At 45.7% G+C, this 72,089-nt stretch overlaps 1 pseudogene; it reads left to right on the top strand.

Annotated features, from left to right (window-relative positions):
* The first annotated feature begins 52,009 nt into the window (after nt 1–52,009).
* LOC119462678 (uncharacterized) lies at nt 52,010–52,937 on the top strand (annotated as a pseudogene).
* Nucleotides 52,938–72,089: the final 19,152 nt, after the last annotated feature.

Here is a 72,089-nt window from a genome sequence, read left to right as displayed (position 1 = left end):
CTAAATATCACCCTGTCTTTATCAGCGGGTAGCTGATAATTTTCTCCTAACATTTTCAGGAAGCGCGTCCAATGTGATCGATCAACTAGACCAGGGCAGGCAAAGTAAAATAAGAGAAAACAGAAGAAATTTAACGCCCTATTATTGAGACTGTTCCTTTTTGCGGGCGACAAGGTATGGCTCTCCGTGGCAATAGGCACAGTGGTTCTATGGATTTAGGCAAAGCCCCCGCTAAATATACTGGTATTTTCAGAGCACTTCTTCGCATGCAAGCTGATTTATGGTGAAATTATCAAAGAAAGCCTAGTTGCAAAAGTAAACACTGCAGGCTGCTTCTGCGTACTTGCTGACGAAATGACGGATATTGCTAGAATCGAATAGCTTACCGTTTGTGCAAGGTACCTTAACAAGGATGCGAACGACATCGAAGAGGTGTTTTTAGGTTTTGTGCCAATTCAGGACTAAAGTAGTGGGGCCCTCGCCGACACCATTATGAAATTGCTGCTACACCTTGGAATTACCAGGCATCATCTTCGTGGCCAAGGTTATCAGGGTGACAGCTCGATGGCTGGTAAAACGAATGGTGCAAGCTGCCGTTCACAAGAAATATCAAGCTGCATTATACACACATTGCAACAGCTATTCTCTGCTCCATCACAGATATCCGAAACTGTTTTCGAACCCTAAAGACATTGTCGAACTTTTTCCGCAAATCTCCTAACCGCTCACACGTTTCACGAGAAATTATAAGTTTGATGTGTCCTGAGCCGGAAAGGCAGCGACTTTTGGGATTATGTGAAACGCGTTGGGTGGAAAAGAATGATGCAGTTCTTTCATTTGTGAATCTATTTGAACCGGGGATCGCGGTACTAGAGGAGATAAAATTAAACGGCAGTGAGCGAAAGTCCAGTTCAGACAAATAGTCTAGCGTTGTCAATTTGGTCACCGGCATTCCTTGTGAGCCTGCATGTGGCGGAGCATGTGTTAGCGGTGACTCTGCCTTTGTCAAAGAAGCTGCAGACCATAACATCGACGTGAGCGCCACCATTGACGACATAGATGTGGTACAGCAGGCCATCGAAAATGACCGCAAGAATGCGACTGCTTCATTCTCAAAAATCTTTGCACAATTACAGGAACTGGCAAAAAAAAAACTGGATGTGGAAATCACCAGCCGACGAACCGATTTCCGACAGCAGGATCGTGGGAGCGTTGCATCAAAAAATTCTGAGGAATATTTCAATAGAGCTGTGTTGATTCCATTCATGGACCACGTATTGGCACAGTTACACCAGCGGTTTGAAAAGCACAGGACAATCTCAAAGGACTTTTCTGTAATTGTACCATCCGCAATACCACCAATGCAAGATGTTCGAGAGAAAGGAGCAGAAAATCTCCTGGCCGTTTTTAAGCAGGACGTGGCTGTGAAGGCTGCTTTGGGACAACTGTGGCAAAGCAGTGACAAATCTAGGCCTTCAGTTTAGCACAGAGAAATTGGCAATTATGATCTTTAATGAAGAGACGAGTAATAACGCGATGCAATTCAAGAGCAACTCATACCCATAGTCAAGCAATATAAATACCTCGGCGTATACACAAACGAAGGAAAGACTCAGGCAGCCACCAAGATAATCTGAAAATAAAGGGGAAGCGGAATGCAGCAATAATGAAACATAAAACGCTTTCGGGCCACAATAAGTATGAGGTGGTGCTTGGAATCTGGAAAGGAGTAATGGTGCCAGTGATAACGTTCGCAAATGTCATTCTGTGCTTAAAATCTCAGATATTGTCGGGGTTAGAAGTTAACCAAAGATCGGTAGGCCGGTTGGCTAGAAGGGCCCACGGTAAAACCAGAAACGAGGCAATGCAGGGAGACATGGGCTGGGAATCTTTTGAAGTCAGAGAAGCGCAGAGCAAAATTAGTTTTGAAGAAATACTCAGGAGCACGGATGAAAATAAATGGGTGGCTAAAGTGCACAAGTATCTGTACCTGGAAATCGTGGACACAGGACGGAGGAAGCGGTCAAGAAAGTTGGCAACCAAGTACAGAATAATTCAAACTGTAAATGGACAACCAGTTGTCATCAGAAATAAAGTGAGAGAAATAGAGACAGTGAATTGTATGCAAAAAAATCGAAACAATAAAGACTATATGAAGAATTACAAGAAAGCGAAGAAAGAAATTAAAAGAGAACATCTGTACGATAACACAAAGGGCAGTGGCTTGCTATTTGATGCTCGAGCTGGTTGCCTAATGGACAAAAACATATAGGAGAAAATATTCGCAGGAAGATTAGGTTGTGTATGCTGCCGCAAAATATCGGAAACCACTCAGCATATCCTAATGGAATGCAAAGGGATTCACCCAGTGAGGCCCGTAGGTATTGTACACCTTTCAGATCTGCTTGGATTTAAAGTGTACGGATGCATCAACCGGTCAGCAGTCAAGATAATGAAGGGACTGTTAGAGTATTGGGGGAAAAAAGCAGGGAAGATGTTTATACGACCGGATCTGTTACAGGCATTTGTAGTGATACAGGGTCGATAGAAAAGTCTGGAGGAAGAAGAAAAGGAAAGAATATTGGGGAGATGTACACAAAAAAGCTAGAATGAAAAACATATATAGCATACGTGATTAAATCAAACAGGCTAGGTGACTATTTGTCACCACCCCGTTTCAAAGGGGATGCCAATAAATCATCATGCTCATCATCGTCTCTCCTGAGCATCGAAGGTACATGGTTGCAGTACAGACGCGCGCGCTGTACAAAGGCTTCACTGCTGCGTTGTACTTAGATTTAGGCGTATTTAGATTTATTGTAATGTTTGTATAGTCAGAATGTTTATCTGCACTTCCGCCAACATTGCAAAGCGTTTATTTGCAAAAGAAGCAACTGACCCAAAACTGGTGTGCTAATCGGTTTCAGCAATTAATTACTTATGCGCACGTTTCATTCTTCGTGTTGTTGTCCATGGAAGTGATAAATGGCCTGATTCCTAGAGCATGAGCTCGGTGAACCTTTTTATGCGCTCTTTTGTTGAGCTTTCGTGTGTAAACAAAGTATATTTTGTCAGAATAGTATTTAACTGAGCTAGTTGGTTAGTAGCTAAGACGAGTTTTGAACAGCTGAACTCAAAAAAAGAAAAAAAGAAGGAGAGAATCTTATCAGACGAGATTTTTTCGCTTCAAAATCTGCAACGACATTCAACAATTTTCGGATAGAGTATGCCCGTCTTGCAATGAGCGACAAATCGATGTCAGTGACGATGCGGTGGAAAACGGTCACCATCAGAAAGCAAACAATGTACACGTGATAATAATCTGTTGTGTGGACGACTGTTATCATCGCACCTTTATTCTTGCGATCGTCATCCCCATAATAATAATCATCATCACTATACCCCTCTTTCGATCCCCCTTTCCCCTTCTATATGTGCAGAGTAGAACTAATGAATGAAATTACGGGTTCTTCCGAGCCAAAACCACGATATGATATGAGGCACATCGTAGCAGGGACTCCAAATTAATTTTGACCCCATGGGGTTCTTTAACGAGCACTCAGGTTTAATTACATGAGCGTCGCTGCACATCACCCTCGTCGAAATGCGGCCGCCGCTGCCAGCCAGGATCTAAACCCCGACCTCGAGCTCTGCAGTGCAAGCCACATCCACTAAGCCACCAAGGCGGGCCCGTGTGCTGAGTTAAAAGTTAGAAGCGCTCAAGTCGATCGCTCTGCCGTACTATAAATAATTTCACACTACTACCCAGCGAACGAGAATTCGTATATTTTTGAATTGTGCGCAATTTATTCTAAACTGCCTTTAAAAAGAAATAAAAAAGTGACTAAATTGTTTGTCTAACGTAGCCAGCAAGAAGTAGGTGGAATGTCGAGGCTTACCTTCTCGCTATGCCAACACTGCTGAGTTCGACATTCTAACGTATGACTTCAGCATGCTGGCCTTCTTCTTTATAAGCAAGGAAATATGGGAAGTTTGGTCACGTAAAAGCCCAACTATTACAAAATAAAAACTAAAGATAGTAACAAACGGGGGTTATTAAATTATAAAGGACTATCAAAGCTAGTCTTAAAGTGAATTACCAAACACTATCGAAATAAGCCATTGGATTATGGAGAAAAAGAGGAAAAGAAGGGCTGTGACATGAACACACAGATAATCGTGCAAAAGTGCATGCATCATCACTCAAAACTGACAACTGCACTTTTTAGAACGCAGCGCTCTTCATTACCTGATAGAAAGAAGCTGTTGGGCCAAAATTACAAGAAGTTGAATCTGTTTCGTATTATTTTTACCACTCATTGAATTCAACGTTACATTACCTTTAGATAGAAGCATAGAAAACTAATTGATCGGTTGCATCCGGACACCACCTATAAAAAACATTTTTTACACAGAATTTATTGCGCTGATATTCATCAGTGTGATTGTGGCTTTGCTGACAAAGACACATATCACCTTCTTCTAAAATGTCCCTCATTATGAACAAACCAAGACAATCAGTTAAATTGTTATGAATGGTATTCTACTACCTCCCATCCAGATTCAAGAAATAATTGGGGCCGTGGTCAAGAAGACCCTTGCGAAAGTGTGCTTTAAAGACATTAGAAAAAATTTCTTCAGGAGAGTGCCATTCTGGGCCGTTATTAACCCAAATAAAAAAGAAGGGTGCGTTTATAAGAGCGTTTTTACGTTTACTGTCACTGTGTATACAGGGTGTTCATCTTTAAGTTTTACGGAATATTTAGAAATCGCCTGTGGCAGGTATTATTCTTGTAATTGAGCTGCGTTATTGGATGAGGCGGACATTAGTAGCATGAAAAATGTAAACACATATTACACTAATTAACCAAAATTCACTAATTAACTCTTTAGGTAATTATTTTCGACACATGTAGCAATTTACGAATTGTAGCCGGTGAGCCTGTCAGGCGTATCCACTTGGAATGAATTTCCAGGATGACACCAGTTTGGAGATAAGCGCCATCAAACTCGCCGTTAAAATGCACTGTTTTTCCACTTACTGTATTACATAATATGCTGTTTTATACACTGAAGCACAAAAGTAACTGGAACGCCCATGTATTTGCCCCACACTTTGGGAAACAACATCTCGAAACTGGTGTCATCCTGCAAATTCATTCCAAGTGAATACGCCTGAAAAACTCACCGACTACGATTCGTACATTAGTGAATTTTGGTTAATTAGTTGAATATGTGTTTCCATTTCTCGCGCTACTAATGCCCGCCTCATCGAATAACCCAGCTCAATGATAATAATTATGCTGCCTGCCACAGGCGACTTCTAACAATTCCGCAAAACGTAAAATTGAACATCCGGTACATGATATTATGGTGATTCACGTCGTTGCTTGAGTGTTTATTTCTAATGCTACTGTATTATGTGATATTGCTGTTCGCATTATTGCTTCGAGAGTTTGTTGTGTTATTTGGACTTGTATGTGATAACGCAATTTTGTTGTAACTGTAGGTTGTATAATAGTAGTTGTATGTTGCAAAAGCATATAGTATGTGCCGCATATTTCATAGTGAAAGAGTAGCCGGTGTCATATTTATGTGCCGACAATGCAACGTTCGAGATCAAGAACACAAGTTCCCTCATAATCCGGGTAGGCGTATCACAAAGTGCCATTTTTCTTTCATAAGTAAAATAAAGAAAGGCAAAGGCCGCATGAGAGCAAGGAATGTCGAGAGTGACTGTAGCCTTCAACGGCGGAGTAAAGGGGGAGTGTATCGAAGTGAAACTGGATTCACGTAGCGAACAATATCAAATGCCGGGGGCGTGGTTCCCTTTCAAGAATTTCCCTTCGGGAAAAGATGTAGTGAGAAGAAAAAAAAATAAAAGCAGCATCAGCGGGTTTGTGAAGAAAAATAGAAGTAACAACGGGGAAAGAAAAAGGACGTGCCATGTGCCAAAGCTTCGCGCCGTTTGGTTCTGCGTGGGCTACGCAGTGTCTGCCGCTTCTAAGCGATCCGTGAACCTACCGAAACGTTTTGCCTCCACGCCCTATCCTGCTCTATAGTTCTTTATTTCACTCAACTTGGCCCGATTCGGTTATGCTTTAGCAGGTATGCGCCGGTCTCTTTCGACGTGCCGCTCTGGAACTCTGTGTGGGCTGCTTGCTGAGCATACCTTCCTTTCTTTCCTTTCTTTTTGTTTTTCATTTGCTTCATTTGCTTATTTTTGTCTGCTGTGCCGCGGTAGGTGAAGAAGCGCTGGAGTAAAGAAATGTCTTTCTACTTGTACTCATAATGCGCTTGCTTTGCTTGCATAATGTATTCTCGTCCCGTAGGAGGGGCATTATCATATCTAGATATAGTTCGCTTGTTCTCCAGTCATTCACTTTCTTTAGGACGGTGTATATGAACTCGGGAATGACTTTCGCGCGCCCATGTATGAGGTTGCGCGGGCACTCGAGGCTGTGGCTGCACAGTGGAGGTAAACGCGCTCAGAAGTTATTTTAGGGCACAGCATGGTAAGATTATTTTTGTACTTTCTGACAAAGAGTTGGCTTTTACAGCGCGCTTTTCTCGTTAAATAAATTTCGACAAAGACGCCGTTACAACAGATTATGTTTGTGCGAAATAATTTCTTGAAAAAATATCAGGAACAAGTACTTAAAGGCGAAATAAATTAATTGGAGGAAGTGGGCGAAATCAGCCCATGCGATACAGAGCAAGTACTAAAAGCAGAAATAAACAAATTGGACGAAGCGGGTGAAATCAACCCTTGCCATGCGCAAGGCCAGTTTACCTAACTTGACCTAATCTAATCTCAGTTACGGCAGCTTCTAAAGGTGCGTTTCTTTCTCGCTTTGCAATAGAAATGAAGTGAACGTGAGGATACAATACGTTTAAAGGTGCCCTCACCCGACCACATAGCAAATTTTGGTTCTACGCTGGAAGTGGTTACGGGCTCTCTAGGGAGCGTTCTACTGCAAGATTTTTTTTTTCAAATTGGTTCATTAATAGCCGAGATAGGAATATTTCAGTGCCCCGAAACCATGCTGTCAAGAGGCGAGTGCCACTGCCAAGAGGGACACGCTCTGTGCTTGCCCCGTCTAGTCTCCGCAAGCGAAAAAAAAATTGAAATTATGGGGTTTTACGTGCCAAAACCAGTTCTGATTATGAGGCACGCCGTAGTGGGGGACTCCGGAAATTCGGACCACCTGGGGTTCTTTAACGTGCACCTAAATCTAAGTACACGGGTGTTTTCGCATTTCGCCCCCATCGAAATGCGGCCGCCGTGGCCGGGATTCGATCCCGCGACCTCGTGCTCAGCAGCCCAACACCATAGCCACTGAGCAACCACGGCGGGTTCTCCGCAAGCGAAATTCCATCCCTGCATTCGCCTCTTTCTTTTTTTCTTCCTCGCATTTTCTTGCTGCGCGGCGCACTTCTGGTGATGGCCTCGAGCGTGAGCTGTTGCGTTTGTCTTGAATCGCGCAGCGCACAATTATGCACGCTGTGCACGAGAACACCCGACTAACGGATAAGTCAGTGCTGCACGAACACTCAGCCAGACGCTGTAACTCTAGGTCATCTTGTCTGGATAAACTCCATGGTACCACTCCAGGTACCACTCCAAACATGTTGTAACCATCCTTTCTATTGCTTTTCTTATATATTTCCTATACATCACAAAGGTTAAGTAAATAGTACGTTCATCAATTATGCGCCGAATAAGTAGAAATTACCGATTTCATGTACAGATTTTTTGCTTATTGCTCGTTGTGTGACGGATGGATATCTATTCGATGTCTCTTTTTCTTCCCACTAAGTCAGAATTAAAGAGCAAGTTTTTGTTTATTAACTCATAAAGGTCACTGTTACAATATATAAATTTTCATGAACTTTTTCCTTACGTGTACATCTGTTTCTATTTCAGTATATGTGCAATCATATGTTAATCAATTCATATTCAGCAACTCATTTTCAGCAATTATTCGCCAAATAAGTATTAATTTATGCATTTCATGTACACACCCATTAGTATGTATACATGTATTTAAATGCCTGCTGTTTTCTTATACCGAGCTGTTCTTTATAGCTCTTTACGTCAATGTTATATAAACTATTGCCAATCACATTTTTGTAAATGGACCCACAACTAGCCTTCAGCTATGGGGCTACACAGTGTGGTCACACACCTTTATTATTTTGATTAATTTTGTGAAACAACTTCAAAACTTCAAAGGAAAAAGAACTAGCAAGCACGATCAGATGGTATGACGCAATGTCCAAAGTCGACTTTTCAGCTTTGAGGAGCGTAATCAGGCGACTTGTCCCCCATTCCTAGGAAACCGTGCCAATCTGCCAGGAGTGGTTCTACAGCAGCAGGAGTGCCTTTCGAGCTCGTTCACCAAGGTTACAGAGAGCGCGGTATGTAATGCCATCTAATCCTGGTGCTGAGGAACGCCTGAATAAAGCCAGCGCAGCTTCTAGTTTCTCCAGAGTAATAGAGCACTCCGTAGAGGGATCACGTGACAAGGGTGTCCCGGTTCCTGTGGAACTTGTTTCGCCGAAAATTTTATTACAGAAGGATTCTGCGACGCCGAGCTTTGTGCATTGAGATAAAGAGCCAGGGGAATTAAATGGATGGCGCTGTCCAGGGCGCTGTGCGGAGACCTCTGACAGTTTTCCATATAAGAGACGAGGACTTTCGGTTAGGGATCCAGAGACTCACAACAAGACATATCCATCGTAGTGAAGCCAGCTCATTCAGACAACACTGTACTTTCTTCTATGTGCGTATGGCCAATCTCAAATCATGAATGAAATTAGACGTCTATATCTTCGTCCCGCACGACGGAAAGAATGTGCAGTGGCCAGGAAGGACACACTAGATAGAACATATCAAGAAAATAAGAAAGAAGAATAGTGCTTAAGAATTAAAGATAAAAAAGGGCGGCACTGGATAAAGCGTCATTCTTGCGTTCCGTGGCAGTGCGTCTTCGTTGGCGTTTTAGTGAACCGAGAACGAGTCAAAATGTCTGAATGGCTGCCTGTCCCAACTGAGTTGTGTGGAAGCGGCCGAGAAAATTGCGGTAATTTATCTTTTGGTCTTCGCGTGTCTTCTTCACGAGGCGTCTTTCTTTCCCACAGTTCTGTGCGTCCAAGCGGTGAAATAGCATCCCCGAAATGAAGTAGGCGAGGCGGTCTGTGCTCTCACTTGCACTCGATCCCTTGATCTTTCACTGCAGTTGCGGATGCTGCTGGGTGTGTCTATCGAAGCAACATCACTGTGTCGCCTGTGGCTGGTCATCCGGTTCACAAGCGCTTAGTTTATTCTCTAATGAGAATGACAGACACCACCTCGCCAAACTTTTTGCGGTTACGTCGAGACTATTCAGCACATTATCTCTCACTTTCCGTGCATCATAACCAAAGTTAGTTTTGCAGGTTATTGATTACGAACGTCGTCGTCACAGACGAAGAAAAGAAACAAAGCTGGAGACAAAGCGATGTTTATAAGGACTACGGAACTGTGTCAACGAATTTGAATGCGGTTTGAAAAGCGCCGTTTCTGCTCGCACATGACATTTTGACACTTGATGAATTCATTGTGGCGCTACTAAAAAGAAAGAAAAGAGAAAAAGAACAGTGTGCCGGAAACCACGGATGCTCTACTTCCAACTGATTTATTGGAGCATGCACCCCGGGCCGAACAGAAGGAAACGTACAGAATCATGCACATGCGCACATGTTAAGGGATGGTACAGGCTATGGGACTCCAATAAATAACTTGTGAGTGCCGTGTCCAGGATGTCCGGTCCACTGTTCTTTGTGTTTAATCTATTTGTGCTACAGTGAATTCATCAAGTAGCAACCAAATTGTCCATGAACAAGTTATTTTGGGCGACCTTTCGACAGTTCCCTTTCTCCTTTCCTAAATGTCGCTCTTTGCCTTCCCGCTCTTTGATACACGATCCGGAGCTTCGAGTGGGTGTCCAAGGACTTCGTGAGGAGAAGATAACCCGGTCATCGTCAGGCGAACAGTGGATAGGCTTCGCTCCCGCATCACCCTCCCACCAACTAGGTATCCCACCCTGACACCCTACCTCCCATCCACTTTGGGCGGAAGATAAGTACTCCCCAGTGGAAGCATTTTCGAAGAAACATAATAAAGACGATGTTCGTAGAGCGTGGGGAATGTCTTCTTAGTAATGGCATACGAAAAAGTCTAAACTGCCACGACTATCATGAAGACGTTGTCAAACATTCAAACGAAGTCAGCTTCCCTGCCCTCGTTCCCTTTCTCTCCTATTACTTCCTTTCCATTTCCCATTGCTTCCACCTCGTCCCCAAATCCTGTACGAATAAATAAAAAAGAGTTCTAATTAGAGCTGGTTAGCACGTGTTATAGCTAAGTGCTGTTGGTAGGACAGGAGAAACGGAGTGAATGGACGAAACGCTGGCTGTAACCAAATTTTATTGCGTGCAAGGCAATACATAAAGGTGACAATAGATGAGAAAAGGTGAAACAATAGGTCACATAAAGGTGATAGAAATTGAGACAATTTGTTTTGCCTTGTGCGCAATAAAATTTCGTAGATATTCAATGCTTTGTCCCACCATTCGATGTGCTCTGCCCTATGTGCCGTTACTCAATTTCACTTATAATGCAGTCTCCCCGAAGCCTGCGGAAACAAGTGAATGCCAAACGCATTCTCTCCTCTAAACGTATTTTTGTTGCATTCTCTCTAAAAGCTCTCATTACCTTTTGTTTGGTCATTTCCCCTTTGAACAGCTGTACTTTGACTACAGATAGTTCATCCAATTTCTTTTATAACTTTACAAGAATATTATGTATCTCATGGCATACGCGAAAGATGTTGATGTACTCTCGATTTTATAGGGCCATGTCTTGAAGCATGAAACCCAATCTTGGACATTTACGTGAGCGGGGCTCTCTCTAGGACAGCTAATTAATATGAAGAAAGTGCTTGTATTCACCGGCCGAGCGTAGTCAGTGAGCAAGTCCAGATTTGGAAAGAGGGGCCAGACACGACGACCATTCTTTTTAATGTCACAAATGTTGTATGCATATTCATCAGCTGTCACTTAGGGTTACCTTGCCGCTATATTGTGACAACGAAAGACATGCCAGTAATAGACATCATTAATACATCGCCATTAACGTATCGGCTTTCATGGAAAAATATGTAGGCTGAATGCTGCTGCAGGTTTAAACAGACAGAAGAACGAGAATTTTGTCGTTTTTTTAATGATGCGAATATAACGAAAAAGGACCAGATGAGAACACGACGAGGTACCGTTCTTTACGAACGAAAACTCTTGAATGCGTGGGGACGTGTAATAATTTCTGGGATCCCTTCAAACCTCATCAACAGTAAAAGAATGTGGTCCTGCCCGATTTGGTTACCGTGGCAGATACAGAACGTGCTTATCTAGACCGGCCAAACAATGCATGGAGCTTTACATTGGAAAAGAAATATGTTATGCAAGAGTACATGCAGGAAATAAGTAAATATTTGGGCAGACAGACCGGCCTTTCGTTTGCTGCGTGTGCAGATTAAAGCCCGCTGGTGGAATTGTATCAATGTGTAGCGAAAAATAGCGAAAAATATTAACTAGATATGATAAATAAATGAAAACGTATTACAATGCAAGCTAGGTTATTTTGCACAATAAGACCATATTTTTTTCTTTTCTGGCGAATGTTTCAGCCAGAGGGGTGAAGAGTCTAATCCGAAGACTATTGAATCTCCAAAGAGACTCCATTGTGTGCCCAGTATTTCGTTCTACGGCCGTGAACCGACTTTTATCCAAGTTGTTCCAAAGTTGAACGACGGACGACTCTCAGCACCGTTCCTTATTTTTTATTTCCTTTATTATTGTTGTTACATTTTTGTCATTTCTGAACAGGCCGAACCTAGACGTCTCCACAAGACCGCTTTGTGAGCAACGCGCGCGCAATTGGAAGGGATTTGTCCTGAAATCCGAAAAGACAAGCCAATTTTGACTCGGTCAATTCCTTCAAAACCAGGTGGCACCGTACGTCCTATTCTTGGCGACTTCCACGTCATTCTGTTCGTGTAGTTAGCAATTTTATATATTTTATGACTCGGCCTTCCTCCCTATGTTTAAAAAACTTGAAGCAACTTAGGCTGACAGATTGCGTTCACCTAACAACCGAGCTTTTACGCTATGTTCAAAAGTGACTTCGTCCAATTGGCTTGATCTTTTTCCGCGCAAGCAGAAAATTACAAGTTCTTATTTTTCTGCCGAAATAGCTCTCTGGTCATCGCACAAATGTTCTTCATTTTGACAGAGGCCATTTCACTTGAATTGCTGTAATTGCCATGATTTCAATTTTTTGCGAAGTGAAGTAATGTTAATAATTTATAGCGTTTTAAGCCTTAACGGTGCACAGATTACGGGTAGAGGGGGCGGGGGGGGGGGGGGGGGGGTAGTGTAATAGGGAGGCTATGCGGAAACTTGGATGCGGAGGGCTACAGTTTGACTATCTGGAGTAATTTAATGGGCATCTGAATCTGTGCGTGCGTATATTTCGCCATGGCACCTACATTGAAGCGGCCGCCGTGTTCGGTTATCTGGACCCATCCATTTTGTGCTCATGAGAAGAATGCTATATCCACTGTGCCACCGAGATGTGCAAAGGAGAAAAACTACATCAACAAACATTCACTATAACCAAGCACCGCAAGTGGCAGGAACAGCGGTAAACAGCAAGCCCGATACATAGACCCCGCTCGTTAGTAAGGTTGGCTGTATACGCTTTCATTTTAACCATAGGCATCTCGACCGTTACGTATGCTCCTGCACTGCGTCACAACGATGGTGAGTGTTTAGAGTTAATCACACGATGTTTTCGAGGCACTTGTCAAAAGAGAAGAGAGCGTTTATAATACGGATGCGCTCAAGTTCAAGTTAATTCTGTGACTTATACGTAAATCTGCCACATCAGACGCGGCTGCGTCTGATGTGGCAGATTTACGTCAGACGCGGCTGCGTGGACAGTGAAGAAGAAGAAGCCGAGGTGCGGACGTCCCTCACATCGGCTCCGTCGTTTTTGAATGTTTGTGCAGCCGTCTTTACCACCATCACGGATTCAAGCACATCACTGGATTTGTGAAGTCACCAGGAATTGGTGGGCACCTTACTTTAAGGTGGGACTTCCATTTTTGGACTTTTAATGACCTTTCTTGGTGCATCGAACGTGTGCGGCTAGCAAGGCCCAAGTAGGCCTACCGGCCCCACTGAGCCGCAATGGCGGAAACGCGCATGGAAGACGAAGACGCCACCAGATTAGAAGAGAATGAGGAAGATCTAGGCTGGCAAATTGTGACAAGCCGAAAATCTCGCTCCACCAGAAGGATTTCTGGTGATGGGAAAACAACGCCGCAGAGCCAGCAAGAGCAAGGCAACAACAGCAAGAACAAGGGACCTACAACCACTACGTTCAAGAACCGTATTGTCAAGGCATCGAGGATGCCCCAGTTGCCGCAGGAGCACAGCAAGATCGTCATCCGCCCCCGAGGAGGTCTCAACTTGAGCAAAGTTAGCACCACAGCGATAGGCGTGGCGATTATTGAAGCATCGGGCCTGAGTCCAGAACAAGCCCGAGAGGATGTCGTTTGCCCTAACTTCACGCAAAACATCGTGGTGGTCAGTACACCAGATCCCAGTCATGCTGCCAGGTATGTACGAATCAAGTCAATCATTATAGTGGAAACCGAATATGAAGTTAACGCCTACGAGACAGCTCCGCACACCACGTGTAAAGGGGTGATTCGGAGAGTTGACCTCAGAGACAATCAGGCCACGATAACGAAGAACATTGTGCATGACTTTAACCCACTGGCATTGGCAGCCAAACGTATTAAATCGACTGGCTCGGTCATTGTTTTGTTTGATGGGCTCAAGGTACCCAATTATGTCAGATATGGGTCGACCCTTGTGAGGTGTTACCTGTATAGGAAGCAGTTTGATGTCTGCTATGCTTGCGGAAAGATTGGACATAGATCAGATGTATGTCCAACACCGGACATGGTTCAGTGCAGAGGATGTGGAACTCAAAACCCGGAGGACAATCACACGTGTGTGCCTAACTGCAAATTCTGTGGAGGGGACCACCCAACTGGAGACAAGACCTGCCAAGAGCGGTACCAAATTCCATACGTGGTGCGAATTCGACGACGTGAACGCAACAGATCTGCATCGAGGGCGACATCAGCTGAGCGGCAATGGGATGCCCAAACGGGTGCCAAGGAGCGCTCACGCTCAAAGAGCCCCACACGGTCAAGACGCCGCTCGCCGTCGAAGGGCAGAAGCCGCTCCAGATCACGTGAAGTGCAGGTGCGCTTTGAAGGAGGAAAGCAGAAGCCTGGCGACAAGACGACATCTGGAACAGCCTGGGCCGACAAAGTGAAAGGTACTGTGAGGGCTGCAGAGAGCGGTGCGGGGCAGCCGGTCGGAGATAATGATGCCAGGATAGAACAGCTGATCAAAGAAGTAACATATCTGAGAAAGGCAAATGAAGAACTTACTAAGCAGGTTGTAGAACTTCGCAAGAACTCGCAGACTAGCTCCACAAAAGTAGCAATAGCCAAACCGGTGAATAATGACAACAGTCAGGAAGAAGAAAATTCACCAGCTCCAAAGAAGCGGGCAATAAGCCCAGTAGAAACGACAGTGTTCTCTGCTTTGGAAGAGATTAAGGAGGCGATTAAACAACTTAGAGATGCCACAGATAGAACTACCTTCAAAGTTGATAAGTTATGGAAATGGAGAGTTACCACAGAAAAGAGGTTTTCAAAAGTATAAGCGCAAGGCGAGGACGACGAATGCCTACCCTCAGAAGCAGAGAGTGTCAGATCGCTCCCTGGTGCGTCGGGGAGTTCTACGAAGCGTACTCTAGCGGGTAGCAGTAAGGCGGGTTCTATAAGCAATGGCTAGCAGGGGGAGCTTTACCGTGTGGCAATGGAATTGCCGAGGATTTCATCATAAAAAAGCACCTCTCATGCAGTTGATAAAAACATCTCCAGATAAACCAAAAATAATTATGCTGCAGGAAACCTTGGCGGATGAGATCAGCCTATCCGGATACAAAGCGACATGCAGAGGCAAAGAGCCGGGTAGGGGGCTAGCCACGCTCGTAGATAAGAAAATACCATTCATAGAACATGATTTGCGCCTTGGACTAAACAAATTAAAATACTTACTTGTGGAAATAATTTTGAAAAGGAATAGAGGCAAACCGCAAAGCCTCTTTTGTCTCAATGTTTACAGCAGCCCTAGCGACATGAAACAAAGTTTCAGGGCACTTCTTAATAAGACTATGGCTGTTACTAAGCACGCTCCACTCATTATTGGAGGGGATTTCAACGCCCCACATCAAACCTGGGGATATCGCTGGAATACTAAGAAAGGGGATGGACTCTGGCATCTAGCTACAGATCTTAATCTCTCCCTCATCACTGACCCAGCTTATCCCACTAGGTGTGGTACATCTACGTGGACTCCACCCCAGACCTTACTTTTGTATCAAATTTAGCGAACGCTGGCTGGAATAATTCCAATATTGATCTGGGTAGCGACCATTACATATTACAAATAGTATTGGAAACACCCAGTAAGGAGATAAAGCACTTTAACTACATTGACTGGGATCTTTTTCGGAAAGCAAGGAAAAGCAGAGCTGAGACAGAGACAGGACAAAAGAAAACACTCCAAACTTGGACCACTCTGCTCAGGGAAGATGTAAAGGCGGCAACGAAGGCTATTACTACTGAGGAGGATATCGAAATCATGGACAGTAGGCTGGCGCACTTGATTGAAGCCAAACAATCTATGTTAAAAAGATGGAAAACGCAACGGCTGAACAGGAGACTCAGGAAGCGTATAGCATTGTTGAATAGGCAGATTGAGGAACACTCCAGATATTTACAGCAACAACAATGGGATGAGCTTTGTAATACCATAGATGGTCGAATTAAACGAGGTGGAAATTGGAACTTACTTAGACATTTGCTTCATGAGAACGACACGAAATCTAATAGGAGAACAGCAGTAGCACGACTCGTCCATCGTGAGAGTCAGGACACAACGGACGAGGCCATTCTTGATCGGCTCGCAGCTAAGTATTTACCACTTAAGGATAGCAATGAGAGTACAGACCAGCCTGAATATACAGGGGGAGACTGTGAGCTTATGGATCAAGCGTTCACAGAAAGCGAAGTTCGCGCAGCCCTGTACGACCTCAACAGTAGATCCGCTGCCGGTCCAGATGGCATTTCCAATAGGCTTTTGAAAAATCCGGACGATGATTCTATAACGTATTTAACTGAGTATTTCAATGAACTCTGGAAAAACGGTGATTATCCGAAGGAATGGCGAATTGCTAACACAATTCTTATTCCCAAACCAGTCAAGCAACTCAATCTAGATAACCTAAGGCCCATATCGTTAACATCATATCTGGGCAAAACCATGGAGTATGTCATACTTAATAGACTGACTTGTAGAGAACAGAAATGTTCTTCCGCATAACCTGATCGGTTTCCGTCCTGGACTTTCGACTCAAGATGCAATGCTTTTAATCAAACATCACCTTATTCTTGCTAGCCCGCTACATACGAGAGCTCTCCTAGGCCTAGATGTAGAAAAAGCCTTTGATCGCATCAAACACAAGGCCATATTGGATATCCTCTCGGAGATGGGATTGGGTAAGCGATTGCACAATATAGTCAAAGCCTTTCTCGGTTGCCGTTCTGCTTGTCTCAGGTTAGGCGAACTCCAATCGACAACCCTGGAACTTGTGAATCGTGGGACACCACAAGGGTCTGTCCTATCTCCCATGTTGTTTAATTTGGCAATGTCAAAAGTGGCTCGAGGTCTAGCGCAGATTGAAGGTATCCACTTTGCAATATATGCAGATGATGTAACAATCTGGAGTGCTGAAGGTAATATGGGACAAACAGAGACCAAACTACAGGAAAGCATTTATGTGGTGGAAACCATACTTGAGGGTATGGGACTGAACTGCTCTGCTAAAAAATCAGAACTATTGGTACTACGGAGCAGTAAGCGTGGGCGCAAGCCGAACGGATATATCCCAGAGGAAGAACCCCGCATTGACATATACGCCAAGAATGGAGAGCCAATCAGGCAGGTGGAGACTATTAGAGTGCTAGGCCTTCTCCTGGAAGCGAATGGATCTAATCGCAGGATGATACAACATATATTTAAGAAGTCTGAAGAAGTCATTAGACTTCTGCGTAGAATTACAAATAAGCATAAGGGGCTAGGAGAAGACAGTGCCATAAGATTGGTACATGCATTCGCATTTTGCCACTTCTCGTACGTGGCAGGCATGCTACAATGGACACAGGCTGATAAGAACAAGCTAAACGCTTTAATCAGACGACTTATAAAGGCTACACTAGGACTTCCAATCAGCACTGCCAATGATAGATTATTGCGCCTAGGGCTGCATAACACACTAGAAGAGATAGCTGAGGCTCAATAGGTGGCCCACCAAGAGAAACTAATGAGGACACGACATGGAAGGGCGCTACTTGAAGAAATAGGCGTAGAAAGTAACAACCAAACCAACAAAGGAGAATTATTAACAGAATTGCAAGCGGGACTACGAGAAAAAATTAAGACCACCCCGTTCCCTAGGAACATGCACCCGACACATAACCTCGAGAGACGGAAGGCAAGAGCCAAGGCACTCCTTCAAGACATAGATCAACATAAGCAGCAGGCGGTGTTCGTTGACGCTGCCTGGGTTAAAAATAAGGATGCGTATACCTCCGTTGTTGTAGACACTCAAGGTAACATACGGGATGCCATCACCGTCTATACAAAGGACCCAACAGTAGCAGAACAAGTAGCCATCGCCTTAGCCATCCGGGCAAATCGGTGGACACATATTTACAGTGACTCTAGAACAGCCATACGCAACTTTACTAACGGATATGTGACACGGATAGCAACCAAGTTACTAGACAAGGTCAACAGTGAGAGGATCGAAATTCGCTGGTTTCCTGCACATCTGGGGGTGGTGGACGGAACTCGGAGAAACCTCAATGAGGTGGCAAATGAAGCAGCACGAGGACTTTCTAGCCGTGCTCTTCAAGACCGAGCAGCTTACACTTCACATGGGGAACACAGGGATCGATTATTAACATATAACGAAATCACGAAACATTATTATTTAAGCAGACGGGAATACCCATTGCCACACGGTAAGCTTTCCAGAGCCCAAGCGGTCACATTACGTTTGCTACAGACAAGGACATACCCAAGTCCATATTTTATTAACAGGATCTATCCGGAGAGGGAAATTCAAACCAATTGTAATAAGTGCAATGGCATCATTACTCTTGACCATATGCTTTGGCAGTGCCCCGCGGTCTTCGCAGACTGTGACAAGGAACAAGAATGGTGGCAGCAAATGCTACGAAGTGAATCACTCTCTGACCAATTACGGGCAGTCCAGAAGGCCCGCGATGTGGCTGAAGGGCTCGGCCTGACAGTCCCAACGTGGGAGCGGCCCGCGTCAACCCAGGGTTGACCTTCAGGACTCAATAAAGTTCTCCATACCATATCATACGCGGCTGCGCTGCTTGCCGTCAGAGGGGCTAACCCCTTTACATTCGCAGCATTGCATTCTACAGCCGCCTTGATTACCTCTAATGCCTCGACAGACGTATTTCCCTTCCCGATCGAGCATCGTTTGCGCCAGGAAATCGAAGCCAGCCTTCCGGCCTCACAATCTCCGGAGACGTACGGCCGACATTTGCCTGACGTTTTCCTGCCAATTGTGTCAGTTAGCGAAATTGGCTTCCAGACCAACTGGTTAGAGAGAGAGAACCCGTTGATCGTTACTTATCGATCGAGGGTCTGCTTACATAAATATCCACTATGATTATAATGACGACATATAGCCCACTGGTCTCACGTGCCGGTGTGTATGCTCCGAGAACTTGCAGGAACGGTTCGTTTGGGACACATTAAACAGAGAATTCGAAATGGTAATGTGAGCTTTACGTTTATCGCTGAGCCATCCTGCCTACGGTGAACACTACTTGCGTGCATCACGCCCTCCCTGTTCTTAGTGTATCGCATCAGAAACAACGGAAATACTCAGGTAAAGACCTTTGTATAATTTGTTCGACGTGATTCAAGGCAGTAAGAATATGTGGCCTCCCGCGCATTTTCTCTAATAAATAGGTGTAACGGGAGCTTTAGCTAAAACTGACCAAGCTTTCCGAGCCAAGTCGGAACCGTGAAAGGTTAGCCTTAGCTCGCTCGTGAATGTCGGTGAATGCATATCAACTGTAACACTCGATCAGTTGGAATGACATCTGCAAGTGCAACTAACCGACGGATTGACGGGTGGGTGGGTCTCTTTGCACCGGTATTCAATAATGAATAGCTGCTTTGAATAGTGTGGTACAATGCACCTGCGGAAAACCGAAATTAAGAATAAGTGTAGCGAGTGCCAAAAAGGCATAACATAAGTTGCCAGACTGCTTTTAAAGATGGGTCGAAACGCGTAGAAAAGGTAGATGTGATCTGAAAAAGCCACAAAATCTGTGTCAAGAGCCCAGAAACGCACTCGATAGCGTCAAAGTTCTCTTAGATCAACTGACGATATTACGGGGAACGAAGATGTAATGTCGGTTCTATTCACTCATTGAAGCACTAGCTAGAGATGTCAAGAACGCTGCTTCAATGAAGCAAGAAATACCCAGCGATTCAAGCCGAGTAACTGATACTCTGGCGTATTCTCTACATATTAACCAGAATTCGGAGGATGTTTTGGAGCATATAACTATGGGATGGTGATTCCGCAAATACGCGATATCTCTGACACAGTCGAGCGATCGTGCCCGCGCATGCGCTATTCCCCTCGCTTCACTGGTAAGTAGCAAGCTTATACAGCTGTAGTCTACATCAGTCAGCTCAAGCCGGAAGCCGGCCCCTTCTCTAAATATAGCAACCCATAAATTTGGCCGTTGCGTGGCACTGGACGTTAATATTTATGGGCGCCTCGCTACTTATAGCTGCGTCGTGCGGGTAGAGTTATTAGTACGACGCATTTAATCTGATAAACAAGATAGCTCGAGGGAGCGTTGTTTCACCTGCAGTGCGGGTGACAGCAAACAGGGCAGCCAACTACAGCGCTTACCCTCGCTTTGTGCACCGCGAAAGCGAGTGAAAGGATGAAATGCCGGTATAGGAGCGCCGTCATCGTAAACTCGTGTTATTCGCGGCGCACGGCACTCGCCGTCCTTCCGCTGTTAACAACGTGCGCGCATTCATCGCTTTGTCGTCGGTCATGGAGGGAGATGTGCCGGCACATGTATACATGCGCGCGAGTGCTCTAATACAGAAAGCTTACACACAAATATACCAGATTTGCATAGAAACCTATATTTATAAACTTTATCTTTTCTTTTTGTTTGGTTTACGATGGATTACAAGCTTGAGCATGTCAGAGTTCAGTTTCGTTTCGATATATACTTAATCCTCCTAAGACCCAATGACAGCTCAGGGACATATGCTCGGTATGTTGCTGAATGGTATGTTACGAATGTAAAACTAACCATTCTATGTTTGCATGTACTGAAGCAACATCTACAAGTATGTGGACAAAGGAAGCATCTCCTTATGTTTGTTATAGTGAAAACAGCTATTCTTTGGCTAAACACAGAGATCAAGATGGTCATTTAGGCATGCTCAAAACGAACTTCAACGATGCTGTTCGTCGGCTGCGACGCCACAGCGGCTAATATCAATTTAGGGTCAATTTTCTCAAAATCTGGCGGCAATAATATGATACAAAATAATGAGCCATTCCACTCTGCGAAGGTGGATGACCAGCGAATTTTGAACAAGGGTACGAACATATTTATTGTCCTGATCGGTGGTCATCGTGACTATATATGTACGCATACACATTCTCATATCATCTCCGTTATTAAATGCGTCTGTCACGTAAGGCAATGAATGGCTCATGCCCACATAAAAAAATTGAAAAAAAAATGAATCACTTTAGCATACCGCAAAGAGGGTGAAGGCGATAGCCCACGCGCTCAAGAGACATCATTAATTTACTTGACATTCTCATTCGAATACGTTCTTACTTTTTATTACTTGTTTTTTTTTCCAACCAAAGGTCGTGGGTTCAAGTGCCATAACTGACGCTACCTTAATTAACTGTGCCTTAATTAACCTCGCACCAAAGGTCGTTTGTTCGACTCCCACCAAAGGTCTAGGGTGCGACTCCCACCAGAGGTCGTGGGGTCGAGTACTTTAGTTAACTTTATATTAATTTACTGTCCCTCATTTACTTCGCCTTAACGCCAAAGGTGTGGGTTCAACTTTTTAGCACGACACCAGTTTCCAGATATTATTTCCCAAAGTGCGGGACGAAATACAGGGGCGTTTCAGTTACGTTTGTGCTTCAGTGTATAAAACAGCATTTTGGTAAAAAAAGTAAGTGGAACAACAGTGAATTTTTACGACGCGTTTGATGGCGCATATCTCCAAACTGGTGTCATTCTGGAAATTCATTCCAAGTGGATACGCCTGAAAAGCTCACCGGCCAGAATTCGTAAATTGCAATATGTGTCGTAAAGTAATGAACTAATAAGTTAGCTAGTGAATTTTTGTTCATTAGTTGAATATGGGTTGCGATTTCGCGTGCTACTCATCTCCGCCTCATCGAATAACCCAGCTCAATGATAAGAATTATGCTACCTCCCACAGGCGTTTTCAAAAAGTTCCGTAAAACTAAAAAATGATCACCCTGTATATGCACTGCTCGCCTATGCGCGCGCGTGCGTTTCGACCATGTTTTATAGTGGTTCAGAGCGGCAACGCTCGTTAAAATACGGGATGATTCATAAATGAATAAACATCGCAAAAAACGGAGTTCGAATTTACTGAGCTGAATAATGTAATGAAGCTCCATGCGTCATTGCTGTCGGGGCTTATCAGACTAACGAGTGAAGGTCGGGTGCAATCGGTGCAGAGGCCCACGTTGCACTTGTTTACCTTATTTACTCTAGCGCACAAACACGATCGTTGTTTGTGATATTCGTGTAATCACTGTGTATTTAATAATTATCACCCAGCACCTGGAGTAGCAAGCCATTCGGTTAGCCAGGCTAACATCCGCAGCTTAATCTTTTTAATGACATAAATTAAACAAGGTTTCTACGCCTTTTGGAGACACCGGCTATTGCTCGTACCATGGAGAAAAAAAATGAAATCACAAATTGCTTTAAAATGCTCAATTCAATTAAACAGCACTGAACACAAACGAAGTCCAGCACACCAGTCCCGGAAGCCATAAAAGATAGCACTAGAACACGCACTAGTATAGAGTTTCAATAGCAGAGTTTTTTAATCAATAAATGAAATCGCCTGATAATGTTAGAGAACACGCACGGACCGTTCACAGTTCTGAAAACAAGTGGACTAATGCAACTACGTATATATTATGACATAACTAGCTTAACGACATATCCGCAGGTGTTTCACCTAACTTGAACTATAAGCTTTTTAATATTGCTACACGCGCGTGGTATTTGGTTGTTTGAACGAGGCGCGCGAGCGCCTAGACGAAGAAGACGAACTGCTCTGGGATCTCGAGCTACCGGCTGATCTGGCCAGCGCTGCAGCTATCTTTTGTAAATATACTTGTAAATAGTCTCCTGTACTTAATTCTTCGTTCGCGTAACATTTTTGGTGGAGCGTGCCGTTCCCCGTCCTCACCACGGAGCTCCGCAGTGGCCGCACCGTCCCGCTTTCCGCCTCTCCTCCCGCAGCATGTCCCCCCGTTTTCACTGCTTCCGGGGAGAAAGACAGCAGCGTGCTTGGGGGCACCGGTGGTCATTCTCGTCGCATGTATAGCTCTCGTCTTTGTAGAAAGCTCCTTCCTGTTTGCTCATAGTTGACAGCCGCTGCAATCTGTGTGCAGGGTTTTCAGGCCTCGCCGGCCAGAATATGCTCTGTGTGCAAAGCGGTTTCTATATATAGAAACCGCTTTGCACGTGTGTACACACACGTGCAGGCGACCAGCGAGTCGAAACCACCATGGCATGTTTTCGAGCAAGAGACCGAAACGCCCCCTTGTTTTGTAGGATTTCTAGGATATGTAACGACCTGTGCCTACGGTGACTTAGTTAAAATTACATTATGGGATTTTCACGTACAAATACCAGGATCTGATGACGAGGCACGCAGTAGTTGGAGGACTCCGGAATAATTCTTTAACGTGCACGTAAATCTAAGTACATGGGTGTTTTCGAACTTCGCCCCCATGGAAGTGCGGCAGACATGGCCGGGATTTGATCCTCGTGTTAAGCAGCCCCACACCATAGCCACTAAGCAATCACGGCGCGTAACGGTGACTCAGTGAAAGTAACATTCTTTTGTTGACTGTGAAGAGTGCGTTGGAGTCTCGAAAGCAAAGGTATATTATGCCTAGGGGAAAACAAATGGAAAACGTCCCCGTTTTGATATTTTTATGGCGGTGAAGTATCCCAAGTCATTTAACCACGAGGTCTCGTTGATTGTGCGAACATTAGTCATAGAACACGAAGCCTCGTGGACGGAGGTAGCAGTTTTCAGTCGCTCATGCGGTGATTTTCACTGAAAATGCGATTTCAACACCTTCACCACTCATAATGAAGTAGGCGTATCCGGCTTTAGACCTGACCGGGAACCAGCGTGCTAACACGTAGGAGCCCACGTGCTCCACGGAACGCGTATATGAGCTTGGACAGTGTTGGTTTGGACGCGTCGGGCGTTAGCAGGCATTAATAAGCCCTTATCTGTTATTGTTCAGTATTTCCAGTCGTCGTTGTGGTGGCCTTCCTATTGAACGGCGCCGGGGCATTCTTGATACGCACTAAAACTTCCGTGGTGCCAATTGGCCAGCGCTGGTTCCCCACAGACACACCAAAACTAGGATGAGCAATAGGATGAGTAAGCAGAAATTCATAGTTGCATAGGATATAAACGAAAGCAAGAAGTTCTCAAAAATTATTTAAAGCCAAGCTTTCTTGCCGAGTTCGAGGCACTTTTTCGCACGTATCTGACCTCTATCACCGAGCGCGTTTAACGGGATGGTGGCGCCATCTACGAACGGTGCAGCGCAGAAGTGTTTTACCGTTTGAATCATAGGGTTTAATGCAATAATTACTCAAGGGAACTGAGGCGTTAGTGCCTAGGGGAGCTAAAAGCAGGGCGATTCAGCCGACACAGGAATGATTGTTATTAGATGGATTTGCCTAAACTTCTTCGTCCTTTTGGTTTCAAACAGCTTTGTGAATTTGCAAACTCATCAGTACGGCGTTATAAATGATAAAATAAACAAGATGCCCGCGAATTAATACACGCAAAATTGACGCGCGACTGGCAGCCCGAGGCACTTTGCGTGTATTCGCGGGCATCTCTCACGCTCGGAAAAACACTTTTATGTAGCACGTATTCAGCAACAGAAAGCTGTATAGCGGGAGTTTCTCAGGTGGCTCTACAATAACGATCATCGTGGCGCCATGAGAAGGACGAGGTATCGCTATTTTACCTGCATATCAAACAAAAAGACAACGGCGCAGAACACGGACAAGGGAGTCGCAGATTAATTTTGTAGTGAAAACGTAGTTTAGACCCAGAAGTGGCGGGCCGTTATCCTTGCTCGCGGAGGTGCACGTCTCTATTGGTAGCGTCAGCATTTCTTTCCATTACGTCGCACGGTATGCTGACAGCACCTTGTCCGTTTCTCCTTCACTTTCGATAAGCGGTACCACCGCCATCGTTCTCAATATAGGGTCGCCGCCGTCGCTGATGCTATTGTGAGCCTTTTTACTAGGCGTTCTACACATCAGGCGCAAGCATCGATTAATAGCGCACATGCATGGCGCTAGAAGGAGCGCGCCAGGTGCAGTTTGTGCGCCCTAATAAACGCACTGCGCCTTGTTTTCCCCATCCCTGTTGCCGCTGTAAGCTGCTTGTCGCGTTTCTGCTGACGTCAGAGCTAACCAAGCAATCTGGCTAACATGCTCGTACGTGTGTTCAATTCCCTTTACGCGTGAGGATGCCAAGGCTATCGAAAAAATAAAAGAGGAAGAAATCTGCAAATTTAAGTGTTTCTTATGGCGCTGAACACTGCGACAGATGGAGCTGCTGTCGTCTGCCATTAGAATTTGCCATCACCCTGCACACAGTCCCTCTACTGAAATTTTCCTAGCGCTGACTATTGCGGTCGTTTGCTTTAATGACTTTAACCTCTTCTAGCATGTTCTCGCAATCTCGCGACATACCGAATCTGAGCTAAGTACGAACAGGAAGCTTAAGCTAGGAATAATTTTGATGACATCCAACAAAAATATGTGAGCGTGTAACCTTCTCTTACTCTGAAAACGTTGCTCTGCACATGGTATTTCTAACGATGGTGAACACCCCAAGGATCTGACGCAAATGCATCTATTCAGATGCACATATTGCAGTTGTCGTCTTCGCCAACCTTACTGTTTTGCGGGCACATGCGAGATGGTTGACCCACCAAGTAAGAGTTTGTAGAGTGCGACTACTTCACGAATATCAAGGCATTCATTCCTTCGTGATAAGCAGTCATTTCCAGCTTTTCTTCACGAGCCCTCTAGTTTCACTCAAGGGCACTAGATGGTGTCAAAATAATTTGGGGATTTTCCAACCTTGCATAGAAGTATTCTTACCTGCAAATTAAATGTGTGTTTTTTTTTCAGGCTAGGAATTTAGGCTATAAGAGATTAAAGTCAAGGTGCAGGTTATTCAAGACGGTACGTACCGATTCACCGCTCTGTATTTCGTGTTATGAGAGAGGAGACATTCAACACTTTCTGTGGTCGTGCTTAAACTACCGTGGTGAAAGGTACGTTCTTCTTGAGAACCTGCAAAAGAAAGATCCGTCACAGGGCGCAAGAAAGCTTCACGCCTTACATTTCTAAAAGACACTGATCTGCTCGACATGTGGTAAATAACCTAATGACACTGCAAGAGACGCTCAGGTGAAGGAATTGCCTGCCTCGATCGCCAGAATAAATCCGCCTGGAGCTACAACACATCACCACCACCACCACCACCACCACCACATCAATAACGGCACTGACTTTGAAGAATTGATTTTTTTTATTTACTTGTTCGGTTCGCGGTTTCAAATCCAATCTCGAGCGGCATAAAGACGAACACACTGCGCGCAACTTTATATAACGGCCCTCGACCAACAACCGCACTCCGCAAACAGCGTACGACTCACAGGTTGTGAGGAAGGAACCACTGTTGACATTTGGGCTGGGCAAACAGGCTCAGCGCAGTTGAAGAGAGATTCAACGCTGCTTCCGACATAGTGAGAGTGCGCTGCAGGTTTCAAGCAGCGACTATCTCCCGTTGGCTGACCTCATGGATCGGGGATAGGAGCACTTCTAACGTCATTGGATTTCAAAGACCCTCGTGTTACGTCTGAGCGACTGCAATGCCATACCGTTATCAGAATCGACCCATGGACACCATTGATAACTCTGCCTCCCTAAACAGACCGCGTTACAAGCCGCATTCAAAACCGTGGCGGGGATATTTATTGTGCACTGGTACCAGGATCGGCACAAGCAATCATTTGATTAAACAGCCTCCGTGATCGGGCCGGTTTTCCTTTTCCATTGACATCGAGAACGAGGGCTCGTTAGCGTTCTGTATAATGCTGTCGCAGCAACAGATTTATTCGCACATATACTTGCCTAAATACTTGCCGTAACACCCAGAACAAAGTGAACAATGTGGAAAGTGGAGCTTCGCGGCATTGTCAATAACCAAAATATTATGCATATCAGTGGTGCAGCCAAAAGGATAAAGGACGTTTAAATTTCTCCCGTGATGGGCGGATTCGAACCGGCGTCATACATATTCAGACACTGCTGTTCAATCACGCTGTTCACACACGCTCCACGCGGGAACTTCGCTGCGGCAGAGCTAAATGTTGCACACGCTGTGCCATATATTGATACATGACGCGTTTCGGCTGTTGCAATGCGGCGCGTTGATTAATTGATTTAGTGCTAATCTCACGAATGTCGGAAATAATCGTGAGGTTGGTTATGCCGGGTGTTCTAAGTGAGATCGTAATTAGCCCGCAGCAGAAGAAAGGAGCGAATGATGTTTGATGGGAAAGAATGCAGCTCTTTTCAATATAATGAAGAAAGTAATTGAGAAAATGTTCATTGCATACCAACGGAGGTATACAATAAACTGCTTGCTGCATCATCTATAATAACAGAAAGTGATGGGACGCACATCGTAAGCTAAGGCTTAAATTGGCGCGTTAGTGACCTCACCAGTGAGAAATACAGAAACTAACTTTAAAAAATTAAAACAAGAACACCGAAGAAATCTTGGATGTAAATTTTTCAGCCAGATGACAATTTTACCACCTTTTCTAAGAGTGACTACAAGAAGATTTGTTAAAGAATAAGCAAATAAAAAAATGGGTGGAAACATGCATACTGAATTTCCTCTACTCATACCACTCCTCTCTAGCAAAACTTAGATTTAAATCTTAAATTTATTAGACTTCCTATAAAAATTTCTATTACCTTCGAGAGAAGAAAAACTAGACACATATCGTGTTCCACGCGTCAGTGAAGATTTAAACCTTTCCTATCCTCATGATAATTTATCGTTGTGCAGAAGAGAGGCTAATTCGGTTACCCGTCGTGGTGGCGCAGTGGCTTTTGCGTTGCGCTGTTGAGCCCGAGGTTGCGGGATCGAATCCCGGCCGCGGCGGCCACATGTCTATGAGGGTGAAATGCAAAAACGCTTGCCTACCGTGGATTGGGTGCACGTTAAGGAACCACAAGTGGTCAAAAATAACCCGGAGAATTCCCCCCGCCCTTCTTACAAATCATCACATCCTGATTTTGGCACGTAATACGCCAGAGCCTTATCAATTTTTTTTTTTATTTCGCACATTCACGTTATTCGGTTGTCGCGAGCCGTGATCCCATGCCCGCCTAATAAAAATAAGCTTAGAACCCACCGGGGTGGCTCAGTCAGCTAAGGCGTTGCGCTTCTGAGCACGAGGTCGCGGGATCGAATCCCGGCCCCGGCGGCCGCATTTCGATGGAGGCGAAATGCAAAAAACGGCCCTGCGCTTGCGTTTTAGTGCACGTTAAAGAACCCCAGGTGGTCAAGATTAATCCGGAGCCCTCCACTACGGCGTGCCTCATAATCAGATCTGGTTTTGGCACGTAAGACCCCAGAAAGGAAAGAAGAATAAGCTTAGTATTATAGCGGGTGCTCAATATTAAGCTTTACGGAGTTTTTAAAAATCGCCTGTGGCCGGTAGCATAATTCTTGTCGTTGAGTTGGGTTATTCGAAGAGGCGGAGATTAGTAACACGAGAAATCTAAACACATATTCAACTAATTAACAAACATTCACTAATTAACTTCTTAGTAAATTACTTGACGACACATATTACGATTTGCAAATTGTAGCAGGTGAGTTTGCAAGACGCATCCACTTGAATTTCCAGGACGACACCACTTTCGAGATATTATTTCCCCAAGTGTTGGACGAAATACAATGGGTGTTCCAGTTACTTTTGTGCTTCAATGTATAAAACAGCATTTTTGGTAAAAAACTAAGTGGAACAACAGTTCATTTTTACGGTGAGTGTGATGGCGCATATCTCCAAACAGGTGTCATTTTGGAAATTCATCCCAAGTGGATACGCCAGACAAGCTCACCGGCTACAATTGCGATATGTGTCGTAAAGTAATTAACTAATAAGTTAATTAATGAATGTTTGTTAATTAGTTGAATACGTGTTTCGTTTCCTCGTGCGACTAAGGTCCGCCTCATCGAATAACCCAGCTCAATGATAAGAATTATGCTACCTGCCAAGGCGATTTCTAAAAATTACGTAAAACTTAAAAATGAACACCCTGTATGTGACGCTTTGCACAGCAACTAGAAAAGCTCACAGACGTTGACACCAAGCGCCGGTGTGTGTGTTCGTCACAAACAACATTTTCAGTAATCGTTAGATACTAATTCACGTAAGTGTAAAATTCAGGCTCACAAATGTGAGGTCAACGATCGGTTTGTACTCATAGTATAATAACGAACAAACAGAAAGCAAAAAACGCCACAGGCCTGCGCGGCACACGCAGCACAGTCACAGCGTAAGCTGGAGGAGCGGTTCTACAGGAGCTCCAATTTCGGCAGCATGCCCTAGGCAGCATGCAGACATCGCCGCGATGTCTCACACAAAGAGACATCGCGGCGATGTCTCTTTGTGTCGTTTTCACTAGAACGAACTGCATGGTCCGCCAGGCGTCGACGGCAAGCTGTGGCTTGTGCTGCTCACTGCACAGTGGTCTGCTGTGCAGTGAGCAGCACTGTGCCTTGCCTGGTTGCAGCCGCGCGCGTATCTCTACGATTTGCTTTTTCAGCAGCGGTTCGTACCTTGCGAGGAGGCGCCATAACATGTACGGAAGAGTAAATGCAGGTATCGAGACTACGCGGCGCACACGTAACATCCCTTGACGAGTGGCACGATACGATGCTGTTGATGATAATTATTTATTGACATCACCTTGGAAACGGGGCTGTGACAAATAGTCACCTAGCCTGCTTGAGTTACACAGGCCCAGCTACATGCAACGTGCAACTGCTACATGCAACTGCTACATGTCGGCACACCTGGTGGAATACGACGCAAATGAAATGCAAAAGTTTGCACGTATCGACGCTACGCGGCGCGCATGTCAGATCGCCTGACAATGGCTCGATACGATGCTAATGATAATTATGATGGTGATGATGATGGTTTACTGGCATCCCCTTTGAAAGGGAGCGGGGACAAGTACTCACCAAACCTGCTTGGGTATGCTATACATGTTCTTCATTCTAGGATTTTTTATACATCTCCTTAATCTTCTTTTTCTTTCTCCAGACTTATTTATGTGCATTGTACCGCCAGATATGCAATTGCTACATGGCGTGTAACCTGGTGTATTAATATGCAACTGCACAGCTAAGCGCGCACGCATCGACGCTACGCGGTGAGCATCTGACATCGCGTGTCTCCTCGCGCGCTAGAACGTTTGTATAGGGCATGTTTCCATCCACTTTAAATCCAAGCGTTTCTGGAAGGTGTACGTTACCTATGAGTTTCACTGGGTGAATCCCTTCGTATTCCATTAAGATGTGCTGAATGGTTTTCGGATATTTGCTGCAGCATGCCTTATCTTGTGTGAATATTTGCTCAGGTATGTTTTTTGTCCTTAGGCAACCAGCTCGAGCTACTGGTTGCAAGGCACTGCCCTGTGTGCTAGTGTACAAATTTTCCCTTCTTGAATAGGAACTGCACATTGAAAGAAGCACAAAAATAAACGCGCGTCATCTGAACGAAGTGCGGAGTAACACAGGAGCTCAAGTCGTGTTGAGGCCTGCATGAAAAACAAGAAAAGCGCTGCACGAGCTGGTCTGGTCATTCGTCCTTTTTGCAAGTACGCGCTTGACTAGTTCAGCTCGGCTTCTGTTTTTAAACGCTTACAAAACACCAGGTGGTCAAAACAAATCCGAAGTCCCCGACTACAGCCTGTCTCATAATCATAGCGTGTTTTTCGGCAAGGTCCGCCAGGCGTCGACGGCGAGCGGCGGCTTGTGCTGCTCACTGCACAGTGGTCTGCTGAGCCCAACACCTAAGTTAAAATAAATTAATTCGAAGCACTTTGCTCTAGACTTCTGAGGTGGCCTAATGAATGAGATTGTGGTGCTTTCAAACACCCCAATCAAACACTGCAGAATGACACGCAATACCGGGAAGATCAGGTTGCCATTCTTTCATTTCTGTTTTTATCTCTTTCCAATCTTCTCCTGCTCTTTTGTTTACTTCTTCACCTCATTCTTTTTTTTTTTGCCTTCATTTTTTCTTGCAGAATCAACAGGCGTTGGTTGAGCTAGAGGTGGCACGTCGGGCTTCGCCGGCAAATCGTACAGACAGGGCTGGTAGACCACCGCCGTCTTGTATCGAGCAGGCCGTATCGAACGGGCTTGCCAGGCCAAGCACAATGCCAGCGCCCGCAGCGGGCGAAAGACCCTCCGAGCAGACTGTCGGTCGCTGCCGCATGCTCCGCCGGACCGGAAGGGTTCCGATTCGACGATGGAGTCAGTTAACACCTCCGCGGTTCAACCCCCAACTGTTGGCCCCCTTCCTCGGTTCATGTGTCCTTTTCGCTATACAAAGCCACCCCCCTCTTGCTTTTTCTGTACAAGTGCTCCTTTCTGTCTTCTTTTCTTAGCGGCGTTTCCAGCTTTGTTACGACTGCTCCCATCTGGTCGTTGAAGCGAGTAAGCACGTCGCCCGGGCGTAACAGGCTGCTACGTGGAAGAAAAACAGGAACTGCGAAAAAGAAATAAGAAAAACGAAGGCTTGCCGCAGGGGAAGGGGAGAAGTAGAAAGGACTCGTACGCGATTTCGAATGCATTAGCCTTTGATCTGCCGGATAGCGTGGCCCTTTCGCGCCGCTGTGTTTCGCTTTCCGGTGGATGGTCTCGGGACTTTCGCGCAAACGACATTCCACGAAACCGACGGGCTTGAACAAGCGCGTACGCGTGATGACTACGTCGCTAAGAATGCAGGTTAGAAGTCCGCTTCTTGTGAAAAAGGTGTAAATGAATAAAAGGAACAGAGTCACTAAGCTGGGAGAGACCAAATGGAAAGGAAGAAAGACTGGCCGGGTTGAGAGAGTAGTGTGCAGTGGTCACAGCTTACCTACAAGGCCAGTTGGATAAATGATCACAGCATTGCTAACGAAGGATGATGGTTCTAAGAAATTGATTAAAGAAATTAAAGGAATTAATTGGCCACGCTTAGTCCAGTGTCAGCGTGGCCAAGATTGTGTTATAGCCTATGCCAGTCGCCTCCTCTCACCACCAGAGCACAACTATTCTATTACGGAACGGGAATGCCTTGCTGTTGTCTGGGTGGTTGCCAAGTTCCATCCTTACCTTTACGAGCGTCCCTTTTCCGTAGTAAGCAACCACTATGATCTCTGCTGGCTTTCCTCTCTCAAGGATCCCACAGGCCGGCTTGGTCGTTGGGCTTTGAGGCTCCAAGATTTTTCATACTCTGTGAGTTACAAGTCCGGACGCCTGCACCAAGACGCGGATAGTTTGCCGCGTTACCCCGTCGACAGCTCTGACGTATACCTGACATCGAGAATGCCGCCTGTGTTTTCTCCGTGTCAAAGCTCCTCCGTATCGCCAACGAGCAACGTCGTGATGCCTCACTCAAAGTGCTCATCAATCGTTTCGAATCCGTGCTCAACGATGCTTCCTTGCAACTCTTCATTTTCCGGGATGGCACTTTGTACCGTCGTAATGTTCATCCCGAAGGTCCCAATCTCTTTGTCATTCCAAAGCACCTCCGTGCGACCGTTACGAAGGAACTTCACGATGTGCCCATAGCTGAGCATATCGGCGTCTCTCGAAATTACGACTGAGTACGCCGCCGCTTCTTCTGGCCTGGTCTTGCACGTTCTTTGCATCGTTACGTCGCAGCTTGTGAGCCATCTCAACGGTGCAAGAAGCCATTCCTGCTTCCCGCTGGATACCTGTAGCCACTTTAAATCCCGGTAGAGCCGCTCGGTCTGGTCGGCTTGGACGTCCTGGGCCCTTTTCCGGCATAAGCGTCGGGGAACAAGTGGGTTGCTGTAGCTGTTGAATACGCGACGAGATACGCCATTACGCGAGCTCTCCCAGCCAGCTGCGCTACGGATGTGTCAGATTTCCTGCTACTCGACGTCATTTTTATGCATGGGACTCCACGTCCAATGCTCACAGACCAAGGCCGTACCTTCTTGTCCTAAGTCATTGATGACATCATGCGCGTTTGCTCGATCCAGCGTCAGCTTATCACCTCCTGCCATCCACAAACCGACGGCCTGACCGAGCGATTGAACCGGACGCTTACAGACATGCTGGCGAAATATGTTTCAGACGATCACCACAATTGTGACATCGCGCTACCGTACGTTACCTTCGCCTATAGTTCTTCTTGCCTTGACACCGCCGGCTATTCCCCGTTCTACTTCTTGTATGGCCGTGAACCTACGCTTCCGGTCGACACCTTGCTTCCGTCGATAGCGACCTCGACAAGTGAATATACGCGTGATGCCATCGCTCGCGCTGATCACGCACGACAACTTATGCGCGCTTGCCTATGAGTGTCAAAACAGAACCAGAAGTGTCGCTACGACCTCTGTCACCGTGAAGTGCATTTTTCTCCGGGCACCCTAGGGCTCCTTTGGATGCCTTCCCGTCGAGTAGACTGCATAAGAATGGATAGTTGGGCGAGTTGGTACGGTAACATATTCTTGATATAAGCGCGAAGAAGACACGGACGGAGGCGGAAGAAGACACGACGAGCGCTCGTCCTGTCTTCTTCCGCCTCCGTCCGTGTCTTCTTCGCGCTTATATCAAGAATATGTTATCGTCGAGTAGACCTTTTCGAGAAACTCCTGTCTAGTTACAAAGGCCCATATCGCTTGGTCCGCCAAGTTACTGATGTCACCTACGAAATGGTTCCAGCCAGCCTACGAAATGGTTCCAGCCAGCATCCGAAATCGTGCCAGCTACCTACGAAATCGTTCCAGCCAGCCTGGTATCGTCCTCCACTCCGACCACCAGTGATGTCGTCCACGTCGCCAGGCCCAATCCCTACAACTCTCTACTTGCCACAGATATCTAACGGCACTGAGACAGTGCTTTTGCCGGCGGCGGTTGTGTTGCGATACAACTGGCGGTTATGAAACATGGCACTCAGGAAGACGAAGTCGGGCATCTGGGCTTGGCACGAGCTAGTTACCATCTTTGTCTCTGGCAGTGATGCTCTTGTAAATACATCGTAGCTAGCTCCTTTGTTTGTGTCTCTCCACACATAACAATATTTTCACCGAACACCAGGAGTAGAGTAACCTGCCGTCAAAATCAGCCAGGCCATCAGCGCAGGCAAATATCTACATATTTCCATTATTATGATCACCTCTGAATCACAATCCATTCTACTGAACAAGCGTCATACGACATGTAAGATATTCATAACTGAAAGTGTTCTAATCCTTTATTTAAGAGTAATTGTCTCGCAGCTAGCATTATGACAGTAAACGAGATCAGAAATCCCATGAGACCCCATAGGAATGCGTGCCAGAGAGGCGTTAATGAATCCAGACGCACACAGTAATTTCTCCCTCGGGGGCGTTGCTCCGAAAACAAACATGTTGTTTGAGTGTTTGAATAAATTATTCGCATTCGTGCGCCCTGCCTACGTGTAAGCGTGCTATGAACCGAGCCCTTTTCAAACTTGCGTCGAAAGACATCGTTGAAAAGTTGCGGAAAATTACAGGAACTCCCACCGTCGCAATAAATTTACATTTATTTTGCGCAAACCACAAACGCATTTTGCAGTGCAGTTTACCAGCGCTTTCCTTTTCTCTTTTACGTCTCTTTATTTATTTATTTTTTGTGCCTTCAGATGTTTTCGTGGTGCGAACCCTACCTGTCATGCGCTTCTATCTCTCGTGTCAAAACTGTTAAAGCAACACCGCGCACATGTCTTATGCGGTGAAGAACACTGGCAGTAGAAGAGACAGGATCGAACATTCCATGGCATAAGCCCAGCAAACGTCCGTCTATTATGTTCGCGCCGCTTTCAACATACAGTATGCCTCACATTAATATACACGTACGCTGCGCTCAAAAAGAACAAGAAAAAAATTGATGCACTTCTTTGCCACAATAGAGGCGAAGAATACAAATGACTAGATCCAAAGCAACATTTCGAGGCGGAGCAATAGGAACACTTCATGCTGCTTCATACTGTTACACAAACGCGCACTCTCTCTCTCTCCCATACACATGCTAACACACTCACTGATTCAGTGGTGCCTATCAGGCCACTATATTTTTCTCGTAAGCATAATCACTGGCATATAAAAGCCATGTCAATTAATCTTAACTCTTCATCTGGTCTTCACTCTTGACAAATTGATCAATTTTGTAACAGCGAATCGCTTCTACTTTCGGTTTGCCTAATCCAGTGGCACGTTCTCTACGACTGTAAAAGACGTGGCGAACTTTTTTATAAATATTTGCGAGGATGCCTTCGTGCTTATGTTTCGGTCTGCGTGTTGCGTCATATTTCACCATTCACCACCATTTGCTCGCCAGTGTTTAGATCAGACCGTGGTTTCCAGTTCCGGTTAAGCACTCGTCTTACCTTTGTTTCTTTCGCTAACGTAATCGTTATTTCTCAACATTCTTGCTCTCAACTTGGGAGTAGGAAAACGGCAGTGTCTCCGCTTTACTGCGCAGTTGCTAAATTTAAGGTTTTTCAATAATGGTGCACCGGTGCACACAAAATGAGGAGATGCAATGTACTCCCATATAATCCTAATTCATCATCATCATCACCACCAGCCTATATTTATGTCCACTGCAGGACGAAGGCCTCTCCCTGCGATCTCCAATTACCCCTGTCTTGCGCTAGCTGACTCCAACTTGCTCCTGCAGCTGTCCTAACTTCATCACCTCACCTAGTTTTCTGCCATCCTATCTCATCTTTCTATATATTCCCTCTTTCCCGTCCCCCATAGTAGAGTAGCCAACCAGACGCATTTCTGGTTAACATCCCTGCCTTGTCTTTCTCTCCTCCGTCCTCCTCGACTGCGCTTCCCTTCTCTTGGTACCCATTCTGTAACCCTAATGGTCCACCGGGTATCCATCCCACGCATTACATGGCCTGCCCAGCTCCACTTTTTTCTCGTAACGTCAATTAGAATATCGGCTATCCCCGTTTGCTCTCTGATCCACACCGCTATCTTCCTGTCTCTTAACGTCACGCCTAACGTTTTCGTTCCATCGCTCTTTGTGTGGTCCTTAACTTGTTCTCGAGCTTCTTTGTTAACCTCCAAGTGTCTGCCCCCTATGTTAGCACCAATAGAACGCAATGACTGTACACTTTTTTTTTCAACGACAGTGGTAAGCTCCCAGTCAGGATTTGGCAATGCCTGCCGTATGCACTCCAACCCAATTTTATTCTTCTGTAAATTTCTTTCTCTTGATCAGGTTCGCCTGTGAGTAATTGACCTAGATAAACGTACTCCTTTACAGACTCTAGAGGCTGACTGGCGATCCTGAATTCTTGTTCCCTTGCCAGGCTATTGAGCATTATCTTTGTCTTCTGCACATTAATGTTCAACCCCGCTCTTACACTGTCTCGGTTATGGTCCTCAATCATTTGTTGTAATTCGTCCCCATTGTTGCTGAATAGGAAAATTTCATCTGCAAACCGAAGGTTTCTGTAGATATTCGTCATTGATCCTCACTCCTAAGCCTTCGCAGTCTAAGAGCTTGAATACTTGAATCATCCTAATTGTTCTGTATTAAAAACAAAGTCTCACTACTGAGCTGAAAGTCGTGGGTTCGATCCCGGCCGCGGCGGCCACATTTCGCGGGGGGAGGGGGAGGAGGGTGAAGAACAAGAACGCTCGTACACCGTGCATTCGGTGCACGTCGAAGAACTCCAGGGTAGACAAGATTAAACAGCAATGCCCTAATACGCAATACCTCATAAATAGATCGTGGTTTTGGCGCATAAGACCCCAGAATTGAATGTATTCTAAATATAATTCAAGCATAATGTAAATAATATAGTTAAATGACATAAATAAATTAAATATAATATTCAGTGAAGTTGCGTGCCTTTTAAGACATATAGTGCGTGTTTGTGTGTTCACACGTTTACTTATTTCTAATAAATTATTAGACAGTTTTAGTTTAGCGTTTGCAACCAAACTTAAAAGCACTACGTACGTAAACAGCGTTGTCATCATTGCACATGCTCTGAACGTTATTGGGTTTCTGTGGTTTACGTGCGCTATGATAACGTACGTTATTTGGCGAGTTTAACGTTCGTAATGTTTACGCACGCTAACAAATGGCGTTGTACAACATGTCGGCACCCATGGCTCCCGCTTCAGCGTGAATTCTCGTCATCGCTACGCTCTCGCTCTCGTTGATCGCCAGTAACTATTGAAATGAGCTTTCATGTCTTCTAAACTCACCTGATACGTTAATTAAAAGTGCATAGCGCGTCCAACATCTGAAATCGTTCGGCGATTACGGCGTCCGTGTGCCTAAACAGGACGCGTCCGCATAGCAACAACAGGATGAATGCCGATGGAATGCCTTCGCTTTGATACGTTTGGCACAAGGCACCAGACGGCGCTCTGTCTTCTAACGTCTTTCTTACGTTTGCGTTTCAACCTAGCGGTGGGTCCCGTCTCTGACCACATACCACGACATTGCACAACACTATACCGCCTCGAAAGACGGACAACACCCCGACCTCATCCCAAGCTCACCAAGGGGCAAGAAGTCACCTGGCGCCGACTCCAAACGCACTTCTTTTCTAACCCTCAAATATACACACACTTTTACCCTGACTTCGTAGACCTACACTGCTCATTATGTGGGTCCATAGCCACTTCAAATCACACTCTGTGGGACTGCAGGGAAGACTCCCCCGCCAGGTCTCCTGGCTGCTCCCTCGCATGAAGCGTGGGAAGCAATACTCCGGGACCCGAGCCTTGAGGTTCAACTTCGGGCCATCAAAAGAGCCGAGGAGGAGGCTTTAAGGATTGTCTGGTAGCCACCCCTCACTAAACCAAGTTGACGAGATAAAGTTTTTTCCTCCTCCTCTGCATGGTAAAGAGGCACGGTAAAGGCACGGTTTAAGGGACGCGCACTGTAACGCCCCGCGAAGGTGCTTGCGTTTAACGTAGATAAGGTGGCAAACGCCATTCTAAAACTCTATTAACGTTATACAATTGCGTCACGTAAGGCAATTTAACTTTCTTCCACTACCTGTATTTTCCTTCCTGTGAGGCTCGCCAGCTACTCCTGAGTCATTATTGCGTTTGTCTCGATTTATCAGTTCTGCTTTAGTCGCTTTCTGTATTATTCTTGTGTAGCTTTAGCACCAATATCACACGAAAAGAGGAAGCTGCCGAGCTTGTCACCACAGCGCGACGGCAGCTACAGGATCGGAATGCTTTTCTAGCAAAAATAAGCTCAACAACGTGAATGACAGTACGAACGGAAAATGAAAAGCGAGAAGGTACACCCAAGAACAGAGAACTGTCTTATCTCGTCTTCCTGGAAGACGTCATTTTCGTAGTACAAATTTCCCTCCGTCTAGTTTAACGCCCAAACGACCGAACTGCGAAGGAGCAGAGAAAAGGACCGTATACTGACGGATGGGACAGGCAAACGCTGAAGTGGGTCGAATATATCGCGACAGCTTAGGGTCAGCGAGGATGACATATGACAACGACAAGAAAAAACTATAAGTAAAAAGAATTCAGTAAAAAGATGAAAAAAAAAGTGCGCGTCATCACAGTACATAGAGCATAAGGCGGTCGACGCAGCATAGAACGAAGCTGCAAGAACGTAACGTAAAAGCAAGGAAGCACACCCATAGCTGCCTTACAAGAACCCCCCCAGGGACAAATTCCCACCGGAGGCGCTGCCGTTATCAGTGGTACCCATACGCCTTTTATTTGAACGAGGAGACAGCGAAAGGGGCGAAGGAAGTGGGAATGAGGCTGCAAACCCTCTCACAGTCTCTTTCGTGCGTTCCGGGAACTTTGGCAGCATCAACGGCTGGGCGACGAAAACCCGTAAAGGCGCCGTCACGATGGGCGGATTGATGTCGTCGCCTTTCGACAAACATGCTGAAGGCAGTGGTGACACTGATTCGACAGTCGGCCCTCCTAGTCACACATTGCCCACACTGCCGCCATCGTGAACGGTAAAACAGCCCGTCCGCGCGCCCAGGCAATAAGCGTGAAGTTAGCACATTTCATAGAGATTTCAACCGCTGTTGAGGTGCCAATTGCAGATCGGCAAGTCATATCCGCGCTGTGGTCAATAATATAAGTTATTCCTAAGCTTTAAAACAACCAACCCAATGCGTCTATTACAAGCGCAATACATGTACTCGACACACTGAGTACAGTCCCGACAGCCCTTCAGCAGAAGAATTCTCTAACAAGCTGTCATACTGCGCACAGAAGAGCCAAAAGCGACCTCACCGATGGTCCGCATTGCAGATCGTGTGCTTCCTGCAAGCAAGTGCCTGCTGAATGACGACACACTTAAGCGTGATTTGGTTTCGTGCTTGGATTGTACTTGCCTTTATGATGTCCGCTTTCTATTCCTATAACTTTCATCCTCCCCTTTCACACTCCCGCAGCGCACGCAGTATAGGTAACCGGATACTGATATTTGGCTTATCTACCTAAAAAGTTATGAAATTGTACGTGCAAAAATAACGAATTTATTATGAGGCGCACAGATTTGATTTTTCGACGGCGGATTAATGCTTGACCACCTGGGTTTGCTTAATATGCGCCCAATGCACGGCACATGGGCGTTTTTGCATTTCGCCCCCATTGAAGTGCGCCCGTCATGGCCGCGGGATTTGATCCCGTGACCTGGTGCCTAGCCGCGCAACGCCATGATAAACCTCCCTACTTTACCCTTAACCTATTATGAAGTTAAGCACCTGCAGTGCTTGTCTTTTTTATTGCGTTAGCATTCTTAGGGTCCTCACGAATTTCCGGAAGTTGTATTTGTATGCATCTATCTAACCGTTTTGCCGCTTATCTGGGTCAGTGTGTAGTCTACAGTGGAATGGTTCAGGGTTCGAAACCAACCGTCGGACAAACTTGAGTCAGAGTATTTGGCAATGTGCACTTATGTGCCGCTCTTCAACGAACCTTTCACGCCGACATCGGTCGCTGTAGACGTGGGACTGGGTATGCACCGCTTTTCAAAATTCAGAGCCCTGCCCCTGTCGAGAAAATGGTGGTAAGCGAAGCTTGTGGCAAGACGACACCGTCGCAGGCATTCCGCTTCGTTCGCCCTGAACTCAGGGTGGGCGGCTTTTCGCTGACGTTTGGCCTCAACATAGCGCTCCCGTAACTCGGAGTCCGCGACTCTTCGCTGACGTTTCGCAAGGGCTTCGGAAGCCCTCACGCTAGAATCGGACGACAAGCTTCGCTTATACCCCCATTTTCTCTACAGGGGAAGGGCTGGTGATTTTGTCTCTTTGGGTCCTACGTGTGACAAGGGTAGTTCAAGGGTGCGTTACAGGTCCCCGAGCTCACAGGGGTATGTGCCATTCAGCTTGGACCCTTTCTGCACTATGACCAGGATCGGCCCACTTTTGAGCATGACACCACCACCATCGACCGTCATCGAGAAATGAGCTCTGCCAAATTTTTTAATTATTCCTTCACTCTGTGCAGCTTTACATGTTTTTTTTTTTGCTATAGTTTTCACCTGTGTGAAGTGGCTTTGTTTAATGTTTGGTTTTTCACAGTTATTGCTGCTTGCTCTTTATAATGCGTGTTTTCCCAAATAATCTTATAGTTGCGAGTAAGCGCTTGTGGTGTCCATTCTTCTTGGTCCTTGTTTCTCGCGCTATCATCATTTCACCATCAATGCGTACCAATTCGCCGACATGTCAGCTTCCCTAACCTTCTCCGCCTTTCCCTTTATTCCCTTCTCTCTCCACTGACCGCGTTACTGCGCAGTCGCTGCAATCAGCTTCTGCAATCATACACGCCGACATCACTTCTGTCACACATACTTCGCTGTTTCCTGCACATGTATACCCGGCACACGCCTGTCACTGTAGCACGACGACAAAGAGACATTCCGAGCCGGTAAATTTTATCGGTACTGCTGGGGAAGCGGCGTGTCCGCGTGATGTTGCCGATTGCTCGGAACAAGCAGTGACGTGAAATGCGAGTGGGCGTCCAATACTCGACTTGGGCTGGGAGTTGGGGTTCAATCGCTCGTGGACCCTTCTAGTTTTGTCGGTGCATTTATCTCTTGTTCTAGCTCGCTCTCCCAATGCCCGGTTTACCACGGTGCTTAAGTTCTGACTTCCTGTTTGGTTTGATCGTGGTTGTGCACGGAGGGGGCAGCCGCAGTGTTCGATCCACCGGTCGTTACCTGATGCGACAGCCGCTGGAACGTGGTTTCTCTGAATGACGTCACCTTTGATCGGGTCTTCAAAGCCAGTCACAGCAATGCGCTCCGAGTCAGGGCCGAGCTGTGTTGCCTAGCCACCTATAGCTCTGGAATTTCAGAATTTCTACAAATCAAAAGAACGTACGTTTTAATTATGCTCAGATTGAGTCGCCAGCTTTATTTTATATGTCGAAACTCACACACAGACAACAACACTGATGAGGAAAACAATACGCTGGATTTTGAGTAACCGTCCAGAAGAGGCAGGAAATAACGCCTACAACAGGTAATGCGTTCTTTCGGTTGTTGTCTAGTGAATTCTGTCTAATATAATGAATATTAATGATCGTAACCTGAACATCGAATATTTTTTTCCCTTTTGGACGAATCTTCCTACATTCTCATTCCCTTTCACTGTATTTGTAAGTAGCTTGTTTTGCTCTGTATTCGAAACCCGATTTTGTTTTTCCCTGCCGTGAAAATGCACATATGAAACAGCGACAGGTCGGTAGTACTCGCTAAGTTCGTTACCCCTCTGTGGAGCTATTTATTCAGAACTACAGAAACTGTCTACCACATTCTTTAATTTATGACAAAAAGCAAAGTCCTCAGTGATCTTGGCCCATCGCCTCGTAGAAGTTTACATATCATATTCAAGTGCAGCGCTGACGTGCAAGATTGCCCCGCATGAAATTATCAGTGCAGCTTGAAATTATTCTGCGCTTGAAACTCGGCCACCGCAAACTTTCCCCTATGGCGATATTGAATGAAGTAAAATTCACGTAAGATTAAATTGTGCTACGACAGATACACAGAAAAGACTCACAGAACAGCGCGTCGAACTGCACGAGGGAGATTCTGCCTCCCATCGTACAGGTTTCTTTACTGTTATGAAGCCATGCGCCTGCTGGCAGAACCATGTGCCATTTCAGAAGATGCTGTACACTATTAGATGGTAAGCGGTGTGATTGTGAAAATGGGATCGGACTAAGCCTTTCCTATTAATGCTGCTCCTGCTTTAAGCAGGAAGGAACTTAATTTTTTTAAAATTGTTTTATTCATTAGTGTACCTGTTTATATCGGCAGTTTCTTCCAGTTTTTTTTTCCCTCTAAAACTTTAGTTTATACATCCTGCAAAAGTGTTCATTTCGTTGATAGGCATCCATCAAGACAGCAATATAATTCATGAAACCCTTGTGGATTGACTAGGAATCGTAGTTTCAAGTTTGAGGACAGCAGGAGGCGATAAAGGAAATGTAGGGAGGTTATCGACCAGGTGCTTCCAATGATAACGAATAACACGGGTATTTCTACCAAAGTGAAGATGTGTTCCATAATTGGCCTACTTGTCTCGCGCAAGAAATTACATGTTCGTAATGAATTCCGTTCTCCTTAATTCTTATCGCAACTCACCTACGACACAGCATCACTATATTGAAAGCAACAAATAATGAGTGGCTTTGAGACCGTACCGCCATTTGCAGTGGGAAACGTAAACACAAAAGAAAAAGAAAAACGAAAACGCGTCTAGGCTTTCCCGATTCAAAATGCCAATGTCTTTTTCTGTAGAGGTCCGGAAACTTCGGGACGTTGCAACGGGACGCAGCAAGAGGAACCGCCTCATCTGTGGCTGATTAAGGCGTGGATCGTATAAAAAGGGGGCTCAAATTATAGTAGTATAGAAACGGGGACATGGGCAAGCCTCAATATTTAAAAGGTACCGCAGAAAACCAAATGAAAGAGGTGCCACGCGTGGCTGACCCACATGTGTTACGAAACACATACCAACGCCGAACAACGCCGGCTACTTTCAGAAAGAAAGAGAACGGGACCGAATAACGGCCTCGGCTTTTCCGCGCCGCTAGACCTCCGCGACTGTATGGGATCGTGCTCGTCGGCTCAAGCAGCAATTCCGTCGTCCGGCTCCCGGCTGCATCGAGGCACCGGATTCGCGGGTAGAGAAGACCGGGATAAGCCCATCCCGCATGATCCGCTTACATGGCGGGCATTCCGGCATGCCTTCTGGGGAACAACCGCTACACAAAAAGGCCGGGTACTTCTCCGACACTCGTCACCCTTAGTCGTATTGTACACTGACACTGATGCAGCCAACCCTCGCTTCCCCTGCTTAAGAACCCGTGTGTAACTACTGGTCCTAATCACGAGTTTTTCTTGCGCTGTCTTTTTGCCCCACTTACTCCGCGAAGTCTGTCGTCTGCAGGCCCTGAAGTTACAAGCAGTTGCAAGCCACTCTGCCTAGCCACAACGCTTAACTATTTTGTTTTGTTTCTCCTGCCCGCAACTACGCTCCCGTTCCTATACCATCGCCTTATTTCCGTCTCTCTGCTGCACATTAATCTCTCTTCCTTTTTCTCCTCTTATTCCCGTTTCTGATCCCGCCCCACGCACGCTCGTCTTGTCCCATACCTTGCGCTATACCAACGGATTACGCCACGCGTCTCCTTATCTAGCTGCTCGGGGCGTGTTATAACATCCTCCTCGGTTCTTTGCACCCGGAGCGAGCTACGTGAAAAGAGGATTGGGTTTCAGACGAGTGCTCTCTCTGTATTTCTCTGGCGTATGGCTTGATTAAACCACACCCTGTCGTAAAATGTCTTTTTTTTTTCGGCTCAGATTATCTTCTTATACCTCTGTGTTCTTTCATGTTCATTCAAAGGAGTTCTAAGTGTAAACAACCAATCAGATGGCGCGACTGACTGAAAGTATGCTTCTTTTTTCAGTTGTACTTCAACGCTTAGCACGACTCAATCCAAAGCTTTATCGATTCCCTACAAAATATCCCAAACTAGAACATGACAAAGAATAATAGTGGAAACTCGAGCGTTGTCGGTGTTCTGGAGATCTTAGAAGGCGTTGAATACCATACGCGAAAAAAATACTCAATATGAGACGTCAAAAACTGAAATTATCGTATATGAAAATAGACAGTGAATGCCACTCCATCCTAAAATGAGAACGAAGATTACAAACACCGCATACAATACATCATATAATTCTGACTGAAGAAAACATTATCATCACTTATAGCCACCCTAATTCTTACAGACAATATAAATGACACTCAAACACTTCTTTTTAACTATCATGTGCGGGTTTTTGTAGTGTATATGTGGGGCACAGGCTCAAGAGGGTGTTTTATGGCATACGTTTCTGACAAAGCCTCATTTGTTTTGACACTCTGTGTAGGGAATAATCGTGTTTGCGACATTCGAAACGTCATGTGTCCTAATCTGTGTTGATATTTTTTTTACTAAGAACCCTGCCTTAAGTATATTACAGAGATGCGTTCACAGGTACACAAACACATTTATTTCGTGAAGGAAGTCTGATAGCGACTGGTAGAAGGGCCCATGGATAAAGATTGCAATCAAGGTGTACAACGGGGCCAATACTTTGCATGTACCACTTGGTGTGCGTAGTAGCCGCTCGCAAAAGTTAAATAGTGTTTCGAGATATCTAGACACCACTGTCATGATATGAAAATTTATTCTGTGTACTTTCGCTGCATTGAATGGTGCTAAATGATTTGTTATTGTTGAAGGTATCGCGACTGCTGAAAGTGCAATTGAGCCTGGCTTTATAGAGACAAGTAGTTATGATTCACATGGGTCGTGAATGTGAGCGCGTATAATCAAGCTCTGAGGATCATTCACTATATTTTTTTTTCTGGTGTATTTTCGGAGGTATAACTGGAGCACGCAGTTTTGTCGGCGATAATGGTGGCATTTGTACGGCGGTGGTGATGCTGGTTGCTCTGGTGTAGTGATGGTGGTTGTGGTGGGAAATATCCACTTGCTATAAGTGCACTGAATCCGGATGTCTACTCTACAAAGGCATGAACAAGGCCAGAATATTCTGCAAACTTGCGTCACGAAAGAAAACATGAGTTACTCGTACAATTTCCTTTCAAGAGAGACTATCCTTTCATACGTTCATTTCACTGCCCGACCCGGTCAAAGTATTGGGCTGAGTTTCCCATAGAGGAGTATTCAGCCGAAAAAGCTAAGATCAACGCACTCATACGAAAGGCGTACAAGCAAGCTCTAGGCCTTCCAGATAGCACCAGCACTGAGCGACTACTTCAACTGGGTGTACACAACACGTTAGAGGAGCTGATAGAGGCTCAACAGATTGCTCAGTTGGAGAGACTAGCCGGTTCGCGCACGGGCAGGAGTATCCTCAGCAAATTAGGGATAACCTATTACAATCAACAAGGATGTAAAGTGTCGGTTCCCAAGTTAATCAGGCAAAAGATCCAGGTCCCCATTTTGCCTAAAAATATGCACCCCGAACTTGATCAGGGAAGGAGGGAAAGCAGAGCTAAAGCTCTACTCAAGGCATACGGTAGAGACAAGGAGGTGTTGTTTGTGGACGCAGCGGAGTACCCGAGTATCGAATCCTACGTCGAAGTAGTAATAAACACTGACCACGAGTGCATAAGCGCGTGCTCTATACGCTCTAATAACAGTGAAATTACAGAATAAGTAGCTATCGCTCAGACCTTAATTTCCCCCAAATGTAGATACGTCATTAGCGACTCGCAGTCAGCCATCAGAAACTCTGCGCGAGGAAGAATATCTCCCGAGGCCGCTAACATACTCCACGGGAAAGCACAGTTCATACCATCAGAGGAATTCGAAGACAGATACATCATTTGGTTCCCAGACCACACCTCCTGTGAGTCCCTCGCTCCAAACTTCAACGTGGAAGCCCACCGCGTCGGGCGAGGTCTCATTTACCGCGCTCGCGAAGAAGCTTCCCTCGAAGGAACGGGAGGAGAGACCTGGAAGGAGAAGGGCAGAATGTTCAGATTCTGCGACGTCACCCGCTTCTACCAAAAGTCGAGGTGCATATTCCCACCTCCTAGCTCCATAATTAGACAGATCTCAGGCGGTTGACTGGAGGCGACTTCAAACTAGAACCTTCCCTAACCCGGTGCACCTACATCGCATCTACCCCGAACTATACCCAGATGACTTGTGCAAATTATGTAGGACAGAACACGCCACCCTAGAACACATTCTATGGGATTGCGCACGTGTTCAGGATGAATATTCAGTCTCCCCAGAACAGCTTGGGGCGCGGTGGAAAGCCGCGCTGATCAGCTCAGATCTGCAAGATCAACTATGGGCCATCCAGCGAGCTCGAGAGGCGGCTGGGAGACAGGGTCTCTCTACCGCCCCTGGCGCGGCCTAGGCCCAGGCCTCAATCCGCTGGTGTAAATAAAGTTGTTTCACTCACTCAGTTTACCGTGTGAAGAAAATTTCCGATGTCCGAAGTGCCCCCATGTCTACAGCGGATGCCCATCAACTTGAGGCATGCTCTGGGACAAACAGGGTTCGCGAAAATGTGCTTCAAAATGGGAAGAACTCACTAAGCCGATGTCTGCGAGCGATGACTCGTGAACATCAAATTAAATAGGCCGCTGTTGCAATATCTGTATGAAACAGGCCTTCATGCTTATATCTAATTTCATTTTCTCGTTAAGCAGCGTGGTTACTAAGGCGAATGAATAAATAGTTCGCGCCAGCCTCCCCACTCCCAAACCATTGAGACTCAGCTGATGAAATAGAACAACGCGGTTGGATAAATTATTTCATGATTACGTTCCTACCGCACATGCCAAAGTTATTAAAGTGTAACAACGGAAAACAGCTAGTCAGAGAGTTGGCGTGCTGCGTGGGAAGCGACGAAAATAAATGTCTTAGTCCGCGTCTTGAAAACGGTTCGTGTAAAGCATCAGAATGCATTGAATTATTCGTAATTAAGTTACATACACGAACTCCGGCAATATAACGCCGCAAAAACATGTACAAACAAGCATAGACAAAAAAATCACGATTCCGGTAATTTGTAATACTACTCGTGAGGCTAGCTCATGCACTTGAAAATCTTAATAACGAAGCAATCTCTCTCGATTTAAATAGACGAGATAAGTGTCTACGTTACAATCTCGGCCATGCAGGACAACCTTGGTTGGAGGTGGGAAGTACTGAGTTCCGCTGAAACACAGCCCATGCCCAATGATTGATGTCAGGAAAGGTTGCCGCGATATATATATATATATATATATATATATATATATATATATCTTTTTTTGATCGTATGGCACTATAAACGGCCGTTAATTCAGAAGTGCATCCTCTTACGTCCAATTCAAACCCGAGAAAAGAAGACGTTAGCATTGAAGCCACGGATCATTGTCAAGCGGAAGGCTTTTCAAGCACATACGACTGCAAAATGTAGAGATCGTGAGTCCGGCAGTGCCGAATGGGTTGTTCGATTATTCCAGTCCGTCCCAGAAAAAATGTGGTTGATCCCTCTTATATAGGAATCGGTATAGAACACGAAAGTGAAGCGTGTCTTCACAGAAGTAGTGTAATGTTTATTGCACATTGATATATAATGTCTATTGGTGTTTTGTGGCTAAAGCGCCCTTAGGCGTTGATGCACCCACGCTGACGCCTGGTGGCACGTCTCCTCCATCACGACTACCAACGTCGATGACCATGAGCAACCGTCGTGCATATGGAAGCTGCACTACGCTGCACACGCTAGCACAACGCGAAAGACGAAGCACGTAACTGACACACTAATACAACGCGCAAGACAAAGCACGTAACTGAATCGTCACCGAGTCAAATCAGCGCGTACAGCGCGTCGTAATTGCAGCCTCCGCGATCAACTTCAGAAACATTTTCAGAGCTAATTGCGGAGGCCACGCTCCGCTGTGCTGAGTACGGTGAACGCCACCTAGGTGGCGTTGGTAGTGCTTCTTGATGCCAGCGTCCCTTCGAATGCTGGCATCGAGGCGTCGTAGTGCTGAGACCACCGAAGCGTTCACTGTCGGTGCGCGTTAGTGTCATAATGCAGTACTTCTCTTTTCTGCTCGTAGGCGGCGGCACCACCCCGAGCATGAGCGCGGGTACACGGAGGAGTGTTAGATATATAAGGCGCGTCTGTGTAGCTCTCTGCAAATGCGTTTGTGGCGCAAGGAGAAAGACGAAGACGCCGTTCTAAACGGTCGCGTTTTTGATGTTCTCCGCCACAAAGGATCAATCGGCATCAAGCCGAGGTACTGCACAGGTTTCTACCAGCAGTAATGATTATCGTATCGTCCTGCCTCGTCTGCCCTCCGGTAAGCTCGTCGCCGACTCCGTTTTTCTGCATGCAGACCTCGCTGGTCGTCCTTACCGGGCCCAAGACTTTAGAGATGCTCTCCGGAACGTTATCGATCTCAAAGACATAAGCTCGATTGGTCAATTTCAAATGTCACATGTGTGGATGGTGACTTGCAAGACAGCGCTAGCTAAAATCAAGCTAGTCACTTGTGGTGAATTCCTGGTTCGAGGCCGCCGCTGTGTTGTGATAGACCCTGAGCCTACAGAAGTTAAGATGAAGCTGCTATGGCTACCTGAACGCATGGAAGATATTTACATACATGAAGCACTTCAGTCATTTGGGAAGATTAAAGCCATATCTGCAGAAACTTGGAGGGTGTCCGATATGGAACAGATGCGCACACTTAATCGAGACGTCGTAGTGTCACTGGCGGATGGAGTTCGCGTCAGTGACATTCCGCATCTACTGACTGTTTGTGGCCTACAGAGCCTAGTACTCATTCCTGGCAGGCCACCGTTATGCCTACGCTGCCACAGAGTCGGGCACATTCGTCGACACTGCCGTACGCCACGATGCGAGGATTGTCACCGGTTCGGACACTCTGCAGAAGAATGTGTGGTGACATACGCCGGTAAACTACGGAACCGCACAAGACCACCCCACGATGCGTTGCAGGACCATATCATGGATGCTACTGAAGTCTTAGATGCAACGGGTGACCTTCCAGGTGCTGTGGTGTCTGACGCCAACGCTGTCGACAAGGCATCGGGAAGTGAGTGCACAGTCGCGGCGATATCTGAAGACAAGGCAGAAAATGCAGATATGACGCTCCACTGTGTGAAGGCAACGCCGACTGCTTCTGAGCCAATGGCGAGAGAACAGGATAACCTCAGTCGGGCTACTGCTGCAGAAACTTCGAAGACGGAACCGCCTAGTGCACAGCCCCATCTTACAGCACGCACTGCTGCAGACGAACATGTCTGCACCGAAATACCTGCAACTAAGCGCCCTGCATCGTGCAACACGGTTACGAGTGAAGAAAGTGACTCAACAAGCGGTCCTAGACAGTCGCGTCGTCGGAGAACATCAAAGCATTTTGGAAAGTGCAGACGCTCGAGATCAAGGAGACCTGGAGTTGGTACGGGGGAGGATTCGCCTCCACCTTCCCCGCCAGATCAACGCATGCAGTAATGAGGCATACCTTGTAGTCACCATGGCGCTGTCCCATCAACTTATTTTTGCAACGTTTAACGTATGTGGCCTCCGGTCCCGCCAGAAACAGGTGCAGCTACGCCGGTTGCTGTTCAGCAGACACTTTGACTTCGTAGCCGTTCAAGAAACGAAGATAGACAGCGATGAGGACACTGAGAAGGCTTTGAAGCCATTTCTCTCTGTATTTCATGTATTTGTGTCACATGCTGTGGGCCTTTCGGCGGGCTGCCTTTTGTTTCTCAGGAAGAGTTTACCATATTCTGCTGTCGAATATAATGTTGACAGTGAGGGGCGATTTATACAATGCGATTTTATGTTGTATGGCTTGCCATGGCGCCTAATCAATGTATATGCCTTTAATGATGCACCGCGACGCATTAATCTTTTTGAGAACATAGCTACCTTACTTGACTGTGACCGTAACGTTGTGTTCATGGGCGATTTCAATTGTGTGTGCAATCGAAATGACCGTACTGGGCCTAGTCGTAGTGATAGGAGTGCTGAAGTGTTGTCTCTTATAGTTGAGAAGGCTGGACTGATAGACACAGGGGCATCGAGTAGCCTACCCTCTTATACACATGCACAAGGAAGTACCCACACACGACTTGATCGCATTTATGTTTCATCGGCTCTTATATCCCCTGAAATGTCCTGTAAAGCAGAACCTGTTTCTTTTTCAGATCACTGCATTGTTACCACGCAGATTGGAAAAAACACTCGTTCAAATTTCAGACCGAACTGGGCGCTCTGGAAACTTAACTCTTCACTTGTGAATGATGGGGACTTCATTTCTCGCGTGCGGGTGGCACTCAAAACTTGTTTGGCTGCTGATACGCCTTTATTTGCCTCTTGGGAGCTTTTCAAACAAGACGTTCGGTCAATCGCGATAGAAATCGGGTCCTGTGAGGTCGTTCTATAGAAAATTAGAAGAAAATACTTTACTGAAAAGTCTTAATAATCTCCATGATCTAGAATGTGAGGCACCTGGCTCTTATGTGGACGAAATTACTAAAGCTAAATGTGCACTTCAGGAATATGACGCAATACGCTACAGAGGTGCCCGTGTTCGATCGCGTAATAATCGTACTTTATATTCTGAGGAACCCACACGTCAAACTTTACTTGATGAATACCGCAATGCAAAAAGCAGGCTAATACCAGATATTTATTCGAACGGGTCTCTGGTCTCTAATACAAAGGAAATAATGTCGCAATTTGAGTTTTACTACACGGCATTGTTTAACGCCCCTTCTGATAAACAAAATGATAATGTGGTAAGACGCTTTGTATCCTTTGTAACCCCTTTAACTGAAGAAGAGTGTTCTGTCATTAGTGGTTCTTTCACTCAACAAGAAATAGAATTAGCTATTGACCAATTACCGATATCAAAGACGCCGGGTCCGGATGGCATTTCTGGCGAGTTTTATAAAGCCTTTAAATTCCTACTTTCTCCCATGTTACTCAAGATTTTCAAACTTGCTTTTGATCTGGATACTCTTCCTCAGTCATTCACTAGAAGCCACACAGTGTTCATTCCAAAATTCACCGACAGAGAGAAACTGCGATCTGTTGAAGGCTACAGACCTATTACACTGTCTAATGTAGACTATAAAATTTTTGCAAAGGTATTATCAAACAGACTACAATTTTCAATGTCTATTCTTATTGGTTCTCACCAAACCTGCGGCCTGCAAGGCCGCTCAATACAAACAAACATACACATCGCCCGTACAGTACTGGAACATTGTTCCAGTTCTTATGATCAGCTAGCAATGCTACAAGTAGACTTAGCTAAGGCTTTTGACAGGGTTCGTCATTCTTTTCTCTTTTCTCTTCTCGAGCATGCTAACGTAGGCTCCGTTATATTTCAAGGTGTGAAATTGTGTTATAATGATTGTTCAACTCGTTTGATTGTCAATGCTCACCTGTCCAAGCCTGTGTCAATTCATTCCTCTGTGAAGCAAGGGTGTCCCTTGTCGCCATTGCTTTTTGCCCTTTACTTGGAACCACTTTGTTTAAACGTTATTCACTCTACTAATATTCATGGTTTCAGTGTTTTTGGAACAGAGGTGAAAGTTCTGGCATATGCAGACGACCTCGCTTTCTTTTGCACGGACAAGCCCAGTATCACAAATGTGGTGTCTAAAATAGAGGAATTTGGAGCAATTTCTGGTGCACGAATGAACCGTGCTAAAGGTTTGGGGCTTTGGTTTGGCTCATGGATATTTAAACCGACATATTTTGCTGGCATTGAGTGGACTTGTCAACCACCAAAATACCTGGGCGTTCCATTGGATGCATATAAGTCAAGTGCACATTACTGGAGAGAACGTGTACCAACCCTAAGACGCTATGCCCAAACATTCGTTCCACATAATCTCTCAATCTTTGGCAGAGCTAAAGCGCGCAACTTATTTTTGGCAACAAAACTCTTCTATGTGCTGCAAATAATTCATTGTTCCAGGGTTTACATACAGCAGTTTCACCGAATATTTGCAACCTTTATTTGGTCATCATCTTATGAGCCAATGAGGCGTGACAATATTTTCAGACCGGTTAGTGCAGGCGGTCTTGGCCTGGTTCACCTTTATGTTAGACAATTAGTGTCTCGTTTCGTCTTTTTTCGCGACTGTTCTCATCCATTACTTCGGGCATTCTTGCAAGTTAATCTCGTCAACGTTTTACCAAATTTAGTAATTTCGACAAATTTTGCTTCACATCCATATTTGCAGGGATTCATGCGTGAAGTGTGTCTCTCAGTGCGTTTTCTTGCAGTGAGGTTCTCAAATGAGTACTTATTCTCTATCTCAAGGAAAAATCTGTATAAAGATCTAATTCATATGCTTTTTAAACCTCCGTTATACCGATCGCTGTACATCGGCTTACCTGGAGATGACGTCCTTACACGGGTCTGTAAAATGCCTATTCCTCCTCACACTAAAACATTCTTCTTCAAAGTGCACACTGACACGTTACCTGTTAAAACCTAGTTAAATCGGAAAGGAATCTTTGTATCTTCGATAAACTGTCGTCTCTGTAATGTACCGGAAACCATAGAACACTGTTTTATTGATTGCAAGGATGCCATATTGTTTTGGGACGTTCTCCAAAGGACTTTAAAAAAGGATTTTGATATAAATGCTTATACAATACGATATCTGATACAACCTCAATGTGACGATGTGCCTTTTGATATGCTCCTGCTTATGGCGTTGCACAGTTTATGGAAAACTCGCATGCTAGATCGGAATGCAGAACCAATTGTATCTTCGAAGTCACATTTCATTCGGATGATTTCACAGCTGAAAGACTTTTATGATCAGAGAGACTCCCAACCAGACTGGTATCCGTTGTTGTTGAAGTGTATCATTTTGCCTCCCTTTTAGAGAACTCTTACCGTAATACCGACGGCAGTCCAACATTCTTGAAAGGGTCGTCGTATAGCAGCTGCCTAGACCTTACTTTGGTGTCGCGATGCCTTACTTCGAGCGTCCACTGGTTTACTGACTTGGAAACGCGCGGAAGTGATCATATTCCTACTTACATTGCCATCAAAGGTCTAAGCAATATGTTTTCCCCTATGGTCTCTCGAACAATTGATTGGCCCGCATTTCAAGCCTCGGTGAACGCCGAATGCCAGAGAGGTCTTGTACATAGCATAGAGCTTGTGATTGCGGACGCGGTGCATGCTGCAACGCGCTGTTTCTCATGGTCACCTGCTCACTCTGACTTCGACATTGAATTAGAAAGGCTTCGCGCAGTACGTCGGCGTGCCGAGAAGAGATACAGACGCACAAAGTCGATTCTAGACCTTAGGGAGGCCAGGCGCACGCAGAAGAAAATACGTCGTCGCATGGACAAATTAGACAACGAACGATGGCATTCATTCTGTAACTCGTTGGACCCCCGCAAAGCACTCTCTCGCGTATGGCGAACTCTCCAGGGCCTTCGCTCTTCTCCTCAGCAACGCCACCCCTTTAAGGCACTGGCGCTCCACCAAGGCTGTCGAGAAGTGGATGTTGGAGAAGACTTTTGTGCGGAAATTGCAAGCGGCAGAACGCTACAAAAGGATCTGGAATTGTACGAAGTTCCCCTCATGCAAGTTTCGGCAATGGACGAACTTTTCTCCATGGAAGAAATGGAGGCTGCTTTAGCCATTTGCAGGCGTTCCTCTTCGCCCGGACCCGACAACGTAACATATGCTGCTCTCCGCCACCTTGATCATGAAGCACGAGAGATCCTGCTGCATCATCTCAATGTCTCATGGAGTGATGGTGTTGTTCCCCCTGAGTGGAAGCGTAGCCGTCTTGTACCAATCTTAAAGCAAGGCAAGTCGCCCCTTGAACTGAAATCCTATCGGCCTATTGCTCTCGCCAGCTGCGTTGGCAAGTTGATGGAAAGGATGATCCTCACGCGCCTCGAGTGGTTTCTTGAACATTACAATGTTTATCCAGACGCGATGACAGGTTTTCGACGTGGTCGTTCGTCGGTTGACAACGTCATTGATCTCGTGTCGTCGAATCAACAACAAAAATCATCGAAACGCATCTCGGTAGCGCTATTTTTAGACGTGAGGGGTGCTTATGATAATGTCTCCCATGAAGCAATTCTTGACGCCCTCGTGGCAGCTGAAATCGGAGGCCGCACTTTTCGGTGGATTCGTAGCTACCTGACCCAAAGGAGCTTCTTTGTAGTCACTGAAGATGGTCAAACTACCGACCACTATACCAACCGTGGGGTTCCACAAGGTGGCGTTTTGAGCCCAGTTTTGTTCAACCTAGCTCTGATTGGGCTGGCGGAATCCTTGCCACAGCCTGTCAATCTATCAATTTACGCAGATGACATCTGCATCTGGGCTTCTGGAGTAACTCGCCCGCAAGTTCGCGCAAGGTTACAAAAGGCTGCAACGATGACGTCTGCTTATCTTCAGAGACAAGGTCTCGGCGTTTCAACAGAAAAATGCGCGTTAGTCGCCTTCACGCGAAAATCGATGGCCGAATATCCTGTGTCTATTAATGGCCAGCCTATTTTGTCCAAAAAGAACCATCGGTTTTTAGGGATCACTGTTGACCGCGACCTCTCCTGGAGCCCCCATGTATCCTACCTAAGGAAAAGACTCCTCTCGATCAGTCACCTCTTCAAAGCCATCGCCGGAAAAGCATGGGGACCGTCGGTGCGTTCTATGCTGCAACTATACAAAGCGCTTTTTATGGGGTTCTTGCGCTACAGCACCCCGGTGTTGTCAAGCGCCCGGAGAACTAACCTCAGAGTGCTTGAGAGCATGCAAGCTCAAGCACTTAGAACGTGTCTTGGCCTACCGCGATGCGCCTCAACAGCTGCAACAATTGCCATCGCCAGGGAACATCCCATCAGAACGTATGTCGCCACAGACACCCTTCGAAATCATCTTCGGCACCTTTCCCGACTACAGTCTCAACGCCTCGCTTCTCTCTCGGAAAGTAGGCCAGATGCAACTTTTTCGGGCACTGTAACCTCCTATCGATCTTCTCTTCCATCGGACTTCACACCTGCCGCAATACCACCTTGTCCTTTGTGGTGTCTCCGGCAGCCACAAGTGCGGCTCTCAATTCCAGGAGTTACAAAGAAGTCCGACTTGCCAACTTGTGCCCTGAATCAAGCTGCTCTACATATGCTGCATGATTTCTACTTTGATCGAATTCACATTTATACAGATGGCTCTTCGACTCTGACCAGCTCTACTGGTGCGGTAGTTATTCCGTCGGCATCATTCTGCAAGAAGTTCAAGATCAGCCACGTCACAACATCGACAGGGTCTGAACTTGCCGCCCTTCGTAGCGCAGTGCTTTATGTGCACGAACAATCACCAAATAATTGGGCTATATTCTGTGACTCAAAGGCAGCCCTACAGTCACTTTTATCAGCTCTGCGCCGCAGCCCACATGAACAATTGGTAGCAGAGATACGAGTACGCTACCATCAAGCGGTGGTCAGAGGCCACGACATTGTATTTCAGTGGCTACCTGGGCACTGCAACATCACTGGCAATGAATGTGCCGACAAAGCTGCCCGTGAAGCACATGACGAATATGAAAGAATCCCCATACCATTGTCAAGAACGGACGCAGCGCGGCACCTCAGCAGTCTTGCCCATACTATAACTCTAGGAAAATGGCATACACCAGAGTTTACTAACCGGCGCCTATATGCCATGGACCCACAGATGCAATTACGACTTTTACCCGGTTTTAAACGACGTGAAGAAACCTTAATGTGCCGCCTGCGATTAGGAGTTTCTTTTACGAACTCCTATTCATTCCTAATTGGAATGGCGGACAGTGCGAACTGCAGCACATGTGGTGTTGAGGAAACCACCAGACATCTCTTATGTGACTGCCCTAGATACGAAGAAGAGAGGATTGCCCTTCGGACTGCTTTGGGGCACTTAGACGACAGGCCTTTTACGGAGGAGAAGATCTTGGGCCCGTGGCCTCGTGCGTCTTCTATGTACAGGGCTACAAAGGCGCTGCTGCGCTTTTTGAAGTGCACAAGCCTACATGACCGCCTGTGATGAAACTTAGCCATGAACGCTTGAGTGTAAATGTGTGAGGTGTGAACTCTGAACTTCTCTCTTCCTTCTCCTCTTTCAATCCCTTCTCCCTCTTCCCCAGTGCAGGGTAGCCTACCGTGCTCAGCCTGGTTAACCTCCCTTCCTTTCCCTTATGACTTCTCTCTCTCTCTCTCTCTCTCTTACCGTAATAATTGTACTGTGAAGTGTTTGTTTTGTGCTTGTAGACGCGGCTGACTGTTTTGGCCGCTATGGAAATATCTTACGTATTCGTAATAAATACCATGAAAGAAAAAAAAAGCGTTTGTGGCGCAATGGGTTAAACGCTCGGCGATCTATCGTCGCGGACCGAAAGGTCGTGGGTTCGATTTCCAAATTTTGCATGTTTGTGGAACTTTTTCTTCTGGTTTCTTTCTTTGTATTATGTTCTATGACGTATTTCCGTGACGGAAATACGTCAGTGAAGTCTTGGTGGACCCCGGCATAAAACACTTTCGTGTTAAAAAAAATGAAAAGGTCAAGCGAAAGAAGCATGTTTCGGCAAACCCGTTTCTACAGATTGCGGCTCCTGCGCGGTGTCGACGTCACAAGCACGATCGTTATCAATTTCGGTAATGACCCTTCCGGGGCCTGCGACGATGTGCGGGGGTCGGCGGGCTACTGAAAGAGACCGATGCAGTTTACTTTGTTTAATCCGTTGCGTAAAAACCGCATAGCGTCCGTGCTGCAGTCTGGTAATTCCAAACTGCCCAGACCTCGAAACCTGAAACCAGCGATGCCTTGCAAAGTTTTCCTAGGGGCAATCATATTGGTCTATCACACTGGTCCTTTGGGTTTCAGAGAGGTGAAGAGTGGTCGATGAGGACCTTACAAAATAGGTTATTTCACCATATAAAGCTGTGCGCTTTCCTAGACTGATTTTACAGACAGCGAGAAAGCGTTGTTTTTTATTATGAAACTGGCACACAGAATTAATCAATTATCCGTTTTTTCCCCTGTACACGAGGAGGGCACTGGTTGAATGCTTAATCACCCTTTCTATTCTGTGCTTCGTTTCTAGTGCGCATATCGGTTTTTAACTGCTCATGATCTGTATAGAAAGATTTTACTGCGCAAAGCTGTTAGCAGCAAATGAGACAGCATTTTGAGAAAATGGAAGCGACAAATATTTATGTTAGATTTAGCACATGGCTTGACCAAATTAATCAGATGGAATGCTTGTTGTACCCTTTGATGCCATACTCTAGCGTAATACAGTAGAACTTTGTTGATATTATCGCGTTTCGCACGATTTCCTGGCACTATGGTTCGCGGTTAAGAACACCAAAATTGACGTAATACAGTTACTTTTTTTTTACCGGTTAAGACGTTCCCGAAAACAAAATCTTTCGGCGCCAGCGTTCGCAAAATCGCTAAACTGTCATCGTATGATACGTTTTCAGACCGCGAGATCCCACGTGAACAAGAATAGAAACGAGACACGCGCGATTGAGAGCCGTAGGCGCCCGCCACGGCAGTTTCCTCACAGTACTCGCTCGCCCATGTCACGCTGGCATGCACTGGTTCTGTTTCCGATACCAACAAAACTCGCCGATCTTCACACCTCGCATTCACAGTTATCGTCGTCAACCCTACTGTGATAAGCATCTTCAGCTATCTGTTTCACGGCGCGTGTGGCATAGTGCCGTTGGAAGTGTACTGTATGCTTCTATAATTGGCGATAATCCAAACGCACCGCCGTTACCTGCTGCATGTGGTGCTAAGTGAGCATCGCATTTCGCTCACGCAGCATCGTATCCCGGCGTGTTTCCCGTTGTCGTCTCAAAATACAACACTATAGGAGAACAACACAGTGCGTCTCTAGTCGCTCGAGCCCCACTATATATACCTCCGCACGCGTCGGCGTGTTGTGCTGCAACGAGAATTCTCGTGAAGTGCATGCGCGTGTCATACTTTCCCGCCAAAAATGCCCGGACCGAAGGAGCTGCTGACCCAAGCCGAATTCGAGCAGCGCAAACGTGAGCTTGCGGAAGTCGCGAAATCGACAACATGCGTCTCGGGCCGCTCGGCGCGCGCTGTCGTCTCGCGCTGCAGCAATTCACGCAACGCTTCGCATTACGTAGATATCAGCTTTCGTAGCGTCTGCCAAATTAACAGTGACTTCGGATCGTACGTTTTCCTCGTTAGTACGCTTTTTCTAGCTTTTTTTTTCCAGAACGTATGCTAGACTCCGCTCCTATCCTTACGGGCATGGCTGCAGAACACCATAAATCTAAATTCCGATGGCAGAAACAAGTCGACAAGATTTTATCAATGACCAGCAACATGTCCTTCAGTTTTGACAATTTCTCGGACATATCCTTTAATGCGTAAGCATTCTTTGGAGAGTACCCCAGGCCCCGTCACGCGAAAAGTATAGTGCCTTGTATGTACACAAAAATGCGTAATTTGCGAAGTTAAGGCATTTAAACGTTATGTGAATGTAGATCATGGTAGCTTTATAAGCGATAAGGAAGTAATTAAACAAAAATTCATAAAAAGAGAAAAGAGACCAACTTTAAATATGGGGTGGTGGGCCAATTTAAGTTTGGGGGTGGGCCAACCTAAATTTTTGTGTGTGCCAACTTAAATTTTCTGGTGGGCCTACTGAAAGTTGGGGGTATAGTTACGCATACTTAGACCACTCCAGTGGAGTTTCTGCATACCTTTTTTTTATCTACGGTAATGTGACTTTTCAGAAGCGAACAAATTGACGCGCAATTCAGTGATTCAGGAGCAAATAATAAAAACATGTCCTTACTGCATGTATGCCTTACTGATGTAAGCAGCAGACTGGAAGCTTAGGATTCTCAAACGTATATATTCCCGAATTCCTCTGTCAGTATGTCACTCATGAATGGCCGCATGCATGCGCTTGTCCTAGGTAAATATTCTTCGATACGGTTCTTCCGGGACAAGACACTGAAGACAGTTCGTGCTATACGCGGAAGTCAGCCATAAACACGGTAATCCACACTCAAGAGAAGTGAGTTTAAACAGAAGCGACTGCGACTCACAAGCAGTTCTGTTACGTCATAAACATCATCGTGCGTATTTCAACGACGAAACGATGCTTCCTGCCGTTTCCAGGCGGAAGAAGCGATCGGTCTAGCTGCGAAGGTGCTAGTCGAGATTGATGTCTCCGCAGAGAGACGCCGGCGTCGAGCGCTATACTGGCCGAAGGGACGCCGAGTGCCCCCTCGAGGAGCCTTTTACTAGAGAGGACCCCTGCACTGAAATATTGAGCCCGGACGTCCTTGCTTATACATCCTAGAGTCATGCTTGTCGGCGTCTGAATACTTCCCAAACACCGCTGTGGGTTCGATTCTCACCGCCGCCGGGCACCCACTGGTTCAAAAGGGTACAAGCGTACCCCGGCCTGGCGTTCGGCTTCCTTCAGGGGTGATACGCTTGGGAAAGGAGCCTGCGCCCTGAATTCCCGTCGAAACCAACGTGAGCACGTAAATCAAGTGGTGTCTGGGCCGCTCCCATGGCGGTCATTTCCCATGTGGCGCCCCAAGCACCTATTGAGGTGGGGGCACCTTCGGGTTGAGGTCAAACACCCCTTTCCAAGCGTTGAGGTCCCATAATGGCTGAGCACCAGGCCGGGAGCGCGCTTGTACCTATTTTACCGGTAGGTACCCGGCGGCAGCACTTGCCTCCCACAGCCGCGGCGGATGCTCGTCTACAAGGCCGTCTGTGGTTGGACAAGAGGCGCCCAGAGACAAGAGCTGAAATCTCTATTGGGCCCTCTTTCGAGATGTGGACCCCCACGACAGCCGAGCACCAGGCCAGGGGACATCTCTACCCATGAGAAAAACCGGTGGGTTCCCGGCGGCACCGGGATTTGAACTCGGTACCTCCCGCATACGAGGCGGACGCTCTACCGCTAGGCCATCGCTGCGGTAGAGCGTCCGCAGCGATGGCCTAGCTGCGGACGCTACACGCACGCACACACACGCACACACACACGCACACACACGCACACACACGCACACACGCACGCACACACGCACACACACACGCACACACGCACACACACACGCACACACACGCACACACACACACACACACACACACACACACACACACACACACACACACACACACACACACACACACACACACACACACACACACACACACACACACACACACACACACACACACACACACACACACACACACACACACACACACACACACACACACACACACACACACACACACACACACACACACACACACACACACACACACACACACACACACACACACACACACACACACACACACACACACACACACACACACACACACACACACACACACACACACACACACACACACACACACACACACAGATTGTTCTGATAAACGTTTAGAAGCTAGCACAAGAGCACTGCGGTCCGCTACATACAGAACGCTGAGAGCATGGCGACCAATGAACTGCTTGTAACACTTTAGCGTCCCCTGAAGGGGTTTGTTACAGGAAATATGGTCACATAAAGAAGGGGAGGGGGAGTGAAAGATTTGAAAAAGATTCTGTTGCTGCTAGTACCCGAGCTGTCTGCTGGCTCGAAGCAAAAACCTGAACTATTCCACTGCAGAAGACTTCAAGAACAGTCATTAGCAGAAGTAGTCCACTCCCAATGAGTGACTCGGATCAATGCTGCTTAGCTCAGCGACGTGACACCAACCAGTGTATTCGGCATGACATGGCCCTAATGGCCGTTTAGCGTATCGATACGTGTTTGCCTAATCATCGGCGCCGTGTATTAAATTACACAGCTGAGCTGTTTACAATGTGTGCCGACTGTGATTGCAGTGAGCTGTGCGTTCGCACCTTGCGTATGGCTGCTAGTTGGGAGTATACCTGTGGTCGTCGGGCACGTAAAGAACTCCCAACCAATTAAGTGTGGCGTCAAACTTCGTGTATCCATGTTTTAGAGTGGGTCATGAGAAATACACGGCATTGAGCGTTGCGATTGCTGTTTGTTTTATTACGATAACAATTATACGAACACTCGAGGCTCGGCCGCGCCGTCTCCGTGTTGTCCCGAGTGCGATGGCGCATGCATGGCAATCACGCGTTGGAGTTCGCGTGATTTGCTGTAGGTTTCACGACGAAGGAATAGCCGAGCTTCAGGCCTTGGTGCGCCCGGCCTTCCCTCGCGCTCTGTGTGGGAGCTCACGTGATCAGGGTTTTGGAGGCAATTGTACAGTTGACGTGGTGAAGGGGGGGGGGGGGCTGCCTGGAACTTTCGCACGTGCTCTTTCTGATGACAACGGTCCCCGTCATGCCAGCTGACCGCGAGTGTTGGCGGTCGAGGTATCCATGAAATCAATTCATGTATATCTGTGGGCGCTCAGATCCACATTTTAGTTAGTAAGCTAACGTTTACTGCCATTCATGCAGAACATAAAGCTACGAGCCTCACTTCGTGTAGGAGTTTATCAATTTATTCTCTCCGTCAATGTGTTTCGGACGAAACTGGCTTTTTTTTAATTTTTCGTTGCCATAGAAATTACAGAGAAGTTGAACAATAGCTTAGCTCTATCTGAAACCTACGAGCGCCCTCCTGTACATTAGGACAGCACCATGGCCAGTGTGCTACAGCAACAGGCGTTTCCCCTGTACTGTATATGTTGCGAAAGACGTGCGGAATAATTTGTTGCGCCAAGGCAAACACCTGCGAAACGGGTCATTACACCTCGCCGTATTGAGCACCAGGCTTCAGTTGCATTGCTCGAGGGTCCTAATGGACCGTACATAACCTGGCTATAAGGCAGATCACACAGAAACCAAGGCAAATCAGATTCACTTCGGCCTGGTCTCAAAGCAGACGGGACAAAGGAATAGATGCAAGCGTAGAAGTCCCGATGTCGTTCTGCTCGCAAACATACGTGCAGCGAGAAAACGCAGCAGCAAATATCAAACGATCAAAATACAACAGTCGCGCGGTGGTCGTAACCAAGCACCGCAATCGGCCACAGCGATCACAGAAGCCACCGCGCTGTGCTGAAAGCATTGGTGGCTGGTGGGAGCGAAGAGAACATCATCACTCTATCTGAATACCTCGCGAACATATGTTGTCGTCTATGCGCTGCTGCTAGTTCGCACAAGCTTAACCACATCTCCGTTAGCACCACGCAGAGCCAAAGCAAACAAGAAGCGATCGTGATTCCTAGCAAGGAGACTGCAGGGAAGCTGCAAGAGCAGTTTTGTCTTTAATGTACGAGTAATCTGGACCAACGGGGGCGTCGGCGGGGACAAACGTTGACGAAGATGAGATACCGCAGACCGGCAACCGAATGCCCCCTGGACTTTGCTCACACACCACATAGACCAACGTGCAATCAGTCAGCAGGGGATTCGGGATGGGCTTGCAGTTACTCCGATTGCGTACTCGATTCTGTGTACGTGAAGCCTCGTGTGAGGCACCGAGGAAGTTCCTGGTAGCAACTACACATATGGCGCTTCGTTTGCTTTCCTATCTCAGATTTTTTTGCACTTTGCCTGCATTTACCTGTACACAGGCATCGCCGAATGTCTCCATCGGTGTATACCCGTACGCTATTGAACCCTCCCAGTTTTCAAGCCAAAATGAACGCTAAACAGCTTGTCAGAGAAAACTGACTGCAATATTCCATAATTCCAGTTCAGTAGACTCTCCCTCGTGTCGTCATTGTAGTGGGACAATATTGTGCTTCTAGCTTTTGTGGTTACAGAGAAAATGGGTCAAACATTGCAAAAAAATTGATGTTTTGAGATAATTAGCCTTCAAGTGATACCGGTGGCGTCTAAGGATTTGGCTATAAATGAAGAGCTAGGCAGCTTTTTGCTGTTTGCCAGGCGATCAATAACCATTCCACTAAACCTAGAGAAAACCTCAGTTTTTCTTTCTGATTTTTTTAAACACGGGAGAGGTAGAGATCACGTATGTGTGCCAAAGGGGGCGTGGCCGGACACTACCTAAGTTTTGGAAAAGATCATTTCCCGAGTAAATCAATCGTGCATGCGTAAATGCCCCAGTCAACATTGTTCATGAAAGACTGGGGATTCCAAATCTCTAACAAACGAAAAATTGATTTTTTTGCGAAATTTTGCCCTCCTGTTCTCTTACGATGACCACTTCGAAGACGGTGGTTGAGATGAATTTGGTGCTGAAGAGACATGAGTACGAAGTCCGAATAAAACTGTTTTAATTGTGTGCTAAACAAACCAAAGGTTCTTATTCAAAGAACGATTTCAATAAAATCTTGCGACAACAATCAAGCAACGGATGCCTTATACCTGCAGCTGTCAATGAATAAATTCGAATTCGTGCGATGCTCTCTGTGAAAACGAGAGCACACAAACACAGGAAAAGATAGAACGCTAACTTCAACGAGCACGCCGAGCTTCCTACCTCATTTATATGCAAATTGACTTGAACAACAGTAAGATTGAAATCGCCCTGAGCTTCACAAATTTAATATTGTTCTTCAGTGAAACCACTCTGGTCGGCGTGGGAAATACAACAAAAAATAAATGGAAAAGATTCTGGGGAGAAGGAACTTCCAAGTCGACTTCTGGGTCAGGTTTATGCAAATTAGATTATATGAGGTTTCCTGACACGCAGCTTCGTGTTTGCACGAGGCTGCTTTGAAGTGTGTACTTTCGAATTACGGGGTCTACCACCTGTTTCCTGCCAAGTGCCGAGTGTTTCCCTTTTTTTTTTTTCGAGGCCTTGGCGTGAGTTACAACTTGCTCAGTTTGTGAACACCGTCCCGGATTTTCAAATAGGATACGCATCGCCACTGAGGCCGCTGATTACCTAAATTTATTGTAAATAAAAACAGACTTCTAATGATTTTTAACCCATTGCGCCACAAACGCATTTGCAGAGAGCTACACAGACGCGCCTTATATATCTAACACTCCTCCGTGTACCCGCGCTCTTGCTCGGGGTGGTGCCGCCGCCTACGAGCAGAAAAGAGAAGTACTGCATTATGACACTAACGCGCACCGACAGTGAACGCTTCGGTGGTCTCAGCACTACGACGCCTCGATGCCAGCATTCGAAGGGACGCTGGCATCAAGAAGCACTACCAACGCCACTTAGGTGGCGTTCACCGTACTCAGCACAGCGGAGCGTGGCCTCCGCAATTAGCTCTGAAAATGTTTCTGAAGTTGATCGCGGAGGCTGCAATTACGACGCGCTGTACGCGCTGATTTGACTCGGTGACGATTCAGTTACGTGCTTTGTCTTGCGCGTTGTATTAGTGTGTCAGTTACGTGCTTCGTCTTTGGCGTTGTGCTAGCGTGTGCAGCGTAGTGCAGCTTCCATATGCACGACGGTTGCTCATGGTCATCGACGTTGGTAGTCGTGATGGAGGAGACGTGCCACCAGGCGTCAGCGTGGGTGCATCAACGCCTAAGGGTGCTTTAGCCACAAAACACCAATAGTATGAGAAAACCTTCATAGTATACGTGTTTTTCACGTAAACACATCCAAGAAAAAAAGAAGGTATGAGTTCAACAACCCTCATCTGGCCACTTCGTCAGTTTGTCTTGGCATACAGGGAATACTAAAACAACTAACAACTGATCAATTTTACCCTTGCTGTGTTTTTATCGCGAAGCCAGCATCTCGGCGGATATATATATATATATATATATATATATATATATATATATATATATATATATATATATACACGAATGTTATGCGTGCGCCAATTGCAAGGACCGGCAAACGAGCCTACTAAACCCGAGTAGGCTGAGCGACGAAGTAGTACTGGTAAGTTCACCTCTGTACTACCTAATAAATAATTTCGCATGTAAGACCTGGATATACATAGCCGGCTCAAAGGTATCTCTCTAAAGCGCACTGTCTGCTTTTAGAATAGTTCGTTATATTTAACTGATCATGTAATTTCTCTAATGTTCCTTGATTTAGCAATTCTGTATCTCTCATTGGGTGCGTTCTCATACTTGTCCAATCTCCAACAATGCGCACGTACTACTGCTTGCAAATATCCGTCAACCTGCTATCCGGTTTAACTGGAGGGACGTGAATCCGGTCTCGAAGACCGGTTATCCGGATTTCAAGAAACGGATATTCAGGATATCCGGTTTAGATAACTGGTTAGCCGGATATTCGAACATTCGGACACGAATATTAGGCGTTTAAAAAAGGAAAGGTAAGTAGGTTAACCAGAGCAGATGTCGGATTTGCACGAGTGGTTGCAAAAATAGGTACAAATATAAGAATTCAACAGAGAAAGAGATTCAATTCCGGCACATCTACAGAAAAACAAATGTCCGGCCATCCAAATCTCTGAATATCCGGATACCATTAAGCGAATAACCAATGGAATAACCGATCACTCCGTTTACTCGGTTTTCAATTTCGAACAGCCGGTGAATCGAATAACAGGCGAATATAATAACCGGATAACCAGTTTTTCAGCAAAACCGGTTTGATGTTGCTGCACTAGTACGTACCACTTGTGACACAAGTTGTACAGAATCCTTGAATATACAAGATGTGTGACGTAGTTGTCTGTGCATTCAACTGTTGTCGCCATTCTTTCCTTGAAAATCGTCATACATCGATGTAATCCTCGTGAACATCGCTACACGTAGAGATCTCATGCTTTGCATCCGCCTGACTTGGTGTTTGGATGATTTTAATTTCGGTATAGCCTGCGGAGCGGTGTAGTGCATAAACATAAAAGAATTCATCAGGTTCCTATTGTCACTCCTCGGGTGGATGAACATACATAAACAGCATGAGGTTGCACGCTACCCTAGGTTGAAACTAAACACAACATTACTCAGCACCGTTAGTTGCATACGATTTAATGCACACCGCTTGAATGAAGTATCGCTTCACATAGATTCGAACGAGTGGGTCGTATCTGTAGGGCTTTTCTTCGTTGTTGCTACCGATTTGTATTGCAACCATAATACCACTTTCGATTTCTCGAGTGAGGTATGAACTGTCCTGGCTAAGTGATTTTTTTTTCTAAGTGTTCTTTTTCCTAAGTGTTTTTTGGGGGGCATCGAAGCTGGTCCTGGCTAGCTTTGCGTGTATTTTTGTTCTGCGTGTGCAAAAACTGCACACGTCGGCCATTTCTACGTTCGCACCGTCCTCTCTTTTTCGGCGTTCCAAGAATCTAGTGGTGGTGGCGGTGCCGTCGAAACGACACGCGTGTCTAGTTTCCTCCGACTTCTCGCTTCGGTGGTCCCGTCGTCCACGCGAATGTATATAAAAATAAAACAGAAAGACAAGTTGCCGTTGTCCATGTTGAATTTCACTTCCCTTCTGTCGTAGTAATGGGCAGGCCGCGTACATCCGTACTCCCGAGGAGTAACGCGCCTACGAAGAGCGACGGCAGGAAGAGAGACGAGAATGGAATCGTCGCCGGCGGGTGGCAAAAACCACCGATGAAAATGTGTTCGTAACTTTGTTCAAAGTTATGTGTCACCTCTGTGTCATGTGCTAAACAGCTTCGCTGGTCTTCCACATTCACAGAGTGGAATGGCTCATGATTTTTCTTGATATAATTTACCTTATCACTAGTATGTCTTGAGTTATTACTGTTCAATTTACTCTATGTTTATCGAAAAAATTCCTAACTTCCGAATTTCTCGCTGTTTATAACAAATTTCTTAATAACATGTATTAGTGCCCACTCCAACCACCTAATTATTTGCCGATGAACTTTTGTGTCCCCACCATTTGACCGAGAAGCAACGAACCATTCGTTCACGCCGTCGGCAACTGTCAGTTACGTTTTTTTTTTTTTTTTTTTTTTTTTTAAGCCATTGTTACTAAATATTATCCTCCCATTGAAACACGGCTTCGTTTCCGTCCGTTTTCCGCGCACTGTGAGGTGGTTTACTACAATTCCTAGGAAAGACAAACAGTCACCACATTCATCATCATCATCAGCCTATATTTACGTCCACTGCAGGACGAAGGCCTCTGCCTGCGATCTCCTGTCTTGCGCTAGCTGATTCCAACTTGCGCCTGCAAATTCCCTAACTTCATCACCCTACCTAGTTTTCTGCCATCCTCGACTGCGTTTCCCTTCTCTTGGTATCCATTCTGTAACTCTAATGGTCCACCAGTTATCCATCCTACGCATTACATGGCCTGCCCAGCTCCACTTTTTCCACTTAATGTCAACTATAATATCGGCTGTCCCCGTGTTTTCTCTGATCCACAGCGCTCGATCTTCCTGTCTCTTAACGTTAGACCTAACATTTTTCGTTCCATTGCTTTTTGTGTGGTCCTTAACTTGTTCTCGAGCTTCTACATATTCACAAATGGGTCATAAATACTAACCGTTAACCCTGATGCATTTCTGGGTGGATGTTCTAGTGTTACGTGCCCGCTCACTCATGAATCCAATGCGGTTAAAAATATTTCAGAAATGATCAACTTGCCTCGCTGCATAGGATGCACGCGTGAAAAGTAATAAACTATAAGGCTTAATTTGATAACCTCAGTGGAGGGGCAGGCGATAACGCAGTTGAGATGGATTAACTGCGGGCCTTACAGACCGTGCTGTCATGCCGTCAAAACGCATATAGGAACAATCGCCGCCACTATCTATAGGGCCAAATAGTGTTCCATTAAACAATAAGTGCTCTGAACTCATGGTGCATCTGTGTGTTATCGGATTTTCCGATGTCAATTTCGATGCGATAGCGCAGCAATCAATGATGGCTACCTTGCGCAGCTTTTCTCGGGCGCTCATATCTAAATACATGGGAAATATAAATCGATTTTCTCGGTAACCACTGCACCACATTTGATGAGACTTGCTACATTGATGAGCAAATTTGATGAGATTTGCTACATGTTCGTCAATGCTAGTTTCTTTTAGTATCATGTTAGTTAACTGTCATGTGAAAACATGCATTTGTATCCTTAAACTCGGCATCCCTTTTATACTGCCGTCTTTGGACAATTGATTTTTTTTTATTTCCGCCCTTTTCTTTTCAGTTAACTGTTCTGCCTAGATGTTCTTTAACCATGTTTTATACTTATACTGCCGTTCAAGCCCACTGCGGATTTGGCAGGCCCGATTTTTGCATTTTATTATACTCACGTCATCAATAAAGTATTATTATTTATTATTATTATTAAATCGTGCGTACTCATATATATGCGTGAATATATACTGTATTGCCCAACTTCCATGCTCTCGAATGAGAGTAGCAGTATTAATTGTAAATGAATAAATAAATAAATTTGAAAGAAAAAGACAAAATGCAGTGACTGTTGGAAGCGAAGTTCTTATTTAGGCTGTCGAGTTGTTAACCAAAATTGTTGAAAATTGCAATATTTCAGAAAACAAAACTGTCAAGTCTACAACTCTCTATCTTAGCAATAACAAACGATATCACAATTTTGTAAACTGCATGTAATAATACATTTTCAGCGGACAAAATTGATGTGTCTAGCACGAATGTGAAATATAATACTAATTTGTGAATAGGACTTTTGCAAAACACTTATAAATATTGTAACAAATTCACGTAAGCGATAAATTAAAATAGCAAATTTTCCCTCTTTGGGTTCTCTAACAGAGGCACTTGGCAGAACTGTGATATCTGTTTTTTGGTGTGGAATTGTGGCTTTCTATTGGCTTTCGTGTTTCTATTTTTTTTTTCAAACTTAAAAATTTCCGGCAATTTTTCTAAGATTATTCAAGCCCAAAATCAAAAATATGCTTTCTACAGTCACTAGAACTTTACTTTATTTCCGAAGTTCAACAAATTTAATTAAAATTGGTGCAGTGGTTATGCCACAAAAGCATTTCTGCGTTTTGCATGTCGTTGAATACCCGTCGCTAAGTAAGGCCCGAGCTAAAGCTTTCTCTTAAGTCTGAAATCAGATTTTCTCCTCACCGAGCTAATTGCTTCGCTTTTCTCTACGGGTTCCTTGTCGTCGCTTTTCAATGACATTGCATTTCTTTCCGACGGCGATTTTCACGGCCAGTAAACTTGTTGGAATCACCATCCCAAGCATTCCATACCTCCACCCTTGCCTTTCTCACGCAATCACTCTCATCGTTTTTTTTTAATGAGAGCTAATTGTTCCTTGCAAATATTTAAATCACCTGCTGTCACTGGGAGCTGTTTAGCGAGCCATAGCAAAAGAATTCTGAAAAAATAAAAGTGCTATAACCTGGCTTCGTTGTCAAGACACAGAAGCGAGGGCTGGGAAAACGAAACTACCGATATAGAGAGGAAAAAAATGTAGAGCGATATTAACAATTCACGCGCGCCTATGATGTGCGTTCGCGCGAGGAGATTCGCAAGACTGGAGAGGGCATGTAGGCACGTCATTCGTTATTCACGCGAGTAAATCAGAGCTCAGTATTGCAGCGGACGTACAGTACGTGTATGTAGATAGAGACAGACAGTTCCCAACTGTCAGAGCCGTAGCCACCAAGTTATGCTCGTTAGGAAGGTACTAATGAGAATACCTTTCGCTCCACGGATCCTAAAATGAGCATTCTTCGTCGCTTTGGCTCGAGGAAAGCGTGTCATTTTTACATATATAAAGTGAGGGTATGCCGGGATTCTCCGAGCATGGTATCACCTCCATCTTTGATTAAATCGACTGTTATTCCATCTTGTCCAACAGCTTTTCCCCTGGTCATGTCTTGCAAGGCCCTTCTAACTTCATCGCTAGTTATAGAAGGAGCCTCTATGTAATGTTCTTCAGTATTTCGAATGAAAGCAGCTTGGCTGCTCTGGGTACTCTACAAGTCAGTATAGACTTCTTCCGCTGCTTTTACTATGTCATCAAAATTGCTGATGATATTACCCTGCTTATCTTGCATTGCATACATCTTGCCTTGTCCAAGGCCAAGTTTTCTTCTCACTGATTTCATGCTGCGTCCATATTTTAGTGCTTCCTCGATCTTTTACACGTTATAATTTCGAATATCCCGTACTTTCCTTTTGTTGATCAGTTTTTACAGTTCTGCGAATTCTATCTGATCTGTCGAGTTTGACACTGTCATGTTTTTCCGTTTCTTTATTAGGTTTTTCGTTACTTGGGTAAGCTTACCTACTGGTTGCCTAGGTGCCTTACCTCCCACTTCAACTGCTGCTTCTGAGATCAGCCTTGTTACGGTTTCATTCATTACCTCTATGTTGTCTTCATCTTCCTGTTCTAAAGCTGCATATTTCTTTGCGAGCACCAGCCTGAATTGGTCTGCTTTTACTCTTACTGCGTCTAGGTTGGCCTATTTCTTCTTGACTAATTTTATTCTTTCTCTCTTCAAATTGAGAGAAATCTTAGACCTCACTAACATACGGTCACTGTACTTTACCCTACCTAACACTTCTACATCCTGCACTATGCTGGGATCAGCAGATAGTATGAAATCTATTTCATTCCTTGTTTCTCCATTAAGGCTTTTCCAGGTCCACGTCCTGTTGCTGCGCTTCCTGAAGAAGGTATTCATTATTCGGAGCCTATTCCTTTCCGCGAATTCTACCAACATCTCTCCTCTAGTGTTCCTAGAATCGATGCCATAGTTGCCAATTGCTTGCTCACAGCCTGCTTTACCCCCACTTTTGCATTGAAGTCACCCATGACTACAGTATACTGAGTTTGCACCTTTCTCATCGCGAATTCAACGTCTTCATAAAACTGTTCTTTTTCTTCATCATCGTGACTGGAGGTTGGGGTGTGGGCGTGTAATACCTTCGTTCTATACCTCCTATTCAGCCTTATTACGACGACTGCTACCCTCTCATTAATGCTGTAGAATTCATCAATGTTGCCCGCTTTGTCCTCAGGACTAGAAATCCTACCACGAATTCTCTCTTATCTGGAAGACCTCCATAGCAGAGGACGTGGCCGTTAGTCAGCACTGTATAAGCCTCATCAGTTCTTCTCACCTCACTAAGGCCAATAATATCCCAGGCAATGCCTGATAATTCCTCAAATAGCCTCCCTCGATAGTGTGCGCGTGTTGAACGTTGCCAGGTTCAGTTTCCAGTGGCTTTGTGCTTTGTGCTTCAACGCATAAAACAGCGTTTTTCCTTGAAAAGGCAACTGGAACGCCCATGCATTTCGTCGGACACTTTACAAATTAATATCCCGAAACTGGTTCAGTCCTGAGAATTCGTTCCAAGCGGATACTCCTTGCGAACTCAGCGGCTATAATTCGTAGATTGAAAGATGTGCCGTAAAATAATGTATTAAAAAGTTAATTTGCGTAATTATGTTAATTATTCAATAAGCCGCTTTGATTTCTCCTGGAAGTAATGGCTGCCTCATCGAGTAGTTTAGATCAAGGATTTTAATTGTGCTATCTGCACAGGCAATTTTTAAAAATTTGGTGCATCGAAGTTGAAACACCCTGTAGTGGTGTCTTTCTCTTCCCTTCTTTCTCTTTTTTCACTTCTTTATCGCCTTCCCCAAGGGCAGGGTAGCACACCGGACGTTGTTCTTCTTAGTATCCTTACCTTTTCATTGGCTTCTCTCTCTCTCTCTCTCTCTCTCTCTCTAGTTCATTCTAAATTTTATCCAACTTGTGAGTACAGCTTAGTGGTGATAAAATTGTGATGTCACACCTAGTGACAAAGTAGCCAAACTGAACTGAAACTGAAATACTATCAAATTTCTGTGTACTTCCGTGACTGCGTGTTGGATCCTGGAGTGCACTAAGCACTCCGCCAGTTTCTCCCAGAGTCTGATGCTTCCCAGGTGATCGAGTACAGGATGTAAACAGCCAAGATAGCATGAAAAAAGTGGAGACATTTCGTTTCAAGTTCAGTGGCAAAAGAATAATGAGGCAATTATTAAGCAAGTGATCCGATGTTTCGGCAGCTCTGACCATTCCGACCCTCCAGATTTCCATGAAAAGGATCGGAGAATCATCTCTGCGCGTATAACAAAGGTAAACACACTTAGGAAAATGTGTT

This window comes from Dermacentor silvarum, chromosome 8, assembly GCF_013339745.2.
Source record: "Dermacentor silvarum isolate Dsil-2018 chromosome 8, BIME_Dsil_1.4, whole genome shotgun sequence".
In the NCBI taxonomy this organism is placed as follows: Eukaryota; Metazoa; Arthropoda; class Arachnida; order Ixodida; family Ixodidae; genus Dermacentor; species Dermacentor silvarum.
The sequence above is the reverse complement of the archived record's forward strand: the minus strand, read 5'-3'. Positions and strand labels throughout refer to the sequence as shown.